Raw genomic sequence first — 72,089 nt, 5'->3', positions numbered from 1 at the left:
GGAGAGAAGGAAAGAAGGATAATGAGTTCCGCTCTCCACCGGGATGTCACGTAGGAGGACGCTTGTTCACATCGAAACCGCACCCTAGTTCCTGCCCACAGTATGAAGATAGGAAGCTGAGCACGCTACAAGGTGCTAGAAAATTTTTAGCTCCATTCTAATCTTGTGGGACCACCATTATATATGTGGTCCGGCATTGACTGTCATTATGAAGCATATGATTATATAACAATATACTGTACTAAAGGTTATGTGAAGGTGTTCTCTCTCTCTTTCAAAATGTCTTGTTCTGTACTCACCTTTTCACTTAAAGGAAGCACTTTGAGGCTTCTCTTTAGCATATCTGAATTACCAGCATCATCACTCTTGTCCTTTGGGGCCATTATTAAGTAAAATGAGGGTTAGTTGAACACAGGCACTGGGATACTATCACAGTTGATCAGATAACCACGAAGGTTACTATGTGATTAATAGGCCTGCAGGGCATGTACAGTGTGGAGACACTGGACAAAGGGATGAGTAACATCCCGAGCAGGATGAACCGGGACTGACTGCCTAAGAGTATTGATCACACCACTCAGAACAGCCACAATTTTAAGATTATGAATTCTTTATTCTGGAATTCTCCATTAAATATTTGAGGATTCTGGTTAAGAGTGAATAACTAAAACTGCAGAAAATAAAATCATGGATAAGGGGCGACTACTGTATATTTCACTTGCATGACTTATTTAAGGCCTAGTTCCACCATTGGAAGATAAATTTCATGGGATTAAGGACATTTTAACTTTGTATACTGTTGTATCACTATTCTGAATTTTTGTAGACGATAATATGTTTATTTACCAAATACAGTAAATGCTCTTAGCATGGCTGATTTCAGACTATCAACTAGAAATCACTAAATGCAGACTTGGGAAGAGATGGACACAATTGGCTTCAACACATAACTGAAAGTAAAATTTTTGTCACTTGCATTACAAATCATTAGAAACTTACAAAACTAGATCCAAAATTCTCTTATTTGCAGTCTAATGCATATTTGAAAAAAAAAAAATCCTTGATACATGGAATATTTAAAGAGAAATTACCTTAGAGTATATTTAGTTTTGATTATATTGATTTATTTTTCTTCTAACTATTTGAGATTTCTGTTGCTTTAACTAAATCTGTGCTTTAGATAAATTCACGTATACCAAATAATCAGATTATTATTTCCATGATCCATTTGAATGAAAGTTGATCTATCTATAACCTTAGCATATTTGGTGAGGAGAGTAGTCTGGCTACATTTAATTAACTATATTGCATACCTCTCCCCAACACTCTAGAAAGGCACAAGCTTACCTAATTTATTTCTATAATGCGACCCACTGCAAATCTCCCATTTAAAAAAATACAAAGAGAAATGGAAAATAAACACAGATCATTGATATATTACTAAGCTGAAGGATTTCCTGCTATGAAAGTAAAGGATTTATCTTTATTAAAAATGTGATTTACTCCAGACAGAGAATAATTATGTATTAGTCAATAGCTAAAGCATTTTAATAGTATCTTTCTACAGCTGAAACTGCTTTAAAAGACTAAAATCTGGACCTAAGAAAAGCTTCATTAATTAAACAAAAATCCTTTTTCTTCACACTGGGAAACTGTCAAAATATTTTCTAAAATGGGTATCAGATGAAACAGATACAGTTACACATTGAAATACTTTGGGTTCATATGGGTCCCAGAATCTGGAAGCATCAGATGGTTTGATGAATTCAAACTGGGAGAATTCAGATTATATCAAAGGCTTTTGTATCATCAAAATTAATTAATTAAGCTTAGCAAGCGTGCAGAGCTCTTTCTGTACCAGCTAAACCCTGTGGGGAATATCATAGAGGCTTAAAATTTGCTCCCTGATTTCAGGGTGTTTGACCTGGATTTGGGAACTGGAACAAAGACAAGTGGAATAATAAAAATCTAAGCACACCTAGTTTGGATAATAGTATGTAGCTAGCATTTAAAGGAAGGATAAATGAATGTAAGCTATGAACATAATTTAATTTTTACAACTTTATATATGTATTATTTCACTTTACAGATAGGCAACAAATCCTTAGGAAGAGTAAATAGCTATCCCAAATCACATACTAACGCATGACTGAGTTGGGCTTCAGTAGATTCAGAAGCTGATATTCCAGGTGTCTCAGCAGCATAGGGGAAGTTTTAGCAAAGAGTTACAAAAAGGTTACAAAAAGAATGTTACAAAAACACCTTAATCCATGCTCCCTAGGAGAAAGAAAAGAAGGCATTTATTGTGCATTTAAAAACACTTAAACACACAGCGTAGGAAACAGAACCTGACCCATACAATTTCTCATATGCCCTCTAATTCTTTCCTGTGGATTTGTCTTTTTGACTCAGTAAAGTCATGGGTAAGGAGTAGGCCATAGTGGAACAAGCATGGATTTTAGAATCAATAGGCTCTGTCTCCAACCCTGCCCTATACTTTATTACTTTGACTGGCCAACTTCCCCAGTCTCAGTTTCTTGAGACTACTTTCCTCTATAGAATGGGAGTATGAAACAATTCTTGCCTGGTTATTGAGAGAACTAAGTGAAATGTGATAATATGTGTTATACATCTAGCAACCATATTGCCCTTAATTATTGTAATTCCTTTATTTCCCATAGAGAGAAAAGTTCGGCTCATATTCTATTATAGTCTCTTAATAGAGCAATCAGGATTTTTCACATTGTTTTGTCTCATACTCATAAATGTATATGCTGCTCTCATCAAGAGACTCGTGTCTCAGAGAACAAAACCTGTGGTTCATTTTACTTGCATAACCCCTCTCCCACCTGGTGATACAGAAAGTATCTAGCATTTTTTTGTTTCAGACACAATTAGGCAGTACCTTCTTTAAACATTGAGAAAAGCATATCTAAGGGATACAGGTAGTAAATGCCTGGCAGGTGTTGGTTATTATTATCTCTATTTTGTAGACATACACTGAGGTACAAAGAGGCTGCCAGCCAACTTTCATGACTCATAACAGGTGGAGTTGGAGTTTAAACAAATACTGTAATTCCAAGTTTTACACTCAACTGTTTTGTTGTAACAAATGTATTGGATTCAATTTTCAGCCAACTCTCCCTACTACACACCCCTCCACATATACATACATGCACACACACACATACACACACACTTCTCACTATTACAATAAAAAATATGTCACTTAATCCAAGTCTGATCAATTATTATAGAAGGGGAAACAAATATATTAAACATGGTCATGATAATAAATGGAAATCAGTAAGTATAATAAATTGTTATAGAATCTATAGTTAAATAATATATTGGGGATAGTAGGAATACAGAGGAGGGAATACCCAGCTTTCCCATGAGGATCCGCCAAAGCTTCATAGAGAAGGCGAGGCTGTCAATTTGGAAAAATGATCAACCACGCATTGAAAAAAGGTACTTGGTAAAAAATAATGTAATATGAAATTGAGCTATTAATGTAAAGTTTTGTAAAGTATGCTTGTCAGAACATTAGTTTTATAGGATATTAAAAAGAGGCCTTGTCTAAATAGGTGAGGCAAACACTTAACCTAAATAGGTTAAACAACAACAAAAACATCAATCTGGGATTTGTCTTGATTGTTTTATCTTCTAGTTCACTGTAGAATATATCAGTTTTTCTTTGGCTGATGGGACTTGTGACTTTCTAAGCTAGTGGCAGATTTAGAGTTTGTTCTGAAAATTATTGTAAGATTCTGCTCTAGGTAACATTTCTCAGGGCAAACTTTTTAAGAACCTCCTCTGGAAGATGCTGATTTTGAGCTTTTCCACACCTGACACATGAGGAATGGTTAAGTTCAGCATGTGAACCATTTTGCATCCGGTCATTTCAATATGTTTGTTACATTTCATTGAAATATACTTCCTCTCTTGCTAGCTTTCTAACTCAGATGACCACAGTGTACTGCACATTTCCACTCTTCAGAGGTCCTTGTAAGGCTTGTGTAATTTTAACTGATTATGTACCTGGAAAAGCAGTGATTCTCCATTCTCCAAACAAATCCATTTCTGAGAATTTGTGTTCTTGTGAATCAAGTGAGTATTCCTTCATTAATGGAGATATGATATTATTTTAAGTGGCCTTTGTTTTATCATTGGTCGGAAGTTAACTATAGCAAAGTAAGAAAGAAGCTTACATCTCTCATGGTTCTCAAAGCTTTTTGGTTGAATCAACAGCTGTAATTGTGAGAGAAGGATCTCGAGAAAACAATAAAAATAACAAAATGAAAAATACGAAAGGAATAATATTAAAAATAAGAACAAAACTCCCGATGGCTCTTTCCTACCTATTCATACAGGATCTCAGCCTTTTTAGAATCCTCTCTTTTCTCAGAATTTTCAGTGAATTTCTCACATGAGCTCATAACCAATCTTCTCTTTAAGATGGCATTGTTGCTCTGCTGCTAGGCATCCACTGGGTACCACTTTGTTGAGGCCCTCTTATAGTTGAAGCACTAAACCATTTAAGACTGTGCAAGTATGCAGTGTGCTGTTGTGCCATGTGAGAGAATAACCCAACCCACTAGTACTATGTCCCATGAGAGGGATTCCAAATGAGCAATTATGGTAGACTCAGTTTTCCATAGTTCTTTTGGGAAAAAGAAAAAAGAAAAAGAAAAAGAAAGAAAAAGAAACCTCTCTTAGTTTACAATGCTCTCTCACATACTTTATCACACTTGATCCTCACAAAGAGATAAAATGAGTATTATTATTCTGACTTTACATATGAGAAATCTGAGCCCAAGTGTCAGAACACCAGTCCTTTTTTTCTGAGAGTTCTCTGAAGTATTATTTTTTTTACTTCAGAATAGATAATAGTCCCAAGTGTACTTGGGATAGAGCTTGGCAAAATCAAAAACACTCATCTCTGTATTTAGGAAAAATAGCTACTTGTCAAGATGTTGGCAAATCAGTAAAATCATTTATTACTCTATAATATTATTATAAGAATACTGCTGACTTACGGCTGGTACTTCCCAGAGTTTCTACTGTGGACCCTGTTCACAATCATAGGTTCCTTCCTTCTGAAACCAATCGATCTCTGTAATCTTGAAACACATTTTTATAGTCTTCATATGCTCTACATCTAAATGCATCTATGTGCATACACAGATCTTAAATTAGACCTCAAATAGAATTTTATTTTATTTCCAAATACCAGTTTATTTTTTTTTCATACTACAGATACATAATATTTTTTAATTTTATTTTTTAATTTTTCCCCTTCTCCTTTCCCTCTCCCTTCTGGTAACCACTAGGCAGTCCATTGTCCATGTCCATGAGTCTCTGTTTGTTTGTCCTGTTCATTTGTTGCTTTTAGGTTTATATTCCATATATGTGATATCATGTGATTTTCAACCTTTTCTGTTTGGCTTATTTTGCTTAGTATGATAATTTCAAGGTCCATCCATGTTGTTGCAAATGGCATTATTTCATTTCTTCTTATGACTAATATTTCATTGTATATATGTACCACAGCTTTTTAGCCAATCATCTATCATAGGACACTTCAATTGCTTCCATATCCTGGCTACTGGAAATAATGCTGCTATGAACATTGGAGTAAAAATATCTTCTGAATATGAGTTTTCAAGTCTTTAGGGTAAACACTCAGTAGAGGGATTGCTGAATCATATGGTAGGTCAATTTTTAGTTTTTTGAGGAACCTCCATACTGTTTTCCATAGTGGCTGTACCAATTGTAGTCCCACCAGCAGTGTATGAGAGTTTTTATTTCTCCATATCCTCTCCAACATTTGTTATTACTTGTCCTGCTGATTATAGCCACTCTAACAGGTACGAGATGGTATCTTATTGTGATTTTGATTTGCATTTCCCTAACAGCTAACGATGTTGAGCATCTATTTATATATTTGTTGGCCATTTATATGTCCTCTAGGGAGAAGTGTCTGTTCAGGTCCTCTGCCAATTTTTTTATTGGATTTTCTTTTTTTGTTGTTATTGAGTCATGAGTTCTTTGTATATTTTGGATATCAGGCCCTTATCAAAGGTGTTGCTTGTAAATATATTTTCTCATTCAGATGGTTGTTTCTTTACCTTGTTGATGGTTTCTTTCGCTGAGCAGAAGCTTTTTAGTTTGATGTAGTCCCATTCATTTCTTTTTGCTTTTACTTCCCTTGCCTTTGAGGTCAAATTCATAAAATCCTCTTTAAGCTCAAGGTCCTTGAGTTTAGTTTCTATGTTTTCTTCTATGCATTTTATTTTTTCAGGTCTTATATTCAGGTCCTTAATCCATTTTGAGTTAATTTTGGTGTGTGATGATAAACAATATAGTTTCATTCTTTTGCAGGTGGCTTTCCAGTTTTCCCGGCACCACCTATTGAAGAGGTTTTCCTTTCTCTGTTGTATGTTTCTGGCATTTTTTTTTCTCAAAAATTATTTGTCCATATAAATATAGGTTTATATCTGGACTCTTGATTCTGTTCCACTGGTCCGTGTGTCTATTTCTCTGCCAGTACCATGCCGTTTTGATTACTGTCACTTTATAGTATAATTTGAAGTCAAGCAGAGTGATGCCTCTAGCCTCATTCTTTTTTCTCAGGATGGCTTTGGCAATCTGGGGTCTTTTGTGCTTCCATACAAATCTGATGAGTTTTTGTTCTATTGCTTTAAAAAATGCCGATGGAATTTTGATCGGGATTGCATTAAATCTGTATAATACTTTAGGTAATAAGGTGATTTTAACTATGTTGATTCTTCCAATTCAAGAACACAGAATATCTTTCCATTTCTTTGTATCTTCTTCAGTTTCTTTTAATAGGATCTTAGAGTTTTCGTTATATAGGTCCTTCACATATTTTATTAGATTTATTCCTACGTATTTTATTTTTTTGTTGCAATTGCAGAAGGAATTATTTTTTCCACTTCTTTTCCTGATGCTTCATTATTAGAGTATAGGAACGCTATGATTTTTTGATCGTTGATATTTGTATCTAGAAACTTTACTGTATTTGCTTGTTTCCATTAGTGTTCTTGTGGAGTCTTTAGGGTTTTTATGTAGAGAATCATGTCATCCACAAGTAGTGAGAGTTTGATTGCTTCATTTCCGATTTGGATGCCTTTTATGTCTTTCTTTTGCCTGATTGCACTTGTTAGGACCTCCAATGTTATATAAAATAACAGTGGCAATAGTGGACAGACTTGCCTTGCTCCTGATCTTAGGGGGAAGGTTTTTAGTTTTTCACCATTAAGTATAATGCTGGCTGAGGGCTTGTCATATATGACCTTCATTATGTGAAGGTGCTTTCCTTCTATACCAATTTTGTTAAATGTTTTGATCATAATGGGTGCTGTATTTTGTCGAAGGCTTCTACATCAATTGATATGATCATATGATTCTTAATTTTTAATTTGTTTATGCGATGTATCACATTAATCGATTTGCCTATGTTGAACCATCCCTGTGCCTTTGGAATGAAGCCCACTTGATTGTGGCATATAATCTTTTTAATATGTCGCTGTATTCAGTTTGCTAGTATCTTATTTAGGATTTTTACATCTGTGTTCATGAGAGATATTGGTCTAGAGTTTTCTTTTTTTGTGTTATCTTTAACCGGTTTTGGTATCAAGGTGACATAAGCCTCATAAATGAGTTGAGAAATATTGACTCCTCTTCAATATTTTGAAAGAGTTTGAGGACAATAGGTATTAAATCTTCTTTGAATGTTTGGTAGAATTCGCTAGTGAAGCCATCTGGTCCTAGACTTTTACTTTTGTGGTGGGTTTTTGATAATCATTTTGGTGTATACTGCTGATAGGTCTATTCCGATTTACCAGTTCTTCTTGATTCAGTCTAGGAACGTTGTATTTTTCTAAGTACTGGTCCATTTCTTCTAGGTTATTAGATTTGGGATTATATACTTTTTCATAGTATTATTATATGATCCTTTGTATTTCTGCAGTGTCAGTCATAATTTCCCCTCTTTCATTCCTGATTTTGTTTATTTGTGTCCTTTCTTCTTTTTCCTCAGTGAGTCTAGCCAAGGTTTGTCAATTTTATTAACCTTCTCAAAGAACATTTATTTTTTCTATTGTTTGTTTGTTTGTTTGTTCTCAATTTCATTTATTTCTGCTCTAATTTTGATTGTTTCTTTCCTTCTGCTGACTTTAGACTTCATTTTTTCTTCCTTTTCTATTTTTGATGATGAAGTGTTAGATTGTTTATTTGGGCTTGTTCTTGTTTTTGGAGGTAGGCCTGTAATGCTATGAACGTTCCTCTTATGACCGCCTTTGCTGTGTTCCAAAAATTTTGATTTGTCGTACTATCATTATCATTCGTTTCTATGTATCTCTTTATCTCCCTTTTCATTTCTTCCCTGACCCAGTTATTCTTCAGTAGTGTGTTGTTTACTCTCCATTTATTTGTGGTTTTCTGCTTTCTTTTTACAGTTGACCTCCACTTTTAAAGCATTATGATCAGAGAATATGGTTAATATGATTTCAACCCTCTTATATTTGTTGAGGCTATCTCTGTGTCCCAGTATGTGGTCGATCCTTGAGAATGTTCTATGTGCACTAGAGAAGAATATATAAGCAGCTGTTTTGGGATGGAAGGCTCTGTAAATGTCAATTATGTTCAGTTGGTCTAATGTGTTATTTAAGGATTTTATTTCCTCATTGATTTCTGTTTGCATGATCTGTTCATATCTGACACGGGGGTATTTAGGTTCCCTATTAAAATTGTTTTGGTCTGTTTCTCCCTTTAGTTCTGTTAGTAATTGCTTTACTTATTTCGGGGTTCCCTGATTGGGAGCACAGATATTAAGTGTTATTTCTTCTTGGTGCATGATTCCCTTTATCATTATGAAGCATCCCTCAGTATCTTTCTTTACCTTTTTTATTTCGAAGTCTATTTCATTTGATATTAGTACCACTACTCCTGCTTTTCTCTGAATGCCATTTCCTTGAAATATCATGTTTCACTCTTTCACTTTGAGTCTATATTTGTCTTTGGAACTGAGATGTGTCTCCAGGAGGCAGCATATGTTTGGGTTTTGTTTTTTGATCCAATCTGCAACTCTGTGATTTTTATTGGTGAGTTCAGCACATTTATTTTTAGGGTGATTATTGAAATATGAGGTCTTCTTATAGCAATTTATCTTTGCTTTCTGGTAGCTCTGTGTTTCCATTGCTTCCTTGTCCTTGTGTTTCTGTTTTCTTTATTTTGGGTTTATTTTGTTTTTTGTGGGTTTTCTCTCTGGTCCTTTTTGTTTTATGTTATATACTTCGGTTCTAAATCTTAGGCCTGTGGTTACCATTACGAAAATGAAAAAGATAGTTGTATGTATACAGTCATCCCTTTGCTTCTGCAAGTGCCTTATCTCCATTCCCCTTTGTGAATTTGGATCTTTGAATTCTCTCCTTTTCAGTCATTGTTGTCTCAGTTTGTCCCTATGTATGCTGAATATGTAGTTTGAATATTTGATTCCACTTCTTTCTGGCTTGTAATGTTTGTGCTGAGAAGTCCAATGATAATCTTATGGATTTTCCTTTATAGGTTACGATCTTCTTTTCCCTGGCTGCCCTGAGAATTCTGTCTTTGTCATTGATTTTTGATAATTTTAATACGATGTATCTTGGTGAAGGCCTTTTTGGGTTGAGATAATTGGGTGTTCTATTGACTTCTTGAATTCCAGGCTCCAGCTCATTCCTTAGATTTGGAAAATTTTTGTCAACTATTTGTCTGAAAATGCTTTCTAATCCCTGCTCCTTTCCTCCCCTTCGAGAATTGACATTTATTATGTTTCCTCTTCTGATGGTATCAGCTAGTTCTTGTATTTCTCTTTCATTATTTTTATTTATTTATTTTTTTTGGTTTCTCTCTTCTTCTTTCTGATTTATTTCTAGATTTCTGTCTTCAATATTATCAATCCTTTCCTCTGTTTGGTTGACTCTATTTCCCAAGCTTGTTATTTCATTTTTCAACTCTTACAGTGTGTTCTTTATCTCCAGAAGGTCTATTCAGTTCTTTTTGAGGTTTTCAATCTCCTTACTAAAGAACTCATTCTGCTGCTCATCTAGTTGTTTTTTCAATTCCTGAAATTGTTGATATCATCCGTTTTGGATCTCACTGAGTTTTTTCAGAAGTACCATTCTGAATTCTCTGTCATTTAAATCGCATATTTCCACGTCTCTAAGCTTATTTTCTGGAGATTTTTCTCTTTCTTTCTGAGATGCCTTGTCACCTTGGTTGTTCATGCTGTTTGATGGACTATTTCTCTATCTGGGCATTAATGGAAGTATATTCTGTTGTTATTCCAGAAAGAAGATTTATTACATAAAAGTCTCTTTTTAGACTGCTGCAAAAAAGGTGCTTTACTTTTGGTTTCCAGTAGGTGGCATCTAAGCATCATGGATCCCTGCTTTATATAGATCCTAACATCTTTTTTTTATTTTCTTGTAGATTTTAATCACACGCGCTACTCTCAGTTTCAGTCTCTGTCAGTGTTAGCAATAGTTCTGGTAATGTTTGCTCAGATTCCCTTGGGGCTCCGCAGTGATTGGTCTCGGAGGGTATTGGGGGAAGGGGCCCTCAGGGTTGGGGGTTGGGAGCTGCAGCTCAGCCTCAGTTTTGCAACTGGTGCTGGTAAAAATCAACTATTGCTTCTCTGCTGTCCAGTCCCACTTCTCTGCTTTCTGCCCTGTTGACTGAGCCCTGCTGCTAACTGCATAGAAAAACCCTGGCACTTCCTGGCAGGGCTGACCAGAGAATTCGCCGCTCTTTCTCCCTTCCCACTCCTTCTGCAAGGAGCCGGTGGCTGTGAGAGACAGCTTCCTTATTTGTTCCAGTCCACCACCCGACACCTGGGGTTCTGATCTGTGGTAGCTCTTATGTACAGATCCCACACCAAACGTGCTGGTGTGCAGTTTGGGTGTTTTTTGTTCAGTTTTAGATGTTCGGCTTATTGTTGTTTCAAGGGGAGAGATCTGGGAACATCTTTCATGCTACCATGTTTAATACAATCTCTCGAATAAAATTTTAAAAAGAATTATTTGTTATGCTTGTCTTGAATCAGCCATGCCATAGCAAAATAGACACAGGTTTTAAAATAGATACATCTACACAAATCATAGAAATTGAGGTTTTACAGTACATTTATAAGTAAACATTTAGAAATACATCTATATAAGTAGAACACTGACTCAGATTTCTCATCGATATAGAACTACAGAATTTTTTTAAAAAAATAACCACTACTAGTTGGCATAGATTTACTTTTTATTATCCACTTTTATTATTTTTGAGTATAAGAATGTTTTCATTTTACAAATGCAGAAGAGGAGGTTCACCTAAGTAAAATGATAGAGAGCTGAAAAGTTGGGATTATAGCCCAGGCCTTTGCACTCCACAGTTCATGTTTATGTTATAGCACATGATCCCTAAAGCTTTTCTAGAACTCACATTCTGTGAGTCTATTCTTTCAATCAACAAATATTTATTTATTGAGAACCATTTGTACTCCGGGCATTGCACTAGGTTGTTGAGATAGAATTTCTTGCTCTTAAGGAGTTTAACTTGAAATTGATGAATTGAGGAAGGATAAAGTGAGAGAAACAAAAACAAGAAGTAACTAAATTAAATTCACACAGAAATGATAAAATTTAAAGTGTAATATTATAAAGAGATATAAAGAATGTAGTATGGTGGTGATTTAATTTCCCAGAGTTTAGTGAGAAAGATCAACTAATGTGAGATGAAGACTGAGCGTTAGCTTTGGCCACATTGTATAGAGTCTTGTAGGTCATGGTAAAATGTTTTATTTTTTTTTTTCTGAATTCAGTTAAGGAGTTTTAGGAGAATAGTATTATCTGACTTAGATTTTAATAGATTAACTACTGTGTAGAAATAAATTGGAGGGCTCAGAAATAAAGTAGACACATCATCCGGGAATCTATTATGTCATTCGGACAATAACAGATAGTAGTTTGGACTAAGATAATAGCAGCAGCTATAAATTCTTTATGGTCCCAGAAGTTCCTGTATTATTCTTTTTTTCCCCCTAGAACATTCAAGTGCAAAGAAGTTGGGCGCTTTCTGGCTCTGACAAAGTAATTCCATCAAAATCGATTGCCAACTCCTCATTCTTTCTCTAAGCATAAAGAGACATACGAGAGCCTCTGGGCAGCCTTTGTTCAGTCTGTTCTCTCCTGATCGCCCCTTTCAACTCACTGACATACAGGGAAGTTGAGTTTCTCTGTGTACCCCAAGGAAGTTCTTTTGCTTTTTTTGTATCTTCACCTGCTCTAATTTCTGAGGAATTTACTTTTACACTCTGACAGATTCAGAGAAGGAAAGAAAGATGAGCACCACATGTTGTAATGGTAAAAATGAGAGGGAGTTGAAAACACACAACACAGTCATAGATCAGAGGAGAATCTGGCAGAGTGGTAAAGAATACTCAGGTATTACTACTCCCTTTTGTTTGCTATGATTCAAATATAATTTTCTGACATTCATTTATAGCTGACCAGGTCACAGGGGAACATGCCATACACAGGAGATCTCAACAGGGATCAGTATTTGACCAGGGGATTAACAACTAAGAAAAGAACCCCATAGAAGAAAACAAAACAAAGCCACAGGACTTGAGAAGATGGAGTGTGGCAGGTTATAGTGATGAACAATTAACTTGGCATATAGCTTGACCCTAAATTGTATGCCTGCATGCCCTTTAATACACAATTCCAAAATCTGTTGTTTGTAGATATCATTATAGACCTACCTAGCTTGTTCCAGATCTGCTTCTGCATTTAACTTCTCTATCTTTATATCACTTTATATTAATTCTTCAACTCAAGTCTTCTTCAAGGACTCTAGATTTAACTTATCATTGGCTTTCTTTATTATGAGGAATTTCAGTTTATATACCTGCCATAGCAGTTTCTGTATCAAATTCCTCTTATCATTATCTGCTCAGTACCCTGTTTGCCCATGTAATATCCTATTCAGAAAGTGGGAATTTAGGTATTGAGACAATCATACACACAAAAATGAAACAGAACTTGTTTTTTAACTGGATTCAGGAAGGGTGCTTTTTAAGATATACATCACAAGTCTAACCACAAATATTGAAGCATAAGATCAGAAAATGACTATTCTCCAGGCTAAACCAGTTCTAAATTACCTGTTTCATGGGCAGGGTGAAAAACTAGTCATAAAATTGGAACAGCAACTAAAGCCATATCAGGAATAACACAGCAGCAGCTGTGGAGAGTTGGACAATTTAGAAGGCTGGAAACAAACAAGTTCAGCCCTATCTGTGTGAAGCTGCCTCATATTCCTCCACAGGAGGGCGTGTAGTCTTGGAAAGACAAACACCCATCAAAGGTGCTGGCTCAGGAAAAACCATTCTATTTATATTATTATATTTATATTTTGTACTACTTAAATATATAGTAAAGAGATCATCAACCAAAATAAATCCACTAATAATTGCAAACATTCATTAAAATATACCAATTCTAGAACTTAACACATTTTTTTCTCTTTTCGTGGTTATTTTTCTATATTTTATCTAGTTAAAAAATGATTTGCATATAGCACGTATATTTTGTTGCTTGCGTGTGTGCATGTGTGTACATAAGAGAGAGTACATTGTAATGAATATATTTTCTACATAATCTTCATATGAATCTTGGTTTTTTTTTATTACTATAATGAATTACCACAAATTTAAGATTTCATATCACACAAATGTATTATGACATGGTTGTGTAGCTATCAGAAGTTCAGAGTGGGGTTGATTCCTCAGCTCTAGATCTCATAGGATCTAAATCAAGCTGCTGGCAGAGCCGTATTCCTTTCTGGAGACTGTGGAAGAATCCGCTTCCAAACTCATTCAAATCTTTTGTTAAATTCAGTATCTGGTGGTTGTAGGACTGAGACCTGTTAATCCTTGTTGACTGCCAGTGGTAGGGCCATCTTTTGTTCATAGAGGCTTCTCTCTGGTCCTCGTATGGAGCCCTCTATATCTTAGAACCAGCAATCCCACGTCAAATCCTGCTTACATGTAGAATTTGATTTGCTCTCCTAACATACATCTTCTTTGCTGCTTCTGCTGTCATCTCTCTCACTTCAGCTGGAGAGTGTTCTTTAATTTTAAAGGCTCATGTGGTTAGATTGAACTAACCTAGATAATGCAGGATAATGTATGTTCCTATCTTAAGGCCTGTGACCTTATTTACATTATTTACATTTGTAAAATCTGTTTTGCCATGTAGATAACATATTCTGAAGTTCCATTGATTAGAGTGTAGACATCTTTGGGGAGGGGACATTATTTAACCAATTACATACAGTATGTACCATCTTTAACTTCATAATTTTGATATGTCATAATATTAAAGGACATTTTCTGAGGCTATATTTTCATTGTATTTTGCAATTATAAATAATATCTTCTTATCCAGATTTCTTGAATTATTTCTTTTAATCAAATATCAAGAAATGGTAAAACTGTCATGGGCAGAAACATGGGCTTTTTCAACTTATTGCTATATTGATTTGCACTAAGTTTATACCAGTTTATAAAGCTCAGTCCTAAAAGACTACCTCACCGGCATTAAATGTAAACATTTTTAGATGTATATTTTAAGCAAAAAGTTGTCAAAGAATATTAACATTTTGTCAAATATATTATGATTTTGATGACCTCATATGTGCATTGTATTATTATATTATTTTTTAATTATCTTTCGGCCTTGATGTTTTATATAAGCTAATTAAAACTGTAGAAATTATCCATTCCTTTTATATATGTAGAGGAAATATTTTCCCATATACGTTGTTACTGTATTCAATGTAGATTTATCTTTTTAAACTATTTAAATTAGTCATTTTTCCTTTGATATTGTTCTGTTTGATTCAGATCTGAGCAAGTTATCTTTTCTTCACAGATCCTGTCAATTTTTTTTTAGCTCTATAAAACATCGCATACTGGTGTAGGTGTAATATTTTGATCTACCTTTCAAAGACTGATTTGCGTACTGGGCATTTTTCAACAGAGGGCAGCATTTTGCACTTGTTCTGCTTTGTGGGTGCATGTTTCAATCACAGAACAACAAATGTTCTGAAATCTTGCTCAAGTACATACAGTGAACGACATGTACAAGAGCATTTCTATGGAAACAAAGGATGTATTTTCTTATCACAGCTTCTGGGAGATTCTTAAATCTTCTTTGAAATGCAGTAAATGTTCTTTAAATTAATAATTGTGGTGAAAACAATAAAGAAAGGGTAATCGGCTTTAGAAGAAGGCAGCAACGACAGAAGGCTTTACCCAAAACTTTACTGCAATTAAATATGACTGAACAACTAAACCAATAAGGCTTGAATTTGCTGCAGATAATGTAACCAATTTGGGGCAAACATTATAACTTAAGCTTTATATTCTACATTTTAATTTTAAAAGTCTGCATTATGTTTTTAATTGTCTTCATGATAAATTCTGAATCTATTGCATGGCTCACATGGCCTTTTACATTTTGGCCCCAGGCCTCAAAATACAAGCAAGTATTCTCTATTCTAGTTTCCATCAGTGTCTCCCACTCTTGTGTTGTTATATCTGTACACCGGAATGTGAGAACACCAGCAAACACATAATAAGCACTTATTAAATAAGTTATAGAATGACAATGAGATTAAAAATGTCTTGCTTATTAGCTTTGTAATATTTTTCTAATATTTCTAACATTTGCCGTATAGACAGCTTATATATATATATATACATATATATATACACATATATATGTAATGTCTCATTTCAATAAAAATAATTTCAGTAAATAATATACTTTTTTCTTTCAGAAATTTTGTGGAATTTACTCTAATGTTTTTATAAGATATGTCAAAATTGTTGATTGAAATATATCAAGGAAACTAGAAACTATAATTCTATTAGAGACCTAAGGTTTAAGGTATATCCACTCCTGATTTTTAAACACATCAGTTTTAGGGCCACTAAGGTTGGAGACCATGAGAGAGTTGGGAACTTTATATTTTAATCGGTCTAAATTAAGATGAAAGGAAAAGTGTAGTTGTGCACCATACACTTTTGCAAGATGATTTAGGTGAGTGGAAATTTATAATCTTTTGACATGGCCATTGAGTGACAAGAGGTCTGTCATTTGCCTAGCCTACATAAAGCACAAATAAGAAAATTTTGAAATCACTCTTAAATCCCCTATACCAGGTAATAGTCCAACTGTGGTTGCTCAGTGCCGAAATACTTTTAAGAGTGAGCACAAAGTGCTTGCACTCAGCTAATTGAATATTTATTGAATGCATCCTATGAATCAAAGATTCTTCCAGGTAAATGGGATACAATAATAGATAAGATAATCCATATGTATGGGGTCGAAGGGGGTGGATCAGAGACCTAGAATAAAATTATACACTGAAAATTTCCTTCTTTTGAGATGATTAGCGATAACTAAGTTGAGGCTGTAAATGCTCTTCTCTCATCTCTGTTTGTCAAAATTCTTCAAACTTTATCTCCAGGACCATCTTCCAAACCTAAATGACCTCTAGTATATCACATACTTCAAATATTTCTTCTGACTCCAATGCGAACTTTTAATATTATGATGCTCACCTAGAGGAGACTGCCTAGAGTAGAAAAACTGTCTCTTGCTCATCATTTGTTCCTGACACTCGTCCTGGCACAAAGTGAAGAATTGTAGATGAATAAATGAGTGGATACATGAATGAATGAATGAATGAATGAATGAATGAATGAAGAGTAATTTGTGAACATATCTTTGTTTTATATACTATAAAATATTTCAAACAGTTGGAGAATAAAAATGTGTTTTCATTCCCTTAGACTAAAAAGTGTAAATAACTTCCACATCAGTTTTAAATCCTTTTAAAAATAGAAATAAAATAATAGAGAGCCTCCTTAGCATCTATCCCTTACCTCATTTCCCCTTCTTCACCCACAAAGGCAAGAATATTCTTGAAGTTGGTGTTTAACCTTCTCTTCCATGTTTTTATATTTTAACTTTCAATGTATATTTCTATAAATAATATATAATAGTATTTTATTTCATTGAACATAAATAATACTATAGTCTATAATTTCTTGTAACTTGATTCTTTTACTTTGTACTGCTTTCAAAATTTATGTTAACAACTAGATAAACTCTGCTACATAAGTGTTATGTATAAAACAAAAATTATTCATTCTACTACTAATGGACATTTTAAAAGAATCCAATTTGTTACTATTATTAAAAATGCTGATTGAACTTTTTGTGTTTCTTGTGTACAAGTTCCAGAATGGTTTTAGGACTTATACCCAGAAATGTAATTTCTGGTTCATTTAATATGCACATCTTCAACTTTTATAGAATCCTACCTTACTCAATAGTATTTGTAAAAATATGCATTATTATAACTAGTGTATGAGTTTTCTTGTTTCCTTAAATTCTTATCAAACCTCAATTTTATTCCGTTCATCCATTTCAATCCTTGAGCCAATTCTACACTTCTTTTAATTACTCATTATTTATACCACATTAATATCATGTTATTACATCTCTCACTTCTTAAAAGGTCTCTCAAAATTATCTTTGCTACTCCTTCTCTATACTCTTCAATATTAATTTCAGGATAAATTTATCAAATTCTATGAGAAATGCTATGGGGAATTTTATCTAGAATTGTATTGAATTTACAAGGATTAACATAGGGACAATTGGTATCTTTATGATGGTATCTTTTGACTTATAATCCACTGACATGATTTATAATATTTTATAATTGTGTCTACAAATGGCTTGCAAATATTTGATAAATGTATTCCTACATAACTTTTTTTTTTCTCTTGCAATCGTAAATGTTATTTCTGGTGTTATTTTTGTTTAGTTTAACTAACAGGTTTTACCAGCCTCATAAACTTAGCAGGGTAGTAGTTCTGTTTTCTTTTCTCTAAAACAATATTTTAAATATCACAGAGATTTTCTTTTGAGAACAGCAGACTCATTACTTATTTATTTCATTAAAAGAGCATTGAGTCTTCTACTATATTCATTTTGTAGCAGTTATAATATTTTTATAGAAATCTAAGTTTAAAGTGTATTTTTTATGATTTAAAATATTTTTTAAATTTTAAATTTGTTTAAATTTAAATATACTCATATTTTCTTTTTAATTGTGATATTATTGACTTTTCTTACTTGATTCTAACCCCAGTCTACCTATTTTAGAAATAGGAAATATTAGCTAAATTTATTTCTTCATTATTATGTTAATTTCTTTTATTTTGTATTTCTATATTTGATTTGTTTTATTTGTTACAATTTGTTATTTTGCTAATTTTGTTTTTTCTTTTATTTGTCCAGAGACATCTACTGCCTAACTTTGGAAAAATTTATTCATAGCAGATGTAGCAATTTCAACAAGGAATAAGAGGAAGAAGAGAAAGGAGAAGTAGCTCTTCTGTCAAATTTTAGAATTACTTCTCTTAAAAAGAACAGGTCTTATCTTTGATATTCTATTTAAGGAAACAAGAGCCACTTCCTTGCTTGGAAATATGTAGTGTACCCACCCTAGCAAATGTATCTCCAATTTGTCCCTGCAGCAGGAACCCATTCAGCACAGGCTCAAGGTCCATACTTCCCACCATAAACATTGCAAATTATCAATCTATAGTGTCAAGACAGAGGAGCAGAGGGAGCAGATTGCTTCATATTTGGGCTTTCAGGATGGTGTGGCAGAAGGACCATGCAATTAGTAAGTAAATGGTTCTGCTGACAAATGGTTAGATGAACAGATTCTGAGTCACAAGGGATCAAGGGAAAGTCAGAAAAAGAGTGATTTTTCAGATTTATGTATTTTACTTATAGCATCTTTTATCTGACCACATCTTAACAAAATCCAGTGCAAAGGAAATTTGAATCCCTCTAATCACTTGGAAACTTCCATTTTCATCTTTAGTGCTAGCTTGGCACTTTTCCCATGAAGACAGATCATTACAGGGATGGCATGACCCTTCTTTATGAGCTATCTTTGTTCTTCCCCATTGGGCCAGGTCAGAAACCCAGACTTTTTGACTTGCTTCTCCAAAGAGTTGATGTCACTTATCCTCACATGAAATAAATTTCGCTGTATTTAGGGAAGATAGAGGGTCTCCTTCTCAACAATAAAAAGTTGACTTTGAATATTAGATATCTATGTCTTTATTTTAAAAACAAACAAATATAGGAAACTAAAAAAAAAAAAAAGTCAACCATTTCTTCAGCTCTAGCTCTGATACATCCTGTACCTGAAGTCCTGAGATTTAGTAAACTTTCTCTCACTCTCTCTTTCTCTCTGGTTCCTCCTATTAAACTCTTCTTTCTCTCTTATCCATTCTTTCCCTAGTCTCTGACCCTTGTGCCTTAGGAAGATAGAGACAATTGCTCCTATATTCTTTTATAATGGCAATAAGTTATCTCCAATCCCAACCAATGACTAATTAAAACCCTCCCTTTAATTAACCAAGGATGTGGCCCAAGCATTTCAATTACAGATTGTGAGGTACCACCAAATAAAATGTCTAAATGAGACACCTTTCTCCAGATGCCCTTTACCTGCAAGAACAGAGAGCAACATTTATAGCTGCACTCAAGAAGTTGTTAATTTATCTACCAGAATTATGTTTTCCCTTACAATGGAATTAATAAAAATATTGACTCTCTTAATACATAAAAAAGGTAAAACAAACACTAGCAAGAAAAATTAGAATGCCATAAAACCCATATTTTACAGTCAAAGTACTTAGAGATGAGTATCTATGAGAAAGAAAAATTATATCTGAAACACACCTTAAAGCATGGAATTAATTTGCACAAATATTGAATTACAATGCATTTATGGATAGAAAACAATGAGATATACTGATATATTTATTCACATAAAATAATTACATAGAATAGAAATATACTCTAGCCTATACAACTGACCTTAGAGAAATTTAATTTCTTTATGCATCTATGCAATGAGGACATAGAGATACAAATTGTCACACAAGTTTGCTTTGAACCAGATGAAGGAATTCAGATCTTATCATTTGGCAACTGTGACTTTATACATGATGAAACCTTCTCTTAATCTCATATTATTCTGTAAAATGGGAACACTAATATCTAATTTCTAAAGCTATTAGGGAAATGCAGAAAAATGGTATTTCTGATGGAGTTCTGCAAATATAGAAAAGATATTTAATCAATTCTAGTCCTTAAATTCTATTTCTTCTTTAAAAAGAGTAACTGCTTATGAAATATAATTTACAAATATAAAAACAAAAAGTTAAAACAAATCTAGAAATCTCATATTTAGTAAAATAGTTATAAAGATCAGGATTTATTTTCCCTTAAGACTTTGTTTTGCTTTTGGTTTTCCTCCCTAAAATTTTTACTGGTTTCATACAACTGCTTTTTGCTCTAAACCAACACCTTTCAAAAGATGTTAAGCAATGTGATGTGGAAATAACCAGAAAGCAAAAGAAATCAAACGCACAGGAACAAGCTTTATTCTTTTGAGAGAAGCAATTGTATAACTAAAGATGGAAATTGCAAAAAGTCATATTTACCAAGGCATTTTCCTTGTTCTTTCAATATTGAAAATGAAATCCCTCTAAAGAGAGTTGTCAGACCCTATATATTTCAAATGACCCAATCACTCTCATTTTGTCTTCTTACCCAAGGATAATGCATTTTCCACTGCTTTTAATTTCATTAATGAGATGAAAGACATTCGGGGAAATGCCTGTTATACAAAATAATAAACCTATTCAGGCCACAAGTGGGCTGGAGATAAATAAAATATGACTCAAAACAAAGCATTTTCAGAAGACATCTGTAAAGTAGTTAACAGTGACAATAACTGCCTTAAGTCTATAGTGAGAATTAAATGAAATTAAAAAAGGAACTAATTCAATTTATACTGTGTACAGTGCCTCTCATATTAAGTTATGTGATTTTAGAGGACCCCAGGGAGGCATGAAGTTTAGTTCTTCTTGAGATAATCAGACACAGGCCTTCTATATTAGGTACTCAGAAATATTTTAGGAATGGCTCACATTATCTCCCCAGCTGGTGAGAGTGATAGAGATAGTAAAACCTTGAGATGAAGAGCTCGGCCTCTAGAATCAAAATGCTTGGGTTCAATCGATGTGACTCTGGACATGTCATTTACATTTCTGAGCCTCAGTTTCCTCATCTGTATAATAGTAATAACTATGGCCCATATCTTATAGGGTTTTTGTGAGGATTAAATGAATTATACATGTAAATAATATAACAATGTCTGGCACAAGCAAGTACTTAAAAACATTAACTATGATTATTCTCAGGCCATGATGCACTTGCACTTTAAGATCTCCAGTTTATAGTTTGCACCTGGCTGTGCCAGATCAGTAGTTTATTTCATAGGCATACTCACTATATGTCTCCCAGAACAGTTGAGAAAGACATAGGGGCATATAACAATTCATTCTCACCCCTGAAAAGGGCCCAGTTTGAGCTTCTGAGCCCTTGGGTAGGAACTGATATGAGTTTCTTCCATTCAACAGCTGGTTGCCATTTATATGCCTCTCTTCACAAAATTTTGTTGTACCTTTTACAGACAAAAGGGACCTACATCATTAAATCCTTTTTCATCAGTGCTAACTTTTCATTAATCACAATCAACCTGGTGACTATTACATGAAGAATATGAACATTCTGTTGGGGAATAGGTGCATTAGAACATAGTTACAGGATTGATGGTGTAAAAGTGTCCAAAATATTGCTGGATCACATAAGGTTGTCAGTGGTAGAAATATCTATCCTGGTCCTTAGTTTATTAATAAAAACAGTTAACCTGACCATGTCACACTTTTTAAAACCTCACTATGTCTCTTCATTGCCCTTAGGATAAAAACCAACATTTTTTTAATGTACACTCTTGCCTAGCTCCTGTGTTATTGTGTACCAATGTCTTTTATCTGTATCTACAATGCTCTTTTTTAGGTCCTTGAATGTGCTATGAATTTATATAACTTTAATTATTTAGGTATTCAATACAAACATGACGTTATACTTATGTATTTCAGTTAAGCAGAAACTGAGCTCAAACTATAAAAAACATTCTATTGATTCTTGTAAAATATATAACCAGGTCAGATTTCAAATGATGCCACCTGACCCAAAATTTCTCTCTTGGCTCTGCTTTTCTCTGGGTTGGCTATTCTCTCAAATAGGTTTAAGGAATAGTGGCCATACACAAGCCCAGGTCTACATCTTCACAGATAGCAATATCAAAGATGCCCTTTCTCTCCTGTTCTTGAAAGGAGCCTGAGGCCTGACTGATTTTAAAAGGGATAAATACTATCCCAAGAACAATCTAAAGAATGTGGTGGGAGAAATGGGTTCTTTGATTTGGCAAACAAAGGTTACAGTGCTCCCTCATGTGGCAAAAGATTGATGGCTCTATCCACACCAATGGAAAGAACAGTCCCTATGTAAAAGAGTACGGTAGTTCCTCAAAAAATTAAGAATAAAATTACCATGTTACCAAGAAATCCTTCTTTTAGGTATCTACTCTCAAAATTTGAAAATATTTATCTCTAATGATATATATTCCCCGATGTCCACTGCAACATTATTCACAGTGACCAAGACAGGAAAACAACCAAAATGTCCTTTAATAGGTTAATACATGAAGATGATGTTGTACAGCTATACAACAGAAAATGACTCATCCATAAGAAAGGATGAAATACTGTCATTTGTGACAACATGGATAGATCTTGAGATTATCATGTTAAGCGAAATAAGTCAAAAGGAAAAAATTGAGAGCCATATGATTTCACTCATATGTGGGCTATAACACTGAAAGCAACAAACAAAACAAACAAAAACTCACAGACACAGACAACAGTTCGGTGGTTATCAGAGGGAAAAGGTAGTTGGGAGGAGGTTGATAAGGCTAAAAGGAGTCAAATATGTGGTGATAGGAGATTTGACTTTGGGCAGTGAACACACAATGCAATATGCAAATGACGTACTATTGAATTGTACACTCGAAACATATATAATTTTATTAACCAATGTCACCTCCAATAAATTTAATTTAAAAATTACACTATAGCAAACAATGAAATCACTATACCTTTAACAACACTAATATAGAAAAACACTCAAACCATAGTGTTTTAGTAGGTTCTCACTAATATTGTTTATACACTGAGGGAGATAACCCACAAGGAGGGAAAAAAAGAAACAAAGGCTGTGTTTTTATAATAATGGAAAAAAGATGTTAAATAGGAAAAAGCAGCAAATATGTTACACTCCACCTTTCTCTTGCTAATTTTTTTTCTATTGTAGTGGCCCATCAAATATGGCTTCCCTGAAGTTTGATGTAATATATTTTTTACTTATTTTTTAAAAATAATATTTGTTTGCACGTGGCTAAATTGAACAAATAATGTTGTTAAGTAGAGGTCAGACTTCTGAATTCATTAATCTTAACTTCCCATAAAATAATTAGGAAATTTTCTAATACAGCAGTCCCCCTTATCCATGGGGGATATGTTCTAAGGTCCCCAAGTGGATGCCTGAAATTGTGTATAGTACCAAATGCTATATACTGTTTTGCCCCCTATATTGACATACGTTTTCACTTAAAGTAAGCACTTTACAGCTTTTCTTTGAAATATATGAATTATCACCATCAGTACCATTGCACTTTGCAGCCATTATTAAGTAAAATGAGGTTTACCTAAAGACAAGCACTGTGATATCACAATTGATCAGATGACCATGATGACTATTAAGTGACTAATAGGCAGGTAGTGTATACATCGTGGATGCTGGACAAAGAAATCGTTCACGTCTTGGGCAGAACAGAGCAAGGTAACAGGAAATTTCATCATGTTACTCAGAACAGCATGCAATTTGAGATCTGTAAATTATTTATCTCTGAAATTTTCCATTTAGTAATTTCAGACTGTGGTTGACCATGGGTAACTAAAACTGTGAAAAGTGAACTTTATATAAGGGGGACTATTGCATCTTATTCTTATTCTGCCCCTCATGTGACTCTAATACTATAAGTCCTTTATACTGATTTGCAAATTCCTTAAGTATCCTACATTTCAAGAAATGCTTTATAGGTTCACTACTATTTATTCATTTATTTGAGAAATATTTATCAAGCATTTACTTTAAGCCTAGCATTATGATCAATATTGGCTCTTTTATCTGTACATTTACTCATATATCTCAGCTGAAAAGACTTTGATACTGCTCTAGATAAGGATCAAACAAAAATTCAGTGAAAATAAGTGACATTCCCTTGTTAGCAGAGATAGGATTCAAATCCAAGTTTTTTTGATACAAAAACACTTCTACTAATGTTAAAAATACTTTCTTTCAAAAAAAATTCATTCTTTTCATTCATCAGTATCAAATGTTATAAATCTCTACCCAATGTCCATCATTATGCTAAACCATAAGCATATGAGCATGAACCAAGTACCATGACTACCATCAGGATGCCTGTGGTCTAGTGAAACTATTGGCCATGGCATAAATGTGGGTGCCTCCAATAATTAGGATTATGTACCACAGTACCAGCGAATAAACATCTTATAGAATTTATAGAATCTTATATTAGATGTCATCACTGTTGTCATCATTCACACATTTTTTCATTAGCTATTAAAGTTTTCTTGACATAAGCAGAATATAAAGTTACTATAGCTTTTCTGAGACATATATTTTACTTATTAGAACATTTTTTGTCAGTGCATTAAGTTTAATATTCAGACATATATAAAATCCCAGTGCCAGTAATATTTTGGTGAATTTGTTTAGTTTTATTTTTTTAATAGGTTATGGTTATCAAAACAACCACAAAGTTGAATGTTATTATAATTATTATTTATTTTAAAAAATGAGAGTCACAATAGAACGAAAAAGGATAATGGTTTCAAAATCTGCTTCTATGCCTTTTATATGTAAAATTTAATTAAAAGTTCAAACCCTTTAGAGGTAATATTAAGGCTCATTACTGTGTGATTCCTGCTGACACATTTAGCTGACACAATACCACAATTCCATCCACATAGTATGCTTTATAAACTTCCTACTTTTCCACAAATACAAAATACTTTCAAATTGCATACTTTTACCCCCATCATGATTTCATATTATTCTATATTATTCTCCTGCAACTTCTATCATAATACTTTTTACCCAGGTTTTGAATGATCTATTTACTTGAATGTCTTCCTCTACATATCCTGAGTACCCGTGAGAAGGAGATTCCATCTGATAAAACTCTGAATATCAAAGCATGACACTATTAAATGAAACAAAAGATTATGAAAAGAATTAAGAGGAACAAAGCTTAGGTAAGAGAATGAAGCTGAACGTGGTTTCCTAAATTTCCCCAACTCTCATTCTCCCTTTTCTGTCTCAGATTCCTCTTTCAGACACCTAAATTTTAAACATCCAAGTTTTAAAAGTCTTATTATGCTCTCATTAAATTAATTATAGATTGCCTTGTATTTAGCTATTACTATCCACACACACACACACACACACACACACGCATTATGTGTACTTATTAGGAAATACATTTCTTAAAAATTAGGATGCTGTCTTTAGATAACATTTTATTTTTACATAATTTCAAATTTATTGAAAGGTTGCAAAGATACTAGTATATTGCTTTTTCATCTTTATATCTAGTACATTACTTAACATAATGCCTAAGTGCTCAATAAATGTTATCTATTCAAACATCAATTTTATATCAAGACCCATCAATTCTCTTGGCTGATTTCATAAAGGATTTAGAATGGTGTTTGGATAGTTGCCCCACTTAATTATGTTCTTTCTTCAGTACTATAATTAGTATTAATAATTATGATACTAGGAAATACTAGTATTGGTTCTGGCCTTACAGGAAGGATAGAGAAAATGGAAAATAAATGGATTCATTACTATAATATTCACTTTGGTCTGTTACGGTTGTCTGAATCAGAAACTAACAGTAGGAGGAGAAAATTATTAGTTTTAGCTAAATGAAAGATTGTATCAGTAAAAGATTTTCTGGGCATTTAAAATGACACAATAAGTTTGGAATGGACCCTAGATATCATTCAGTTCCTTTCCATATTTCACATATGAAAAAACAGGTTGAAACATGTTTAGTAAGTTACAAAAAGGGCAATGCCGTGAATAAGCAGCAGTGTTACTGAACTGGAAATTAACCTTGAATTCCAATTCTAAGTCCAGAACATCTTCCCCTAAGTAGAAATGAACACTATATTGCTAACCGCTTAAGCAGTTCTTCTATATCATTTTACAAGTTTTAATGCTTGACTTACCTAAATTTGAATTGTCTCTGACAGTTTTTTAAGTGATACGGTAATTGTCAAATTAATCTAACAAAGCCTCAGTTTTCTAAGCTATACATACAACAACTTAGTTATAGATTGCCTTGTATGCCTTCTTTAGAGCCTGTCATATAATAGGTGAACAATTAATATTGCTTCCTCTCTCTCGCCCTCCCATGAAGAGAGACACTTTTTTTAGGAGACACAATGGTTTAAGAAAAAGGATGTTGGAGTAAGACTGAGTACTGATCCTAACTCTTCAATTACTGTGTATGCAACTAATGTTCCTGACATTCGGGTTTCTCATTCATTAAGTAGGGATAATGCCTGGCATATTGTAAGCACTCAGCATTTGCTCTGTAATTTCTTCCATTTTCTGTATTAGCAATCATCTGAAGCAAAATGAAATTTTACTGATTTTTGCAATTTTTAAAATTGCTGAGTCAGAGAATAAAAACAATGCAATGGAAAATGCCTACCTATAGCTCTCTTTGTACACTTGAATCCAGGAAAAACTACAACTAAAAAGTCCAAATAAGAATATTTGCCCCCCAAGAAAAGACTTCATAAGCAATTTAGATAATCTATCCTAGAATGTCTCTTAGCAATGACCATTATGTCCATTTATATATAATATAGGCAATAACGATAATGATGAGGATAACAATAGTTAATGCCATACTAAGTGCTTTACATATTATTGTAAATTCTCAAACCAATCCTATGTATTAGTATCCTAGATACTAATCCAGGATAGAATCCAGATTCGGTTGCCATCAAACACCTTCGTTTTTCTAGAAATCATGCTTTTCTTCACTTCAAATATATGAAATACTCTATTTTAATGTGATGAGAGTGAGATGTAATAAAATTTTTAAGGGAAGTCTAAGGAAGTTGAGAATGCAAAAGAGCAATATTTTAACCAATTAATCCTTCTGAAATTACTGCCTTGCTATTTAGTAGACAATAACATATACAAATACCTACATACCTTCAGTTGGTCATTTTAGTTAACTTCAGTAATTAAAATAATTCATAAATTAAATCACATCCAACTTCTCCTTTCCTGTATATGTCATATAATTAATGACTCCACTTTTTTTCTGCCAAAACTAATTGAATTTTGTTAGTTAGAAATTGAAACCAAAAGTGATAACTCAAGAATAATATGCTTATACTGTGGCATAATTTATGAACATCAGATCAATGGTTACATACTGCATAAACAAAAAGTTGTGGATATTCTCTGCAGGTAAAAGTTTTGAATAGAATATCAATTTCCTTTCGCAGTTTATGACAAAATTGAGCCTATAATTTTGTCCTTTATATCTGAAAAGCTGTTCTCTTCTAGCCTCTATGCACTTTCTTCCTACACGGTTTGGAAGCGCAGCATCATGGACAGCAATGTAGAGGTTGTCTCAAAGCTGAGTTTAGGTCTAGGCTGCACCACTTACTGACTATGCAAACTTAAGAAAAATACTCACCATTCCGATTCTCAGATTTTTCCTCATGTGTAGGAGATCTTTCAGCTTCATGTGTTAGGAGATCTAAATGAAAACAGTTTTGACAATATTTATTTGCAAATTGTAAAAGACAAACGAAAAGACTCTGATAGAGTGTGCAGTGTGTGTATGTGTGTGAGTGTGTGTGACCAAATTTCATCTTTGCTGCAAGTCCTTACGACCTGCTCTTTTTCTTAATGTCTTCATTTCCTGAAAGGTTCTGCTCTGCTTTCCTTTCAGTGGTGAATGTTCTCCTCTCTGGAGTTTCTGTCTCCCTCCCTGCCTCAATCTCCATTCCTCCTTCTTTCCTTGTCTTGTTTTCCCTCTGAATACACAAACTTCCACATAACTGTGACTTTTCTAGTCATAACCATAACAATATTGATGGTAAAGGTAATACCTATTGTTTACCAAATACTTATTATGTGTCAGGCATTATTTATAGCACTTCGTATGCTTTATCTAAATTAATATCTATAGCACCCATATATGTAATATTACTATGATACTTACCACGGAGACTTTCCTCTTCTTTTATCCTATCTACTGCATGTGGATTTTTCTTGGAATAATTCCCTCTCTCTCTCTTTCTCTCTCTCTCTTTCAATACAAATGAGCTACAAAAAGCTTAGCAATTACTCTAACTACACAATCAACACTTTGTTCTCACCACCATCATGAAACAATAGCTTTCATGTAGACAGTGTTTTATAATTTAAATAATGTTTTCTTGTGTAAGTTTATTTTACTCTGACATAGTCAATTTGGAAATCCAGAGACACAGCTTTGTTTCTCATGATATGTTTCACATTTATGTTGTAATTCATATGGATTGTGGATGTTAAGGGAAAATATGATCCTACTTGTGAATGTTGAGAGGTTAAAAAAAAGAGAGGAAAAAAAAAGAAACTAATATTGATTGTGTGTCTGATTTGCTCTAGGAAAGTTGTAGGTACCTCACAGATAGCTCAATATCAGAAAACTATTTTTCAATGAGGTTCCAAGTCATTGTTGGTGGGGTTTAGTAACTTGCCCATGGGTCAAGGGTACAGCCAGAATTGGAATACAGGCCTGTTAGTTTTGAAGGCCAACAGGCCTTCTGTTATACTCAGCTGTTTTACTCCCTTCTAGGAAGGAAGGTTATGTTGTGTACATTTAAAGTCGGGTTCTTATTATTCACAGGTTAGTCCTTGTTTGTTTGTTTGGGGGTGGGGAGGGCATAATTTTAGAAATAGTTCTGACTCTTAGGATATTAGTTCCCTACCATTTAAAATACCAAAAAGATAATTTATTAAATTGTGTCTTAGCTGTCCCAAAGTTAATATAACTTTCAATTTTTTTCTGAGTTTTAATCAGAGAATGATTTTAGCCCTTGAGAATATCTGACTCAATAATAACAGTCAAAATGGTAATAAAATATGTAATTTTACCATGTTAGAGATGAAGGATATTAATGGGACTTTTTGATAAATCCAGGCCTTTTCTCAAAATTTGGGTGCTATAAAAACATCCCTTAAATCAATTGAGCCATTTATTTCCTAGTGTTTTCATCTTTCCTTTACACTTGATGATTCTGCCTCTCTTGAATAACTGCAGATTGCAAATCATTTTAATGTTTATTTCTCCAATTGACTTTCCTCTTAGATGTGAATAATTCATCTGCACTTTTTTCTGTGAGTCTCAAGTGCCAAATCCTATTGTATGAAATGCTAATGTAATCTTCATGATTTTTGTGAAGAAAAGGAGAGAGTAAAGTCAATTTATCTTTTAAAAAATATATGGCCTTCATCAAATTTTAAATGGTAAAGAGAAAAAAATAGTTAAAAAGACAACTGATTTTTATTTATTAAATATGACCTATTACACTTCTGTGGCATAATGTTTGGTATTTATGCTATAGTATGAACCATAAATATAAACAAAAATTACTTTTATGTTAGAGACAAAATGGTATCCTTCCTAAATATCAGAATGATTATATCATGATATAAAATACTATGAGTTAGAAGGCACTTGAAGATATAAGAATAATAATGAAATGTGGCTTGGTTAAATACAAATGGACAGATAATGGATATGTTATTAGCTTTTCCCTTGAATTGGGCCCCAAAATTCTGGTGCTTCTGCATATTTTGAAAAGAATCTGATTTGTAGATACCAACATTTTGGGACTGTCAGCAAGAAAGAATATCACAAGTAGAGGACAAGACATTAAGGAAAATAATATATTTTAAATGGGTTTATACCATGATTTACAAAGGCAGCAGGATCTTTTCCCCCAGGACGATTCTATTCTTTTTTTATAACAGGGAAAGTAGAGGCAGTAGGAGGGTAACTGGACATCAGCAAGACCATTGAAGGAGCTTCTTTTGATTACCCCCATAGAAGTGATAAAGTAACAGAATCTAGAATAATTAGTCTGATTAGGAACTGCTGAATAATTAAAGGACATTTAATGTTTACCTAATAAATGTTCTCTAGAATAAGTTTTCTAGTAATTTAGCTTAGACCTTTCTCCATGGACTCCTTTGTGCCCTTTTAAAAGTTATATATATGGCTTAGTAATTGGAACAAAGAAAAACATACTTAATTGGTTTGTTGTTATGAATTTGGGACAAAACAAGAATGTGTAGAATAGGTATACTAAAAAGAACTAGCATGTGTTGAGGACTATGCTTTGGGTTTTATATCATCTGTCCTAATCGTAACAACCCTACAAAATAGGTGACACTATTAACTTTATTTTATAGCTAAGGAAACTGAGCCTTAGATAAAGACACACTTGGTAATCAACACCTAATCAAAAAAGGAGTGTATAAAGCATTTTATTGAGGATTCAAATTATGGGCCTATATTCCTCCCAGCATAATATTTTTATGCCTGGACTCAGTACTTCCTACATCTTTACCATCATGACACAGTAGAGAGAGAGAGAGACTGACTATAGGCCAAATCTACCAAGTTCCAATTATTAAAAGTAAATATCCCCCCACGTGTTTAAAATTATCATCTTTATCTAAAATGACCTTCTTTTCCATGATCTATCTGTGAAATTTTTACTCATATTTCTAGATCTGGCTCAAAGAAGCCTCTTCTTTAAGCCCTCCCTGTAAACCTTCTACATAAATTATCATTTATTTCCCTCTTATTTTCCATAATGACTTGAGTGTCCATATTTTTTCATGCCTCCTTTGCTTTAATTATTATAATAATTTAAAAGTATTTATTTATGAACTTTCTATTTTATTCTAATAAACCTTGAGCCTCTTGAGGAAAAGTACTAAGTCTGATTTATATTTTAATTTCTACAGACAGTAAAACATAATAAACATTCAACAAATACTTGAATGAAAATATAAAAACATATAAAGAAAACAAAAATGATCAATTTACATAAATATGCAAAATTATCTATGTAGTTTGAATATCTAATATGTCTAAAGCTACTAGAAGACTCTCTAGATGAGATTTCAAAAATTATTTTATATAAATATTAATAACATGCATAGTTTTAACTTCTTTTTCTGTGCCTTAATTATATTCTCCATCTATAACCCACTTTCAAGTCATATAAGTCTGTCACAATCCTTATTGCCTTCATGACTGACAAACATCCCATCTCTGCCTAAAATGACTCATCTCATCTTTTTCCTACTCATACTACAAGATCCAGTTTAGACTTTACCACCTCCAAACTGTTTTTCACAATACTCTCAGCTCCTATTCTCTTTTGACTTTCTGAGTTTTTATTTATTTTTATTTTTTAAGTTTTAAGAACTAAAAAAAAAGTTTCAGTTGAGTGGAACAAGTCAGATGAAGAAACAAATGCCATATGATTTCAAGTATATATGGAATCTAAAGAACAAAATAAACAAACAAAAACAAAACCATTGTTGGGCTTATCAGATGGGAGAGGGTTTGGAGGTTGGTGAAAAAGGGGTGAAGGAGTACAAATTGGTAGTTACAAAATAGTCATGGAGATATAAAGTATAGCATAAGGAATATAGCTGATAATATTGTAATAACTATGTACAATGTCAGAGAACCACTAGATTTATTGGGGTGATCATTTTGTGAGTGATACAGATATCTAATCACTGCGTTGCATGCCTTTCTGATTTTAGATGACAGTTTTTATAGAAGTACTCTGCAAATGATAGCTGCTAAGCATCTGGAGATATGGTAGCTGTGGGAAGCTGAGTTCAATGTAATTTCTCCTCCTATGAGAAGTGAGGGAACCCAGGTTCCAGGTACTGCTTGCCCAGGAAACCTCGAGGTTGAGGGACTTGGGATCAATTTTGAGCAGCTATACTGTTGCTCCACAGTTCCTAAGTGGTTGTGGGATACATAAATCAAAGTATAAATTAGATTCTGAAGGGTTGAGCATTAGGTATATTCTTATGATGAAGAAATATACATTGAGTAAGATATTGTCAATAAAAGGTTTTATATAACCGCAATTCAATAATCTTCCTAATACGCAAGTTGCAGTGCATGCCCTTCTTAACTCCTAATTGTTCTTTGATTCCTGAATGTTCAGTGCCAAACTCCTTTGCATGGTCCTGCCTTAGCTTCAAGATTCAAGGTCATAATATTTTCTTTATGTGTGCTGAGCTTCTATTCATATTAAAGGAAATGCTGGCAATTCCATGAATAAGTCTTGAACCTTTATGGCTCATGCTGTTCCTTTTATATTGAATTTTCTGATTTGTTCCTTTCAGTTTGAAGACCCCATGTTCAAGACTCAGTTCAAAGCTCAACATCCTAATGAAGTCTTTACTCCTTCCTCTGAGCTCTACACTGCTTGGTGCTAGAAACTTCTGCTGAAGTGTCACTATAGTGATTGTGTTTTTGTTTCTTTTCCTCATGTTAGCTCTGGAGGATGAGACACTTCTCTTAGATTTCAAGGCACACTTAGCTCTTAGCATAGTGTTCAGATTTCAGTAATTCCTTAAGGAGCTGTTAACAATAACATAAAGAAATCTGATAGAATGTAAAAGAAGGAATAGAATTGCTTCTTTATGTCAACTATAAAAAATATAATTTTAATTTTTTAGAATATTTTCAGATATTGAAATACATTGTTGTAGTATGGGACTTTTCATTTTAAAATGTAATAAATTCATGCCAGGAAGTTTTATTAAGGATTTATTCTAGATATTAAGCAGAGACTGTCCAACCCAGGAAATGTTGGCATAAATCATTAAAAGCTTACTTCAGAAGCTTAATGCACATACATACTAGGGTGCATTTGCTCAGTCACTTGTATTATGACCTGCTGATAATTAAACAGAAATGCTTTCATGTGCCCAGTCATCAAGATAGAAATGATTGTTAATTGGGAAGCCAAGACAGATTAGAATGATATTCAAGTCTTAGGGAATCAGGTTTGTATCTTCAGTGCTATAAAGTGGGCTAAGAGCAATTCTCTTCAGTCTGATAGAATGACTCACCAAAAGTAATAAGTTCTGCTCTTTTCATGTATCTGAGCCTTAAGAAATGATTCCTAGCATGCAAAGCATTTTTTGATAAATATCTAAACCCAGAGTTTTCTAAACTGAACTAAAAGCCCAAACAATATCTCTGAATAAAGATTCATTTTCCCTTTTATAGTTTAAAAATAGTATTAGAATTGCCACATTAATCACTTAAAAGCTAAACATTAAAACTCAAACCTAATTATGAGGATGAAAAACCTGGGTAAGTGAGAGGAAAGAGAAAAGAGATAGAAGGAACTAGAGAGAGAAAAAAAAGATAAAACTAATGTAATTTATTTAATAAGTATTTACTACCAAACACTTAATTGATTTTAGAAAACTGGACAGTTTGGGGGAGTGGGAAAAGTAGTGGCTTAAATCATGGCTCTCTCCCTTTGTAGCTTTGTGACTTTAAGTGAATTATTTAGTTGTCTTAACCTCCATTTACCCATGCATAAAATTAGATTGATAATAATATCCCTTTTGGGGTGGTTTTGAGGATTAAAAAAAAATAATATATGTAAAGTGCTTAGCAAATAGATACTTCAATAAACATCAGTTTAAAAAAAATTACTGCTTTAAAGAAAATTGGATCCAATCATTCACTTGCTAAAATTGAACCCCCTTCTCTGGTTTCCTATTGTGCTCAAAAACAAATCCAAACACATTCTTGGCTCTGAGGTTTCCTTGTGTTCTACCTCTTCTGTGATCTCTCCAGCTTTGCTCTATGTCTTTTTGTTCTCGGCCCACTGTGTTTCATACCGACCCACTGCAGTCCCTCAAACAAGTAATTTCAGAACCTTGTATTTTTTTTTTTTTTTCTGTCAGGGAAATTTCTTTTCCAGTAAATTCCATACATAGCTAACCTCCCTGATCACCTGACTTAAGTGAGATCTGACCTGTCAAATACACAAGTATTCATAATTCTCTATGATTGCACTGTAATTCTTTTATCATTGTACGTTCAAAACTAATTATATCTGTTTGTTTATTTGTGTATCATCTGTCTCTCTAGATATATTTGAATCACCTTGATAATAGATAATGCTTGTCTCCTTAGGTGCCCAAGAAATGTAATTCACATGAAGTAGGAGAAAGAGGCATGAAGGAGAGGTGTAGATATATTTTTCTAAGCGCTTGATGGAGGAACAGAACATTTTTAGGTAGCCAATTTGTCATACAAGTAGTATATAACTAACTAACTGAGAAAGACCTTATATTTGTTATATGAATTTTGAGCGATTATAGCAAAACTTAGAATAATTTTCTCTTACTACAGAGAAGTAAAAAATTAAATAAAAATAATGATAAATAATGGACACCAAATAATAATAAGAAAAAATTCTTATGTAAACTTAATAAAACTTCCACGAATTTTATAGGAATGAAATATGCAGCAGAACTCCACTCCATGCCATTTGCAGGTTTGAGTAGTTTAAAGAGACCTAACTAAATTGAGTGGGCATGTAATTACTTTCAGTGAGGGCTCAGTTGTCTCTTATGCATTACTGTTGGAAATACAAAGGCTACAGTCTTTTCATAAACTGTTATTTATTGATAGCCACAAAATGCGCATGCCATTTAACCTAACAATTTAACCTCTAGGATTCAGTCCTTAAATACTAATACAAAATATAAGATCAGTTTTATGCGCACATATTCGTTATTTACAGCAATAAAATAGAATGATTATCTCAAATGCATTCACATAGCAACTATCAATGTAGTAACTAAATTTTGTTTCCAGAGAGTTTGTAATGTTATGGAAAAACACATGTTAAAGTTTTAGTGAAAACAGATGAATTTAAATATTTACAATCATAATTTCTACCTAGCAATTATAATTGTAACTAATATTTTGCAATGAGCAAATATACAAGTTAGAATTTAACCATATAAGTAAAACCAGTAAATAAAAAAGATATATAAACATATACACACTCAGATTCATATATGGAATAAGGCAACTGTATTAAATATATTTAAAGCCCAATATTTAAACCTAAACTCCTTAGGACAGATAGCAGGAAGGAAAGAACATGAGCAGCCTGTAATCCTACACACATGAGCTGAAGCTTGTTGTCCGTAGGCAGTAGGGAAGGAAAATTTAGCTGTTGGGTGTCTATCAACTCAGGAAAAACCTAAGTACTCTATTAAAGGGCTTCCAGCTGATTAAATCAGGTCCACCCCCAAAAATCTTCCTTTTGATTAACTTAAGTTGTATTGATTAAGGGCCTTAATTATATCTGCAGATCCCTTCACAGCGGTATCTCGGTAGTGCTTGATTGAATAACTGCAGCTGTGTGTTTACCACAAAATGGCTGCTGCCTCCCTTCTATCTTCCAGCTCACCTGAGAGAATATCCTTGTAGCCAGCTCTGACTGGTAACATGCTAGAAAAGGGATTCTAGGGACTGTAGTTCAGAATAGCCAAGTTGAACATCGTAAAGCCACCGCATTCCTTTTATAAACAGAAGAAGAAAAATAAACTGATTAAAATCTTAATACTTGTAATCATAATAGAAATAAAAAAGATCCTATTTATTGAGAGCTGCTATGTGAGTTACTTGACATGTACAATGCCAAAATATTTATAACTATTTTGTCTGATTCATCAATTTGAATAAAAGTTATACAAGAAAAGAACTTGGTTTTTCTTCGTCACAACTACATTTCCTAAAGAGGATCTGGCACTTACATACTGGCAAAATAAATAAATAAATAAGCTAACCAACCAAACAGCATCAAATAAATGTTTACCTCAAGGCTGTGAAGTAAATATTATCCCCATTTTATAAATAAGAACATAAAAATTTAAATAACCTTCCCTAGTATGAAGCAAATAAATGATAGAAACAGCTTGCAAATCCCTAAAACTTTTGCTTCTGAAGTCTGAGTTATTTGTGTAATATTACTCTCCCCACTAAATATATTTATTATTTCATAAAAGTCCTTTATGAACATACAATGTCATTCAAATTAAGAAATCATCATCACTCATGTTATTGTCTGAAATAAGGAGGATAGGGGAAAGGAGGAGAGAAAGCATGAGTGGGTACATTTGCATCCATGGAGGAAGGTCAGTGAAAGCAGAGATCGTGGGATGTGGCAGGTGAGGTGAGTGGAAGGCCATTTGGTCTGAAAAAAGCCCCACAGAGTGAACCAGGTTTTGAGACAGCCAAGATCAATATGAAAACCAAACACATTATCTTTGCTTACATCCCAGGTACTGGAGTGTGAGAGTCTTTGGCAAGTAAAGGAGCCAGGCTTGTTAAGTGATGGATGTCCTACTTACATAACACTTTGCAAAGCCTTCACTGTGTACTGGCAGAAGAGTCACAAGAGAATAAATGACTTTCTTTTAAGTTCCAAGAGCAGAACAGGGGAGACAGACAGTGTGAATGTCACAGTCCCCATTCGATTGATTTCTCAGCTGTTGATGCTAAGCAGCGGTCTCCAGAGGGAAGAGAAAGCTCACAAATACACAGACCCAAGGAAGTATGTTTGTAAGGAAATTTTAACACTTTATTTCTTCTATTTATTTTTAAAGAAAATTCCTTACCCATTGTACAGAATGTAATGAAATGACAAAAAATCAACAATAAAGAAAAAATAGTTATTATTTATTCCACCACTTCTACGTTTCTTTTCAAGTTTTCCCTTTTAACTTTTAGCGGAAATGAGTTTTTTAAATGTGCACAGTGGCAAACACTTGTAAATCATTTAGTTAAGCTTTTCATTAATAAAACCAAATGCGTTAAAAGGCAAATTAATAAGCTACCAAATACAGTGAGAAATTATTTGGAATTTATAAGTATTCCTCACTTGCTCATCCTATACCTTCTATAAAAGTATGTTTTGCTTATGCATATGTTTTACTGACTATAAAGTTTAGAGAAATGAAAGGGGTAAGGAAGAGTGGCAGCAACATTTCAACTAAAATATAAAAAATAATGGGTGATTTTTAAACAATCTGAAATTAAAGTAGTTACATCATACATTAGAGAAAACTAGAGTTCAAATTACAAAGCAACATTAAAATAAACCTTATCAGGAATGCATCCACTCTACAAAATGATCAATACCTGCCTATGAGAATCAATCACTGGTTACAAAGAAGATAAGTCCCTTGGTAGGGAGTGGGTGAAGTAATTAAAATAGCTAGGGAAAGACAGTTGTCTGAAACAGAATTTTTTTCTGGGTTGTATTTCTCAATTAATAAATTTATCTTTGAAAATATTTCAATAGTTGTTGAAATATTCTGAGCCAGGTATTGTCCTAGGAGTTGGAGATTCATTGGTTAGAAGATTAAGGCTTCTGATTTAAAGTAGTTGATAGACTGGAGAAGGCATGTGAATAAGGAATCTCAATTCCACACAAATATCTGGTGTCATGAATAACTGATGAAGTGGTGCTGTGGACCCCAAGGAGAGACACCTCAACTCTTCTCAAGACTTTACGTTTTTCACAAGAGGTGCTTCCTAAGGTGAATCCTGACCAGAAGAGCGGAGTGGGCACGATAAAGAGGGTAGAGAAGGATACGGCAAAGAGGGAAAACAAATACAAAGACAGAGACAAGAAAGAGCATGGCTCAGTGTGGGAAATCAAAATAGTTCACTGTGATCAGAGCATATAGGTGAGGAGAAAATTGGTTTTAGGTGAGGCGGAAGAGTTAAGCAGGGACTAGGTCATAAAGAGATTTGTAATTGAAGGTAAAACATGTTAGTTTTACTCTAAGAGAATTATTTTAATCAAGGGAATTATGTCTCTCAATTCCAGAGGTTTTTTGTTTTTTGTTTTTTGTGTTTTTTTAGTTTCACAGCATCAGGACATGGGAGTTATGAAATGAAAAACTTTCCTAAGAAAACACATTTCTCACCCTAACAGTGGGGCTTTCCTCTCAGAACCAGCATAAAACTAATATGAACTCAGATTCACCATTTGGAGAAGGCCACTGTAATAACAGCCAAAAAATCTCCAGAACATAACCTAACATTAAGAGTACACCAATGCAGATCTATTACCAACCTGGCAAAAGAAACTTTTGTCCTACATCAGTGCTCTAAAGATTTCAGTGAAGCCAATTGCAACAAATTGATCCTTTTGGCTTTAGAATTGTAGTTGAACACACTCCAATTTTTTTAACTTTGTCTAACAGATTACACAGAACTATCAGAACACTTGTCTGTATTTATACTGTATTAGGAGCCTACTCAGCAGCCAGTGAAATCACATTCTTCTGTTATGTGATTTTTGTATCGAGGTGGATATGTGAGCTCTAGGTAGTCTATAACCGCTGATTCCTCGAGCTGCACTTTAAATCTAATGATCTTTAACTCCAAATATTCTTATCCATTTTAACAGCTAACCTGATCTATTCCTTTCCACAGCTGATACTGCATAAACCCCCTTTCTTCTTTATACTCAGCTCAGACCTCTACAGGAGATCATTCTACATTGCATTAAAATTGCCACCTCTTTTGATAACTATCTCCCCCACTGGACCACAGGATACTGGAGGGCGAGAGTTATATCTTGTTCAGAGTAGAGGCACAGTAAGTAGCAATTGAGTGTCTCATTAAAGAGCAGGAGGAGTAGGAAGTTAGGCTCTACAATTAAGGTAAGACCAATCACCAAGTAACAGACCCTGTATCTGATTTAGCCCCAGCAATGACCTGCTCTCCTGCAGAGCACTTCCCATATATCTAGTGCCCCAAACATCTTTACTTCCTATCCATTCCTTTCTGCAGACAACTTATAACACCGCTCACCACTACCACCACCACCCGACCCCCAGGCCGGCCTCCTTCCGTCAGCAGCCCACCTGCCTCTCTTTCTATTTTGGCTTCATGGTTCAAGGTACCAAGAAAAAGTCTCAGCAGCTTCCAGACATTTTTTTCTGATTCTATAATTTAACAGCTTCAGATGATAAGGACATCGGGCAAGTCATAGGAAGGGAGGAAATATTTGGAAAACAAATATCTGACAAAGCAGGAGTTTTTCCCATAATATGTAAAAACTACACAGCTCAATACTAAAAAGGAACAGGGGTAAATGACTGAAAAAGTATAACTTCTGGATGCTAGTGATTTTCTACTTGTTTATTTGGGGGCTTACTATATGGGTTTGTTTCACTTTTGAAAATTCATTTTGCTCTTCATATGTAATCTGTGCAGTTGAGGTTTCTTTGTTTAATTTTGACAGACATGTATTAAATGAAAGTGAACTAAAAATATTTTCAGACAGAATATTTTCTTGTGAATTCCTAGCCTATAGCAGACATCTGAAAAACTACTTTTGGATGAAAATGGCAGATAATTAATCATAAGTACTTAATAAATCCTCTTCAAAGTTCCAAAGATATATTCATAGAAGTCATACCTTGGTTGCCAAGACTTGCACTCAAGTTACTCTTTTCAAGAAATTAATACATAAAAAGGCAAAAGAACATTTATTTCATTTTGGTTCCATGAGCACTATCTCGAATATTATTTTTTTAAGCTGACACTTCCTTTGTTTGCTGGGTTTACTCTTCAAAATAGCAAATAATTATGAGCACCAATTAATAGATTAAAGATTTTTCTATTTAACTCTTCAATTCTATTTAATTCTAACAGTATATTTTTAAGGTGTCATTTTTCCTTTTTTAAAAAATTAATTATTATTTTTTTTTTGATGCTGTTGGTTAATGATATCTGGTAAGTTTCAGCAGTACATTTTAACAGTAAGACACATAATATATATTTATATTATGTGCTTACCTCCCATAGTTAGATTTCTTTCTGTCATCACATATTTGACCCCTTTAACCCCATCTACCTTCTTCCTCCTTTCTCCCTTCTATATTTAACCTTTTTTGAATGAGAAAATGGAAGCCAGTGGTATTTGAGTAACACTGTTAAATTCAGATTCCCCAATTCCATTAACAAGTCTTATTTCTACTTCAAAAAAATGGTGGTAGCGGTGGTAGTAGAAGATTTTCGTTTATCCACCCCAGTTAGTTTCTATGTCAATTTGTTGTTGTTCTTTTTTCAGGGCTCCAAAGAAAGGCTTGTGACTAATTACTGTGGGTGAACATGACATGTGTGGGCTGATAATGTCTAAATAAGCTGAGTCACATTTCCAGAAGAGTGTGAGACTTCTTTTGGGTTCAAGAATAGAATTATGAGATTCTCTTAAAAACAATCTGGCACTGATCTTCGTTGTCCTTTTATTTTGTAAAATTTGCACTCTGTAAAATGATGAAGAAGACTCTTTATGATCTTATTTCAATTTTTTTCTTTATTCCTATATTGCACATAAAACACTATTACGGTATCTGCAGGTCTGTTTATTGACTTGTAGGAGATTGGTGAAAGGGTACATCAGATTGACTCATAGGAACATAGTTCACTGAAACATTGAGCTTAGTGCATTAGGAGGGGCACGGACTTAAAAGTATAACTAAAGAAGCATTCTTTAAGTTGGAGTTCTTCCATATGTTAGGTAATTTAAATACATGGTCTTATTTTCACAATATTTTGAGTATTTCTACCCCGTACTCAGGCAACTATTCTTGAACCCGATGTCTCACCAATTCATGCAATTAAGCCATTTACACCAAGTCAAACCATTTCAGAAAGGTTCTTCTGGCACCTCACCTATAATGTGAAATCTCCAATAACAAACTTTTTTCAATTCATTTTTCTTACATATCCCGTCTCTCTCAAGGGACCCTGTAACTAACTAGCTTAAGCCTGGAAAATACTCAATTACTGAGAAAATTCTGGCTTATATGCAAAAAAGATTCTGTTTTGTTTTACCCTGATACCTCTCCATCTCTTCTTCCTGAACCAGAGCAATTTTTATCCTTCTCCTTCAAATTTGGGTCACAAATTGGATTACTTGGAGTTTTCTACATTCACTCCTTCTATTTAAACACTGATAAATAGAACATATATCTATACTTTTAGTTAAACTATACTTAACAACAACTAAAAATAGTGAAACTTGATGGAGAATTATAAGTTAATTTCAACATTTCCTACTTTACATGTATAGTAAATGAATATGGAAAAGTTAAGAAAACTGACTGAAATAACAAAATTAGAAGTGGGAAACTCAGAATTTGAAATTATGTCTCTATAGAGTACTCAAATCATAGGCTTTTATCCCTATCACTTTACTGACAAATAGGCCCTAACATTGTATGTGGACTTGGTCTTCTTATTAGTTCTGCTGAGCTCAAAATTCTTAATTTTTAAAATGAAAATCTTAACATTATTTATGATTGTGAAAATTAAAGCTGTAAGTGTTTTATAATAGCATAATAGGTAAAAACAATATCCGAATATTATCTACTATTACAATTATTTTTTAACTTATGTATTTAACTATTTCACCATATGTTTTAATTATTGTTTTTGACAGATTTTTTTTTGTAATTTATAACAGAGTTTCTGCTTTAAAATTCTAAAATGTTAGAGAAATTCCCAGTTCAAGAGATACGAAACATTTAAGAGATACGAAAAAGGTCTTTAACTGGAGTTACGGTCTCTTGGGATTTTATAATTTTTTTTTTTCCTAAAGGATTTTTCATCAGTTCTGTCATATTAAAAGATGAATGGATGGCTGATTAGTTGATACGCTTTTCTCCTAAAATCTCTTTTAAAAACTATAGCCTGAAAAAAAATCAATGCCCTGAATCATTGTCAGTTATGTATAATATCAAGCAGTAGGTAGCCAGTGTAACTGAAAAAAATTATGCATAGCTTTCTGTGTCTGTTGGTAAGCCATGCTGAATGTTGAAAGAGGCTGAATCTAAGATTATCAGCAGTGAGCCATTATAAATAAATTTCACTTTCTCTATATTGTGTTTAGCATTCTTTCATGCCATTGCCTGGCAGAATAATTCATTATATTTTAATGTCCTACTGATGTTAAGAAGCACACAAAAGTATAGGAAATACATAGGAGACCATTAGTTTAGAATGGCTTTTGTATTTATCATCTTAAAAAAATTAAGATTACTCTCTGATTTAGTTTTTAAAGTTACTTGATGAACATTATATTCTGAGAAAATAAGAAATATATATGCATATTTGTCTCTGCTCCTTGTTCCTACTAATATTAAGTCTATGATTCCAGTTCCTGACACACATCTTCCAAAACTCATGTAAATTTCCTGAGTGATAGAAGTGTCTGACACAGAGGTCCTAAATCTCTTTGGATTTCCTACGTGATGGAAGCATATTTTTTTCTAGTAAGAAATTATTCTTGGTAGGCTCTTGGTTGGGGCCTGGTCGCTTAGAAACTTGGACATTTCAGCCTCCTTTCCAGTCTTCAGAGAGGGGATAAGGGCTGGAAATAGAGTTAATAACCAATCATTTTTACATAATGAAGCCTCCGTAAAAATTCCAAAAGTATGGGGTTCAGAGAGCTTCCAGGTTAGTGAACACCTTCATGTGCTGGGAGGTTGGCATACTCAAACCAGAGAGATAGAAGCTCTTGGATTTGAGACTCCTCCAGACCTTGCCCTGTATATCTCTTCACCTGGATATTTATTTGCATCCTTTAAAATATTCTTTGAATTAAGTTGACAGGAGTAAGTGAACTCTTTTTTTATGTTCTGTGAGCCTTCCTCTCTAGCAAATTATTGAACCAAAGGAGGAAGTCATGGAAATCTTCAATTCGTAGCAAGGTTGGACATAAATTGCAGATAACTTGGGACCCACTATTTGTGATTGGCATCTGAAATGGAGGAAATCTTATGAGATTGAGCCCTTAACCTATAGAATCTCTGCTAACTCCAGAAAACTAATGTCAGAATTACTTGGTCGTGTTGAACTCAGACATCTAATATTGGAAGTGTTGTGAGTGTGAGTAGAGAAAAATAGTGAGTTATCCCCTCCATACCTAAAAAGAGATGATATTCTCTCAATGAAATATGTATTTTCTGTACTTCTATTACTATTCCAATTGTATGCATCCATTAATGTTTAGCATAGGTGTCACTTTATCCAGAAAGTTTATTAGGTTCTATAAAATGGAAGTAAATAAACTCTTGCAGTATTTTCTCTTTTACTATCTTTACTTTTACTATCTTTACGTGGAGATTAAACAACAGATTTTAAACAACACATGCATCAAAAAAATCAAAAGAACTTTTTTTAAAAGTGAACCAAATAAAAGTGAAAATGAGAACACAACTTATCAAAATATGTAGGATGAAGCTAAAGCAGTGTTTAAGAAGGAATCTATAGCATTGAATGCATATATTCAAAAGAAGTAAGATCTAAAATCAACGATCTAAGTTTCCACATTAGGAAAGTAGAAAAAGAAAATTAAATTCAAAAGAAACAGAAAAAAAAATAACAATTACATTAGAAATCAATGAAGTTACAAGTAGGAAATCAATAGAGAAAATCAACAAAATCAAAAGCTCGTTCTTCAAAGAGCTGATTTAAAAAAAAATTAATAAAATTTATAAGTCTCTACCTAGAGTAACTAAGAAAAACAGAGAGAGGAACACAGAAATAAGAGAGAGGACATCACTATGGATTTTATGGATATTAAAAGAATAATAAAAAATATTATGCCTATAAATTTAATAACCTAGATAAAATGGACTATTTTCTTGAAAGATGCAAGCTACTAAAACTAACACAAGAAAAAATAGGCAATCTATATAGGCCTATATCTATTAAAGAAATTCTATCAATAATCAATAAGCTCCCAAAACAGTAAGCACCAGGTTCAGATAGTTTCACTGGTGAACTCTAACAAACATTTAAGAAACAAATTATACCAACTCTCTACAATTTCTTTCAGAAGACAGAAACAGAGGGAATATTTTCTAACTCATTCTATAAGGCCAACATTATCCTAATACAAAAACCAGACAAAGGCATTATAAGAAAAGTAAACTACAAACCAATATCTCTCGTGACCATAGATGCAAACATTTTCAATGAAATACTAGCAAATCAAATCAAACAATGGATAAAATAAATTATACATCATGACCAAGTGAGATTTATCTTAGGTATGCAAGACTAGTTCAACATTTGAAACCAATTAACGTAATCCATTACATCAACAGGCTAAAAAAGAAAAATTACATAATCATATCAATAGATGCAGAAAAACATTTGACAAAAATACAATACCCATTAATGATAAAAACACTCAATAAGCTAGGAATAGAAGGAAACTTCCTCAACTTGATAAAGAATATCTACAAGAAACTTACAGCTTACATCATACTTAATGGTGAAAAACTCAAAACTTCCCCACTAAGATCAGGAACAAGCCAAGAATGTCTCCTCTCATTGCTCTTTTTCAACATCGTATTGAAAGTCCTAGCTAAGACAACAAGACAAAAAGAAAAAAAAAAAAGGAAATAAAGGAATGAGATATAGAGATTAGGAAGGATGATATAAACTGTCCTTGATCACAGATGACAAAATCTTCTATGTAGAAAATCTGAAAGGATTGACCAAATAAATAAATAAGTAAATAAATAAGTTTCTGGAACTAATAAAAAATTATATAGCAAGGTCGCAGGTTACAAAGTAAATATAGAAAAGACAAAGTAATATTTTTTATAGAACCCAGATTTAATATGAGCAGTTATATCAACCAGCTTATAGGTAAGTTTGAGTTTGAAGAGAACTGGCTCTTACTAAAACATTGTTCTCATTCACACGTATGGAAGTTGCTTTGCTGTCTATTAGAGCATCAGTGATTAGAACAAGTGTCTCATCAACTAACAGAAGTCTTGAGCTGTTTCCATAGCAGCAAATTTTTAAGATCAAAAAAAGCAGAACCTACAAAGTGTTCTTAGTGCAGGGCTCAGAAAGTCACTTCTTTTGCATTCTACTGGGCAAAGCATGTCACGAAAACAGTCCAGAATCCAGATGTTCTCAGGACAAAAAAAAGCAATAAACTACTGTGGCCATTTGCAATCTATCATATTCATTTGCTGAACAAATGAAAAAACATAAGCTTTACTTATATTTGCATTTATTTAACACATTATTTTACTATTAATATTAACTTACACTGTACAGTACATGCTTTATTTCATTTGAAGAGATTACAATAAATTTTACTTGTTCTAATAATAGAATGAGGTAATTTTTTCTCAAAGGAAAAATATGGTTTTAATGTCTACAGGTTGTTTTTTTTTTCTTTTTCAAATTCTAGATGGTTATTATAAACGTTCAAAAAGTCTCCCTATTTTAGTTCGCTTCCATCCATAGACTCTACACAAATATTTCAAATATCTTCTACCTTTAAATATAAAAAAGGATAACATAATATTTTTTTAAAGTGAATTTTCTGGTAAATTCTTAGCAAAACAAAATCTTCCCTTTGGCCATCTTAAGTGAGTCTTTACTCCCTAAAAATAAACAAACAGTCAAACAAAACCTACACTAAGACTGATACTTTAATACAATTTGAAAGAGCTAGGAGAATCAAAACCATTCATTGTCATGAAGGTTAACAAGGTAATTAAAAAATGGCACATGGCATTGCTAAGATTTAATGAACCAGAAAGGAGTTTAAAATCCTGAGACACAACCATATTCAAAATCACAGAATAATAGATCCAATAGAATGAGAATATTTTAGACTCTTTATGGTTATAATCTTAAAGTTAACTGCTTCAAAATAATATAAGGAGTTTATTTAAAAACAAATAAACAAAAAAGATGTACAACTTTCTTGCTTCTTTTTCTAATATAGTCTGATCTAATAGTTCAGGAATGTAGTCATATACTCTTTATTTCAAAATGGCATCCAGGTTATAGTAACGCATAACACATTATTGGAATCTCTATCCTGAATCAATCTTCATTACAGAAGGGGACTATTAAGAAACATGTCAGTTAAGATCTTGACTCTGCAGAGAAAAGAAAAATCTTTCAAAAAATTATAACCATTAATTCATCCTGAAACTAGTTTTTGACTGAAATCTATACTACCTGTGTAGACTGAAGGAAAACAGTGAAAAGTTTAATTTAAAAAGATCCCAGAGTGATAATGTCCTCATATATCTGGAAAGAGCAAATACGAATTCTCTAAATATATGTTAAACTCCGAACTCAAATTCCTCTCAAATACAAATTTCATGAAATATTAGCTCTGACACTTGGTGGCACAAACAGGATCAGCATTCTGCTGACGACTGGCAGGATAAGGTGTGTATGGCCCTAGCTCTCCGGACAGTTCGCAGGTGGAGGAGACCCAGGTAGAGGACATGTGACTGTAATCCAGGCCCACAGCTAGGAATAGGACCCCAGACTTAGAAAATATGTAAATATACTTCAGCTTATTGTATCACACATGTGTGGCTGAATGCCACTTTTGTACTCTGTTATATGAGGAGCCATGCAGTCCCCTGGAGGGCAGAAAAAAGGGGAGAGCAGAAGGGGAGCAGGAGAAGTGCGCGCAAGGCTGCGTGCCCCGTGAAACAGACTGCACTACCCAGTAAAACTGCACTTCCCTACAGAAGTGTGCTCTCCATGATAAAGTTGGTGCCTGCCGTTTCATCCTCATGTCTGCCTCTTGTGCATTTGTCCAACTAGGCCTCACACCGAACCTTCTGGGGCAGGTCAGCAATATCCTCGTCTCTGACACCCAGCAATCCCTTGTTTAGGCATATAGATGATTAGATAAAAAAAAAGATGTGGTACATACATACAATAGAATATTACTCAGCCATAAGAAAAGATAAAATACTGCCATTTGCAAGAACATGGATGGATCTTGAGATAGATCATGCTAAGTGAAATAAGTCAGACAGAAAAAGTTGAGAAACACATGATTTCACTCATATGTGGGATATAAAACTGAAAACAAATGAACAAGACCGAGACTCAAGGACATGGACAATAGGTTAGTGGTTACTAGAGGGAAAGGGGATCGAGGAGAGGTAGATAAGGCTAAAGGGTGTCAAATCTATGGTGACAGAAGGAGATTCAACTCTGGGTGGTGAACACATAATGTAGTAAACATATGACATATTATTGAATTGTACACTTGAAACCTATATCATTGTATTAACCAGTGTCACCCCAATAAATTTAATAAAAAATAAATAAGTAAATAAATAAATAAGAAAGTAATAAAATGTTTTCAAAATTACTAGGCATATTAAAATATTTAATAGAGCTTTAGAGATATGGACAATAGAAAAAGAGAATTTAATGTGTAACTCACGGAAGTTTTAGAAGAAATGAGTAGTGATAATGTGTTCTAAGAAATATCAAGAAATCATTCATTGAATATATTCTATATTTAACAAAACATTATTATTGAATCCAGTAAAATAAGGGATTTCAAGAAGGACAAATTAAAACACATCACTATCTAATAAAAACTTCAGAACACCAAATAGAAAAAGAAGATTTGAAGCAGTCAGGTGTTAAACCATCGCCTACAAAGGAACTACAAATCATATGACAACTGAAAATGGAACAATACTGCAACCTAGAATATTATAAAATAAAATCATCATTGTGCGAAAATAAAATAAATTACAACTTAGAAATCCATATCCAGTAAGAGTACAAAAATAAATACTAGAAAAAAATAACACAATGAAACAAACAAAGAATTTATTATCAGCAGCATTAACTATTTTTACTAAAGGTATTTCTAAGGGATACTACCTGATAGCAAGCAAAATGGTCCCAGGGGGATGTAGAAGAAGGAGGAGGAGTAATTGAGAAAAACATGTAAGTAAAAACTAAATATCTGAGAGTTTAGGATAATAAGAATAATATCTAAGTGATTTGATAAAAAGAAAATACTGGTCATGTAAGTTAAGAGGGATGTCAATCAAATTGTCATGAAAACACTAAAGTACTGATTAATTTTCGATATGGATAAATTAAAAGCATGTTAAAATAGTAAAGGTAACTTAATTTATTTTAAATAGGTTACATAATTTCTAAACTGGTATAAGAAAAACGGCAACAACAACAACAATAGCAAAAAGAAATGCCAAACTTAACTAAACCAAAATGTAGGAAAATAATATAGAAGAATAAAAGTTAAGAGGAGACAAACAAAAGTAGAACAAATAACATTAAATAAAATGTGATAAATTAGTCAAAATTTTTTTTTAAAATGTAGCTCTGGTATTTAAAAGTAACACATGTAAAAACACAAAGATACAGAAGTTTAAATGTAAAAAAGACTGGAAAATATAATCAAAATAAACATAATGTGATTATATTAATATCAGACAAAACGTCTAAAACAAGAAGTAGTAGATATGTATTGATGAGTGAATTTACCTGACGTATATAAATAACAATGTTAATTTGATTGAACCAATAACATAACATCAAAAAATATAAATAAAAATTGACTAAAAATCTAAGTTAAATGAGTAAATCTACTATCATAGCAGAACAATAAAGCATACTTCAACACCTGAAAGAATAATAATTTATTAAAAGAAATGTATATATTTTAAGTATATAATTAGTAAGTCTGATCTAGAGTTATATGTAAAAGCTACAACTAAAATAGAACACATTTTTTTTTTAAATACACAGAACACTTATAAAAATTATCTCTGTTGCCCATTTCTCCATGACATTACACAGAATTTTGTTTCCAGAAACAATGTGTAGTGTGGCTGATGGTTTTTTACTAACCCTGTTCCCTTCCCTCACAAAATCTTCCTAAAAGATCATCTTTTCCATAAAGTTCTTTTCTACTCAGAGATTCTTCCTGGCCATCTTCTTTCAAACAGCTTCCATCCTGCCTTCATACAAATGATGATGACCGCAAAGACAATGATAAGGACTGCTACTATCAAAATTACTATTATTTTCATTTAAAATTAATCATTTATAAAATGAAAGTATGCCAAACATTATAGTTAATCCTGGAAGCATAATATGAATAGATATAACATTTGTCACACAAGAGCTCAGAGTAAAGTTGTGCGTCTGTGACATTTACATATCTCATTTTACCATTACAAAAGATCTTTTAAGGTAGTCATCATTCCCATATCTCCTTTTTTAAAAAATAGTTAAATAAGGCTCAAGAGATTAAGTCACTTATCCAGGTTCACACAGGGAGAAGGAACAAGAGCCAAAATTAAAATAAATTAATTTCCCTCTTTCATATTAAAAGAAAAAAAAAGTTTGTGTTTTACCACTTTACTACACTTTCCTTCTGTGTCAGGCATTATCCTAAAGGCTTACAGCGGAAGTAAGAGCTTTTAGTGGAACTAGAGCTTGAAGTAAAATAGTACAGCTGGGAAATAAGAAGGAAAAAGGATATTCCAAACAGTAGAAAAAAATCTTACAGAAAGATATGATGTTATGATATAGCCAGATATATTGCCCCAGGAAAACATTAAATGTTCACAGTGATTGAAATACAGGGTCATATTGGACTCGTGACAGAGAGATAAGTAAGAAATACATTAGAGGTGTGATTTTTAATGCTAAGCTAAAAAATCTATTGAATGTTTTCAATAGAAGAGAAGCATGTTCTAATTTGTATATAGGAATTTTTTTCTGTCCTTCCTACTAACAATACTAATGGAAAGAAAATTTAGTAGCTTTGTCTTTCAAACTGCAACTAAGAAAAATTTTATGTCCCTATAAACTGGTAGAGTACTGTCAGCATCAGTAAACTTTCCAGCTGAAAAATAAGTGTTAATAAAATTGACTTCTACCTTCTAGCAATACCTTGTTTAATATTTAAGAAACTTGTCATGTTCTAAAATTGGAATGATTTTATCAATATGTTTGCTTTAGGCATTTCATTGTTAGTTGGCATTCCTGACTTTGAATACACATGTCTTCTTAGTATGACCCGTAGCTTACAACCATAGCTTATTTTATGGTTACTTCTACTGCAACTATAAATTAATAGAATATTGGTGCCTGCAGCATAGATTCTATTTTCAGAAGAGTAAACAGAAGACAGTGGATGACTTCTGTAAGGACAAGATTTCCCAAAGTTTTTTCTGTTATGAGGAATATTATAAGTTTTAAGTAATTTTTTTTTACCAAAGAATATCTAAATACCTCTAATATGTTTATATTTCTTATATATCAAGGAGGGGATACCAAAACACATTGGCCAAGGAACACTTACTTTTATCCTCAGCAATGTGGGATCATATATGAAGAGAATTATATTGTAACAATGATAATGGTTACGAATTATTGAATGACCACTCTGTTACTAATATACTGCTAGAAAATTTACTTACAATTTCATTGACTACAACCCATAAAATAGTTCTGTACAGGTAACTCCATTTAACAGTGAGAAACTGAAGCTCAAAAAAGTGAAACATGCACAATTATTAGCAGATCTGGTATTTGGAAGTTAATATGTGTAACTCCTAAATCTATGTTCTCATCACTATGCTTCAGAGAAAAGGAGATGGGACCAAAACCTGGAAATACATTAACAATTAAAGGAAGGAGTAATAGCAAAGGCACAGGTCCAGAGAAAATCCAATCAAAACAGATTGTCTACCTGTGAGACTAACATAACAGTGATGTCCTACAAGGGAAGATGTCTGAACAGGTGGTATATTTCAAACACTTAGGCTATGTTTGAAGGCAAAAGGCCCATTTCTAAGAGGAAAAGAGAGAGGGAAATGGAACAAGAAACTTTAGGATCTGGGAAGTTAGTGAATAAGGCTGGAGCTGGGAAGAAATTAGATTCTAGCTACTAGAATGAAAGAAATGAGGCCTGGTGAACATTACTACCTAGAATCATGGTGATACTCAGGTATGGAGGAAAAACAGCAAAGAGGGCAAAGTTTCCACTTTGAAGACCTGGATTAAAACATCTCTCATTTACCAGCTTTAGTTAATTATCTTGATACTCAATTTTTGAATCACGAATAATAATAATAAAAAAATAATAATAATAAAAATAATATAAATATATTTCTATTTCCTATGGTTGTTAAGTTGAAGACAAGTTTATAAATGTGTTAATTATAGAACCTGGTAATTAAAAATGAAATGAAATTATAGAAATTGCAGTATATTAAATAATCATATGTATTCATATGACCAAATATGTTACACAAAGCGAAACCTACCTAGTAGTAAAACGTTATTCTTTAATTTGGAATTGATCCCTTTTCTGTATCCAAACTATGAGGAATGTGTTTTACATCACTACAGAACATATGGAGTTGTCGTTTACTTTTCACAATTAACATAACTGATTTATTATACTTGCAAAGTGGAACTGTTTATATTTTGTCATATTTCTGATCTATGTATTTTTTCCTCATCTTTTGGGTGGATTTTTGGAAATGTTGAGGAAGGAACAAGTTCTACATGTGTTGGTAGATACATTGCTCAATCTTGCACACTCCATTCTGTTATTTTTTTTTTTCTTAAAATTTTAGTATAGTAAAATCCACAGACTTTTAAGCACACAATTTTATTAGATTTGACAAATGTATACATCCTTATTAACATGTTGAACACTTCTATCACGCTAAAAAGTTTTCTTATATACATTTCTAGGCAGATTTCCTCAGGTGCAATAACTGAATTGCATTTCTTTCACATAGATTAGTTTTGCCTCTTCTACAACTGTATGTAAATGATTATATATACATTATATACTTTTTTCCTGAAAGATATTTTTTATTCAGCAGGGCAAATTGGTTGCAGCATTTTTCTCTTCCTCCAGAAATTTTTAGGAGTTCTGAGTGTTCTCTACATCCTTGACAAAGTTTAATATTTTTAGTGTTTTTTGTGTTTTAATTTCATCTTCCTAATAATGTTGAATATTTTATGTGCTTCATGGTTATTCATATATCTTTCTTTGTGAGGTATCTTGTTCCAGCATTTTGCCTACATTTTTAAAAATCAGCATGTTTTCCTTCGTAATACTGAGTTGTTGTTGAATACTGAGTTGTTGAAAATTTTCAGATGTTTGTGACATAATTTTCTGTCAGATATATGATTTCTGATTATTCTCTATTATGTGGTTGCATCATGCTTTTTTAAACATAATCTTCCAGTCTCTGACTTTTAATTCTGGATTGTTAGATTATTTGCATTTGATGTGATTTTTTTACGTGGTTCAGTTTAAATCTACGATCTTTCCATTTATTTTCTATTTTTTTCTGTTTGTCTTCTATTTCTTTGTATATATGTTCTTCATTGACTCCCCCTGCTCTCTTCTGCTTTATTTCAGACTAATTAAATTTGTCTTATGATTCATTTTTATCCCCTCTGTTTGCTTATTAGCTATAAGTATTTATTTTAGTAATTGCTTTGGGGTTTATTTTATATATCTTTAACTTATCACAATCTACCTTCAACTAATATAATAGTTCACATACAAAAGAGGGACTTTAAACAGTATGCGTCCATTTTTTTTCTTTTTTGGTTTTGAAACTTTTGGCTTTTGTTGCAATACATCTTACTTCTATATATATATATTTTTTTAAATCTATCACATTGCATTAAAATGTCCTTGATACATATTGGATGATTAGCATTTGGACAGCCCCTGGTCTTTATGAAAGCAAGACATTCTTTATACTAAAGTTGAGGCACCCAGTGCTTTGGTGACTTACTAAATACTTTAATTACAGGCGAAGTGTATATTTCACAGCTAACACCAGTAGATAACTTTGTATGTACTACCATATTTCCTCTACTGACTCAGGAAGGTATCTTTTGTTCAAATTGTAGATTAGCAACGAGAATCAGGAGATCCAGAACTCAGATCTTCTGCCTCCTGATTCTGTGTCCTTCTATCTTGCTGGAGACACTAGCTTTAGCCGTCTAAATTTTGTTCGTAATTTCAGTATCTCTATCAAATGAGAGAACTTTGTCATATTAGCTCCCAAATACAAGTTTTTTCCATATATCAGATGACCATTACTCTAGAAATCAAATCCTTAGCCAATGTGTATAATTGGTATTATTTTATATCACCTATTAAAATGCATATGAGCAAGAAAGGAAACTTGTAAAACTGAGGCTATCTTCACTACTATGTCTGATTATCATAATGACAGGATGTAAGATATTTTAAGGAGGAGAAAAAATGGATTAAAACCAAGTCTGCAAACCATAACTTTCATGACAATAAATTAAGAAACCCTAACTGCCAAGCTATGAAACCCAATTTATGGGTGGTAACCCTGAAACAAAAAAATCACAACTCTTAGAAACCATTAAAACTGATGTGATAATAAATCTGTCCCATAAAAACCAGAAAGGTAGATAATACTGTATTCAAAAGGCCAAGTTTGTGGAAGCAACTGCTAAAGATATTTAAAATAAACACTGGAGGAAAAATAACATATTTCCCTATTATGCCAAAATGAAAAGGCAACCTGAGTTAGCCTTTATCAAACAACATGAATGAACAGGGTTCTTTCTATATAACTTAAAACTGTTTTAGGCTCTACCTGTGGAGCTTTTGTCTCTATAGAAGTTACAGAGGTAGAATTTCTTTGGTGATAGGAATAAGCCCAAACACCTGTTTCTGTGTTTGAGCGGTGGGTTATTTGGTAGGATAACAGGGAAATGGAGAAAAACATATGACTGTAGACTAGAACGTCAGATTGGCCCCTTCTTTTGGGTCGGAGGTAGCTCAGGTAAGGTCAAATACAAAGGTTTTTATTCTATGTGGTATACTTTAATAGAAAATTTAAAAAAAAAACATATCTGAGGTATTAATATCCATGAGTTTTGGCAACCACCCAACGAAGATATAGAACATTTACATCACTGTAGAACAATTGCCTATTTCCTTTCAGTCCATCCTCATTCATAAGCAGACCTGTTCTAATGTATATTAGGTTAACTAGTTTTGTCATCCATAAGTTTGATGAAAACAGAATCATATAGACTTTTAGTTCTGGTCAAGAAGAAGCAACTAGGATTGTATCTAACCTCCCACCTGAAACAAGTAAAAAGTCAGAGGAAATAAATAAATTAAAAAGTGTTTTTATGACAGTAAGCATCAGTCGGTGAAGATCAGTGATTCGTGAGACATAGGAAACGAAAGAGGTGAGACTACATTTGTCCATTTGCTGTCATAAGTGAAATTCTAGGTGGCTACTTAGAGATGAAGAACCCAGGCAGAGCTGGAAAGACTCCCCGAGTAAAAGACATAGTGCTGAGTCCAGGGAGATCAAAGTGGGCAGAGTTTGCAGGGTATAGTACCAGAGACAGAATTTGGGAGATCCATACAGAGATCTCCTCATTTATCCAGCAGAGTACTAATCAGAGCACGTGTATGAGTATAAAACGTCAGAGTGAAAGCAAACAACTACTATAAATAATTAGAAGAAAGAATACCTAGCCCTCACACAGGATCAGCTAAAGTGACAGGCATTAGCCAGATAGGAAAACTATATAGTTTATAGGGCACCGGAGAGAGAACTCAAAAAGGTTTTCTTCAGTATTAGGGGACAATTATTCCTAGACTAATGAATGCTCCTATTAAGAGAAAGACCTGAAAGAATCAAACTGTTTCCAAGTAATTTAATTGCATCACAGGGAGAAAAATATTTTTAGAAACACGAAAATATCAGGCAATAAATAATGTAAAACTCACAATGCCTAGCATCCAAGAAAAAAACATGCAAAGAAGCAGATAAATGTGATGTAAAATTAAGAGAAAATCAATCAAAATTCACTAAGAACTAACACAGATGTTAGAAAATTTATATAAGAACATTAAAACAGTAACTTGTCACTGTATTAGATATGCTTTAAAATGTTGAAAAAGATTTACTATGTAAAGACATGGAATATATAAAAATGAGAAATGAAAACTATAATGCTTGAGGAGAAAATACCCATGCCTCTAATAAATTCTCATCTATTTTACTAGGTAGTATCCACTTTCTTTTCCACTAGATTCTTTAGGATTTTTGCAATAATTTTTTTGTTTGTTTATTTCTTTGGTTGGTTGGTTGATTTTATCCTCTAATTATTGCAAAACCTGTGTCATCTTTTTTTTTTTTTCCTGTGGACTATTTCCTTTCATGACTGTGGGTCACATTTTATTACTTTTTATGTATTTTAATTCTCAATCGAGTTCTCAATATTTTTACAAAAACTCAGTTGGATTGAAGCAAATCATATCTATCTCCAAAAGGTGCTATTTCTCTTTCTGGCAGTTTGCTAGAGTTGGGGCCGAGTTGATATGCGCCAAGATTGAACTGGTTCGGGCTTATTGTACATTTAGTTTGATTTAGTTTCAAAAGTGGGATCAGTATTTTTTTATGGGAGGGGGTAGGGGATGATGGAAAGGAAATGGGCGATATAGTCAATAATATTGTGATATTTATACAGTGACAGATGATTACTAGAATTAATGGAGTGATCACATTATAAAGTATAAAAATGTTGAATCACTATACTGTACATCTAAAACTAATGTTACAATATAAGAGTATATATCAACTATACTTAAATAAAAACATAAAAAAGAAATTTATGACTCTTAGCCATACTAAGAAGAATGATTTTTTACTAACAGGAAATTAAGATGTAAAATACATTTTGGCATAAAGGACCCTATAACTAGATTTAAAGACATGCTCTCTATAAGAAATGAAACCTTAACCTTCTAAGTCTCAGATGCCTAATTTTTAAACTTATAAGGTGGGTATAAAGAATCAATCAGGCAACAGTTTTAAAATGCTTAACAGAGTATCTAGCCCTTAAAAGATGGCAAGCACAGAAATAGAATTTCAAACCTAGGCTGTCTAACACCATGCCATGCTCATACAGTGTGGAGAATTGTAGAGGTAGACTATGTGATATTTGCAGATGCTGAGATACATGGAGGTTGAAGAATTTTATCAACCTCTTTTGGAGAGTTCAAGCCTACAAAGGTAATAAGTTCCATATTCAAGTATTTGCATATAGACCTACTTGAAAATAATATAATTATACTGATGATGAGAAAGAGCTTATGGAAGGCATGTTATTGTGATGCTAATGAGGGATCCATTTCTTTTGGCACAGCTTTCTTCATAAATAGAATAAGGAAATTGTACCAGATGGGCAATACTGTAGAACGTACTGAAAAAACAGTTGAGTAAAAAGAAAAAATAAATGACTAATTCTTTCCACTTTGGGTATTTTGACTTTTGATAACTATTTAATAACTAAAGGGATTGTAGACACTTGAATCCTGCTCTTAAAGAATAACCTAGCTATATATCTGGCTTTAAAAAATTATTATATATAAAGTAGGTTCAGTCAAAATTAAACTTTTGGAGTCAAACTCTCCTATATTTCAATCCCCAGCACCAATACACACTACCTACATGACATTGGACACATGTTTTCAATCTCTAAGCCTCAGTTTAGAATGAGTATTAATGGTCATAATAACACCTGGGTAAATAGGATAATGGTAAATTAAATAATCCACATAAATGCAATATATGAGAATATCTACTGTAAATGCTCAATAAATGTTAGATTTTATTTTATAAGTAAGGTATGCTATCTCTACCTTGAGAGAATATACATAGCTGAAAAATACATGTGTATGTTACACATACAATTTTATTTAAAAGCTAGGTTTTGAACATTAAACATAAAATATTTTTTTTTCATCGAGGTGGCAGAGTAGGTAAATATTGCGTTAGCCTCCTCTCACAACCACATCAAAATAACAACTAAACTACAAATAACCATCATGGAGAGTCACCTGAAGTCTAGCTCAATAGGAGTCTATAATTAAGGATATACAGAAGTAGCCATATGGAGAGCGGTAGGAGGGGTGAAGACTCAGAACAGGCTAGTCGACATCCATATGTGGTGGTTAAAAATTGGGAGAGATATCTTGGCTATGGAGGTCCTCTGGCAGGAGTAAGGGGTCCTAGCCCTACATCAGGATTCCAGTGCTGAGAAGAGAAGGCCCCACAAAATCTGGATATGAAAATCAGCAGAGATGGTGGCTAAGTGAGAAAGAGGGCTGCAGGAGTACTAGGCACTCCTGTTAAAGAGTAAGTGCATAGACTTACCTACTAACGAACTCACTCTGAGCTCCAGCTTAGGGACACCAGGTCAAATATCACCACAGATATATGAGGAGGAACTGAGTTGTCTGACTTCAGGATGAGAGCTTGGAGGGGCAGCTTTCTCCCAAACAGAAGTGCTAGTGGAAGCCACTATTCCATTGCTGGGCCTTCCTCCAACCCAGCATTCAGATGCAGGCAGCTGCCACATCTGAGTCTATATCACCATGGCTAAGAATATTCCCCCCCCCCCACCCAGTGATTCCCTGAGACTCCATCCTCCCAAACTTGCAGGTCCACCCAAGCCACTTCCAGTGACTTTTCCATACAGAAGGCCTGTCTTGGCTCATGCTGTATACATTCCTAAAATCTCTCAAAGGTTCACAAACCCAAGCAGAAGCATCTGGCCTCAGTGGGCCCCATCTCTCTTACAGAGTGGCTCCAAGCCTGGCACCTAGCAGCAGCCAGCCTCAGTTCCTGGCTTGACCTCTCAAGACAAATCCAAGCACAGTATGGGTAATGGCCATCTGCAGATTCCTTGGTAGCTCATGCCAGCTGGCCCCAGGCAGAGGACAGGCTGTGGCTGAATTTGCCTTGTGGCAAATTTCAATGTATTTACATTTACATAAAGAAATAACTAAAAGGATACGTAAGAAAATAGTCTAAAAATTATATATGGGGAGAGGGTGAAAATTATGTCAATGCAGTTAAAGGTGGTGGTGGTGAGAGATTTTAAGGTTCACACTTTGATAAAATTTAGAGATCATCAAAAAGGTTAATTCATAATTTAAATAATTTAAAATAGACATATTTTAAACCTCATGTATTTTTTTTACCTACTTTCTGTGAGCAGCTAATGTACCAGACTGCTAGAAATAGAAATCACCCTATAGAATGTTTAAAGTAATAACTACTAATTATAAAAGTAGAAACTTATAATCACCCATCTGTGGAAAATATAGATAGATAGATAGATAGATAGATAGATAGATAGATAGATAGATAGATAGACTTAAATTTGCTAGAAGAATAGCCAAACAATAACAAAGTAGTTAAGTATGGGGGTGAAAGTTATGTCAAAGGCCCCTCTCTGAATCATAAATGTCAATCAGGAAAATAGCATTGCTATTTCTTTCATATATACACATGTACACATATGTGTGCATGTGTATATACATATATATGTGTGCATATACACATATTAGAGAGACATTATGCATATACATATATAATCTAATGATTACATGTATATTACTTTTCTGAAATAAATTTATATTAGCTATACTATTTTCTTCTTAATTACACTATGGAAATATTTCCATGACATTACAGAGAATTCTAATATCTGGATGTACCTTTTTCTCATTTATATAAAATAATTATTTTTGCCAGGCATTTAAATTGCTAGATATTTTTAAGTACTGAAAAGTTGTAATTTAAAAAATTGCATTTTTGTTCCATTTTCAAATCATGTTATCTTTTTAAAAAATTTTTGGTTCCATTAAAGTCTATCTAGAACAATGTGAGATGTAAATAAAATATTTGATGTTATAGCATTTATTACAGAAAGTATATAATAATTGATTATTTGTTTCCATATACATTTTATTAGTCCATAAGAGCATCAGGAAAAGAGGTTGTAAAATAAATTCATTTCTGTCCTGATGTTCCCAGAATAGTGTCTTCTGTATAAAGGTGTTCAGTAAAGGTTTAATAAAACACATGGTCACATTCTAACTTCTAAATTTCTATAAGTAAAAGGAGCATCCACTTGTGCACTCTGCCCTAGTAACACACACACACACACACACACACACGCACACACATGCACACACGCACACACATGCACACATACATATAACTCTTACTGTGGCATAGAATAGGTATAATTTTATTTACTGTTTCTTTAGATTTTATTAAGATTTGACTCATTAACCTACGATGCTTTCAGCCTTTTTGGTATAAAGTCAAACTCTAACATAAGTACTAATTATTCATATATAGTATAGCATTATAGCATGTTCACCTTAACTCTCTGTCCCAAAAGAAGTTTTTTCTTAAACTATTTTTACTTATAATAAAAATTGCATTAGCTTTCTATTTATACGTTTTAATACCTCTTTTCTTCAGTCATCTTTGCTTAACTTTCAAAGAATTATATTAATAAATTTTTTTCAGTACAACTACAAAATCTAAGTAGTCTACTCCAGCCAGGATTACACGGCCGATGATCAATATCTGAGCAAATACAACCAGTTGCCTTTAAAAGTCTAGAATTAGACCTTCCTAGGACAAAAAGAGACTTTGTTTTTACCTTGAATCAAATTATTGTTTGTCAGAAGAAGTTTATTGAATTTTGAAGTGCCATAAGATAAAAATAATTCTGATATAGGCTGCAATTTCTTTTTTGCTAACGGGTATTTATTTAAGATTATTTTATTTTTGCTTTGCATATTTCTGGCTTTTCCCTCCCAAGCTGTTTGCTGTTTTATAGCAAATGAAAATGTTTGCGGAAATTGCATATAAAACTGTTTATTGAGACTTAAATCTTCTGTGGCTGTTTTGTTCTTCAAGCTTCACAGTTGCAGTTCTCTTTCTTCCTCCCTCCCTCCCTCCCTCTCTTTCTCTCTCTCTCTCTCTCTTTCCCTCTCTCTCTCTCTCTCTCCCCTTCGCCCTCCTTCTCTCCCCTCTCCCCCCTCACCCCTCTTCCTTTTCTTTATGCCTCCCCTCCCCTCCTTTCCCCTCCCCTTTTCTCTTCTCTCTTCTCGTCTCCTCTCCTCTCGTCTAGTCTCTCCTCTCCTCTCCTCTCCTCTCCTCTCCTCTCCTCTCCTCTCCTCTCCTCTCCTCTCCTCTCCTCTCCTCTTCTCTCCTCATACCTCAAGCTCTCACTCTCTCTCCAAAGAGCCTTAGTATAATTAAAACTCTATATCATATACAGCCCTGGTCTGTCATTTGGCTAGGATACTGTGAGATAATGTTTAGCTATTTAATACTGCTGAATAGATGAGTAAAGAAACAACAGTTGCATGCCCAGAATCCATGAACACTTATATTTTCCATATAAATACAAGAGGATAAATTCTGCATGTTATATTGTTTAGAATTTAAGTTTGGCTGCATATAGAGACTCAATAGTATCTTAACCAAAACAGAAGTATAATTATTGTCTGTAGCTAAGTCCAAATGTAAGCAGATTAGAACTAGTAGTGCAGTGCCATAGTGGTTCATAAGTGGGCTGCCTCCAGTTGGCTGCTATACCATTCCTAAAATATAGTCCAGGAGCTGAATATAGGAAAGGGAAGAGCCTTGACTCCACTATTTAAAATAGCTCCAAAGATGCATCCGTCTCTCTTCCTTCTGACATTAATTTGACTGGAATTAGTTAAAGAAGTTTACCTGACTTCAAGGGAGTCATGAAAAGGTGATATCTATATTAGATGGTCACAAGCCTACCTAAAATTTAGATTCCATTGCTAAAGAGGAAAGTACATAAATTATAAGTCTCTAGAGATTCATTAGGTTATTGTTAGAAGGGAATAGAAAGTTTCTATAAAGAGCAGAGAAACAGGGTAGTAACAGAAAAATGTGAAGTAAAAAAATGTTTTTTTTTAATAAGGGCTCAGTCAATATTTTTATGCTGATGGGACTGATTTATTAGAAAGCGAAAAATCTGTTGATATCAGATGGAAAGAAGATAATCACAGAAGTAGAGTCCTTAAATATATGACATGAAATAGAGTGAAATAAGAAAGATAAATCCTGTATAATCTCACTTATATGGAATCTATAAAAACTGAACTCATAGAAATAGAGAATAGATTAGTGATGCCAGTGGGTGGTTGTCGGGGGTGGGGGGGTGTCAGAGAATATGGATGAAAGTTGTCAAAGGATATAAACTTCTAGTTATAAGATAAATAAGTCCTGAGGAAGTAATGTACTGCATGGGGACTATAGTTAACGATATCGTACTGTACATTTAAAAATTGCTGAGAGTGGATCTTAAAAGTTTTTACCATACGTGAAAATATGTGAGATGTAAGATAATGGGTGTGTTAACTAACCTTACTTTGGTAATCATTTTGCAATAAAGATGTATATCAAATCATTATGGTATACACCTTAAACTTATACAATGTTATATGTCAATTACATGTCAATAAAGCTGGAAAAAATGGTGTGGATCTTAAATAAGAGTAGAACCAATGTACTATTTATAATAGAAGGTAAGGAGGCTATGAAAACTGTCCATTTGGTGACTGAAGGACATGGCAGTTCCCTTAATGCTGCTTCTATTTTCTTAGTCAAATAAGGAGCTAAAGCATTAGGTAAGATGGAAAAAAAATATGAGAGGATGTTGGGTGTTCAAAGTTTGAAGTGGGAGGGAAAGATATCAATGTAGTTTTTCAGTCAATTGGTAGGAAAAACTTACCAAGGAACTACAGGATAACTGTTAAAATACCCAAGCAATATAAGGTCATAAATTTAATGTAGTATGCCAAAGGTAACATATTTCCTTGAAACATACTCAGCTTCTCTGAGGTAGACATGGGATAGCCAGACTTGAAAATTATGGCAGATAGAGTTTTCCCTTCTTCAAAGAGAAGAAGGGAACAATAAAAGGATGGCAATGTTTATCATCAAAATTATGTGATGCTTACTGGGTATAAAAGTAAAGATGGGAGGGGAGTGATAGATAGAAAAAGTAGTCAAGTCAATGCATTAAATTTATAACAAGGTTGAACGAATCATTGGAGTGAGGATATAGCTAGTGTGGATAGATGTGGACCTTGAGCATGACTATGGAAATACATTGCTTAAATGGGTCAAATCATTGATAATCAGATGTTCATAAGTCAGATGTTCATAAATAATTTATTTGATTGTTAACAGGAGTTAACAGGATGATAACAGGACTAAAGGAAGAACAAGCAAGGTGACATCATGTACTAAAATCTTTGATGACCATGAGGAGGTGACCAAATGGGAGGAGGTGACCAGATGGAAGTAGATAACTGAAACAAGGAAGGGATGAAATTAATCTAATTTGATGGCAAAACCATCATAGAGTGGCAGTGAGAATCAAGGAGAACACTCAACCTTCAAGCTGTGGCATGTGAAAAGTCTGCATGGGAATTATGTCCTCGGAGAACTTTTCTATTACAGCAATATGTCAAAAAGATATTCAGAAAAATAGAATGTTTCTTATGATAGACCATTAGTTACAGAAAGCAAGGTAGAAGCAGTTGGTGCCTAGGATATCTTAGTTGGGTTAATGAATACATAAAGACTTGAAAGATTTAGATTCTTTGTGGTAACAGAAACAATGGGATTGTAGGTATTAGGAAATCAGTTCTAATGGTTGCCCAAGGCAAGATAGTAATAAGTTCTAAGTACGGTCTTTGGGAGGGTAGGAGGTTGAACTCCTAAAAAGTTTTCTGTGATGCAACAGGGAGCAGTTATACAGAAGTGTGGCAAGTCTCAACACAAGCAAATATAATTCTGTAGATACCTGTTCAAATTTCTTGATACAAGGTAAAGGCTAGATAAGGGATGGGCTTATCAGGAAAACATAAATGACCCGATACTTTTAAGATGTGAAAATATCTACTACATGTTAAGACCTTGGTAGGTGGTCCTGGAGATACAGATAAATTCCAAAGATCCTCATAAGATATACACTCTTAGAGCTCTGTGTCATTTTGCTCACTATATGCTCACTGCCCAGCACAGGGTTTCTCACTTAATAGGTTCTAACTATATACATAGCTGGAAGCTACCACTTGCTCTTCATAGGTTACACCTCATTTAATTCTCACAATAAGTTAATGAGAAAGTAATGTAATTAACTTTATCCATATTTTAAATATGTAAAAACTGACATTTAAAAAGACAAAGGAAATTCTTCTCACGTTATATAGCTGATAAGTGGCAAAGCTCAGATTCGAACTCAGAATGCCCAAAGTTGTATCCTTATAATAAAAAGATTAAAATGATACAGACCACATTATGAAGAACCTCAGATTATATCATATCTGGAAGAAAGGGAGATTAACTGACAAACATAGCACAGTGTGATACACAAATAGGTAAGTAAAGAATTACAGAAGAGATCATTTGAAATGAATCTTTTAAGAAAAATCAGTAAATTTTTTTTTCAGATGAGAAGTTGATTAAGAGATCATTCCAATTAAGGATATTAACATAAGGAAAGCTTAAAGGTGTGAATGAGCACAGCGAGGTTTTGGAACAATGAGCATATTTTAGAACAAGTGATTAAAATGTAGGGGTGTGTGTATGTTCTGGAGGGTTAGAAAGGATGGATGTAAATAGTAACTAGTCTTGTATTTAATTCTAAGTACTTTGGACTTTATCCTGAAAACATTAAAGACATATTAAACACTTTTTCAAAAGGTGGGAGACATTCATGAATTTGTGTTTTAGAATTATCCATTGGAAAGAGCGTGGAGGATAGATTGAAAAGGGTTAAGGGTGAAGGCAGGGGACTATTGGCAATATGCAAAATTGCCTGTTTTGTATGTTATTGCTTAGTAAATATTAAGTCTGGACCCAATACAACTATTGTTTTCGTTCATTCCTGTGCAACTGATTTGATTAACACATTTTCTCTCTCAACCTACCAGCTAAAATTTACTGGTTGTACGGTATCAAAGTAACATGATCATATATAGTTAAAAGTAATCTAAAATTAAGATTCGATAGGACACAAATGACATCATACTAAGATTTTAGAAATGCTGCATAATGCAACTGGCATTTGGCATGTGTGTGTGCACATGTGTGCACATGTGTGCACGTGTGTGCATGTGTGCATATTAGTGTGAGAGAGAGGTGTGAAGGGGCACAACAGAATGAGCAAGGGGCATATGCCAGTCAGAGTAAAGGAAAGTTTATGTCACACTGCAGATCTGCAGCTAATCTGTGAGGCTGCTGGGAAACCAGCCTGTGATTTACCTGTTACTTCAGTGGGAAACATATGCCATATATCACCAAATATTACACCCAAAATGTCGAGACACATGAAACAATGACTCTCGATTTTTTTTTCTTAACTTACATAGCAGTTCATGTGAAAGAGCTATAGTGATTTGAAATGAAAAGGAATTCAATATTGCATGAAGACGGATACAAAATCTAGGGGAATGAAAAGTATCTTCTTATGCCGCTCTGAGGTGACTAAATAACAGCTCGTACCAGAAGTGACATCTTTAATTATGTTCCTTTATTCAACAAATAGTATAGGCATGCTATATGTCAGGCAATGTGGATACAGAGATGAATAATGTAGAGCTCTGCATTTAAAATTTTCTGATAAAACATACAAAGATCCATATAAAAGAAAATAATTGCTGTAATACTATGTTATAGTGTCTCTAATAGAGATAAAAGAAAAGAACCATCAGAACTTGATTTTTAAAAAAGTGTCCAGTTGTGCTTTGGGACAAAATGAAATATTATATTGACCATGTTCCAGATACTAAAGTAAATACTTTTCATATGTTATATATTGTGCTTTAGATCGAAAGCTATTATTAAATTTGAATTTCAAATACAGCTACAAAATCTGTGCTACTTCATTTTACCACACTGCTCTCAATACCTATAGTGTATTGAGTTATAGGATCCCACATGACAAGAGATTAACAATGGGTAAGCAAGAGCCCAGACGGACAAGACTTCCAAGCTCTCCTAGTCTTTAAAGAGCCTTCATGTATGTAAAGTAGGTGTAGGACCAATGGTTGGAATTATACTTGGCTTTCAAAGAGAAAATAATTTCTAATAGTCAGAACTATCAGCAAATTGAAACATATTTTTTCCTATGAGAATAAGTATTCCTGCTACTGAGAACATTCGAAGATATGACAACTAGCTAGTCAAAGATACAAATAGCTTCTAAGCAGCCTTCGAATTCCATTGTTGTTACTTATACTGTTAGTCCATAAAAATGAAAAAATATATGTGAGAAACATTAAGACAAGTTTCAAAGTAGTACTATAGTAGCTCAGCAAGGTCTAAGTGAAAGAAATCTTAGAAATCACCAAGTTCAAATCCATCTGTCATTGTACAGATAAAAGAGCAAGAAGTAAATAGGCTAAAAGATGTGCCAGTGGCCAACTCTACTCTATTAGCACGATCACAAGCAAGGCCTAGATGTATGGGACATAAAGCTATTAGGAATTCAAACTAAATTGATCAACCAATCAATCAGTCAATCAGCCTAGTAGTAGAGGTATCTGCTGTAGGAAGGCCTGGGGTGGGATGCGAGTTTCACAGTAACAATGAGGAATTTGGGACAGTTATAGTGAGAAGGCACTTGGTGCTTGAGAATTAATAAAATAAAAGAAGGAAAGGACAATCAAAGGAATATTATATACTAACTTCAATATCTTTAAAAATTAGCTAATCCTCACCAATTTATCCTGACCAAGTAGTTTTTGCATTTAGAATTCAGTGCACTAGTGTGAAAGTGAACAAAAGTGATGCTTTAATTTATGTGCCATGCAATGTTCTCTATTTAAGTGGCCATGGGGTATTCATATATTAAACAAGTGCATGAGTAACTCTGCCAAAGACTAATAAATTTATAGATTTTCCTTAATGTGAAAATGTTTCTGGTCCAAAGCCAAGGATATCCATAGATATAATAGATCATGTGTAACATTTTATGTAAACTCAAGATGTCAAACTAAGGACCAGAACATATCTACATATTTTTATTTCATTTACTAACTGGATTTTGCATTGATTAGGAGAATCTCACTATAAGTGGAAAAACATACGAAATCAAAACAATTCAAACAATATCTTAGCACAGGATTTATTGGATTGATTTAATATAATACATACTTTATTATTGACTGCTAGCTCCTTACTCTTGAGCACATAGTTTAATCTCTGTGAATTTTGGTTCCTTCTCAGTAACATAGATATTTTACTTGCCTAATATTTTTGCTAAAATCAATCAATAAGACATATTTTTATTATTTTTAATATATTTGTATATAATTTATACAGCATATGAATAAGTACCACATTCTGAAATAGAAATTTGGTACATAAAAATGAATAATATACATGTTGCCTGAATAAATAACCCCAGCACAGTGCCAAAGAGCTGTCGAGTCCTCAAAACATTTTACCTATATAGTGTATAAATAGTTTTTGTGTAAATATCTGATAGTTGAATTTTGAATTTACAATGACAATCATGATCCTTCAATTATAAAATATTAGAAATCAGGAGAGTGAAATGTCAATAACTGATGATTAAATTTTATTTTACCATTCATTGAGTACAGTCACTTTTATTATTACATTTGCTACTCAGAGTCATTGTCTGAGGTTAATGATTGTGTATTATTATATATTCTTTTATTTAGACAAAGAAACTTAAGCTCAGAGAAGTTAAGTGGGTATTTCAATACTACTTAGCAAATAAGATATAGACTTTAGGCTATCTGAATTTAAAATACAATTGCTCTTTGCTAACCCAGGAAGTGTCCACGTAAGCTGTGCTATACTCAAAGATGGCTTCATGTACGAAGTGGAACTTAAGTGTTGTCTGAGACTTGGTAAGGGATGCAGGAGAGAATGACATTATTATGATTTATATAGTAACTAGAAGTAATAACTAAATAGTAATTATTTCTGATTTGATGTTATCTTGGTTATCCATTTGCCCTGAGAACAAAGTAAAATTTTGCCATTAGTGTCTTCTACCCATTTGTCTTAATTATCCTCAAGGGAGTAACTGTGTAATTGGAGATGATAAAATGTTTGCTTTAATTTTACTCATTTGAGGTAATGAAATCTAGCACCAAATGAATTTGCATGTTTGTCTTTAATTATTCCCACCACAGAAGATCTCCATTTCGTTTCATCTCTTTTTGTTAAGACCATTAAGGTGTTAAGTGCAAAGTTAATGCTTGATGGAACAAGGCTCCAGACAGTCTGAGTTGAGAAATCAGCACTGTGACTTAGTTGTCACAAGATACTGTTGATCAAACATTAGGGAACTTGGGACAGTATTAGTAAAAGGAAAAAAGTCAATAAAGGAAATATACTGTGTACGTCAGAAAGGATATTTCTGTACAAAGTTTTAAAGTTCTTGATAATTTCTTCAAGGTCTCAGAATGCCATAATTTTTAAAAACATTATAGTTTATAAGAAAAAGAAAAAGGAGAAAAAAATTATTCTTAGGTCATATGATTAAAGCAGTTTGTTATTTGTGTTTCCTTACAGAAAGATGTCTCACTTAAATGTGCTCATGTAAAATGAAAAGTGTGCACAAAAAGGTTAATGAAAAAAATATCTGTTAGAAACAGTATATAACATTAAATATAAATTTATATTAGTTTTTTAAAAGTCCTTATTTAATAAATTTTATTTTCTGTAGTTCTTTTGAAATTCAGAGGTCTTCATGCTTTCAGTAGAAAACCTCTTTTACATCATTTGTAAAATTATGTTTAAAAAAATTAAATTTACCCTACAATTCAGAGGAAACACTTTCATTTTACCTGGAATGTTGTTTTGAAACTATTTGGGGGGCTTTTCTTGGGCAGATATAAAGCTTCGGGTTTTTCACACATTTACACTTTCTACCCAAGAGAAAAATCATCCTAGACAAGAACTCTGAAGAGAATTTTGACATGAGCTAGACAGAGAAACTTTTAAATTCCTCCCAAAGGCTTTGTTTTCATAACAAAATCCTGTAATTTGAAAAGGCAATCCTTTTACACTTAGATCCTTGTGATGGAAACAATATTAGTAACAAGAACTTATTATAAAAAAGCTAAATAAATCATTTGGGGATACATCAACTGTTGTGATGAAGTTCAATCTTCTTCCATAGGCTCAGATCTAAAAGCTGAGTTGGAAAAAAAAAAATGAAGATAAGTGCAATCTAGATCTAGGTTCACTAAGATTGAACTTCCAATTCCACAATCTGTAAAACTCCAAAACTGTAAATTCTTTAAATTGTTCATATTAACTTTCTCATGGCCCCTCTTCAGAACTCTCTTTACAACTGTTAATTATGCTCCTTCATGACAATCCTGACAGAGAATTAAGACTGTTACTCAATTTATACCACAAATTCTTTCAGACTATGTGTATCATGAGAATTATACTTTATAGAAGCTTGAAAGGATCCTAGAAAGACATCGAATCAATACTGTACAGCCTCTATTATCTTGCTGGCTTACTCCTCTCTTATCATAGTTCATGTCTTTCCTTGGTTTGTTCCCTCAATAAACAAACAAACAAACAAAAAACCAAAAAACAAATAAACAAAAAATTCCTCTTTCTAATTAATCAAAGAATTCATGTCCTTGCAAGTTTAGGGCCCACACCAGCAATGCATCCTGAAGGACAAAGGACTTTCAATTAAATAGTGTTTACCAGTGCTTCCCAAATGTCTTCCATTTGGACCATATAGAAAATCATGATAGTTATCCAGTATTATGGAAGCCTAACTTGAATGGCAGGAAGCCACCCGAGCCCGGAGAGGACTAGCATTCCAGCATAACTGTAAGCCTTTTGAGGTTCAGCAGAGAACTCAGGCATGTTTCCTATTTAGAAGACAGATAAAGATTATTAAATAAGAAAGAGAAGGACAACGGCCTCATCTCTGTGGTGGGAGAACATAGAAATTATTAGGGTATATCACTTATCCAGAAAAAAAGTCGATTATAGAATTTGGAAGCTAAAATAAGAACATATTACAAATATTCTAATTAATTTAAATTTGCATTTTCAATTCAGCCTTCTGTCGGAATTCTGACTTCCTACTAAATGGCTCCACTTGGATTTTTCTCATATTTTTCAGACCTGACCTATACTAAACTGATATCATCTTCCTCATGAAAGTACTTTCCCTATAGTGTTTTCTGACCCCAGAGAATGGTGACATCGACTGTACAGGTGCACAGGCCAGGAATAAGAACTGCTCTTTCTCTCTCATCACTCTAAAACACAAGTAAGTATTAAGCATGTTCTGTTTTTCTATAGGTTTCTTAAATTCCTCCTTTTCCAGAAACCAGTAATGAGTTATAATTAGCTCTCACTGCAGCAACTACCACAAACCTTATTTGGTCTCTCCATCTACTCTCTTTATACCATTTTCCACAATATAGCCAGAGTTGTCTTTAAATGTGACCATGCTATCTACAGATTAAACAGTGACTTTTTCTTGGTCTAAGATAAAGTTTAAAATTATTTTTAGGGCTTACAAAGCTCTGCGCAATCCTGTTGCTGACTAATCCTTCAGCCGATTTTCCCTACATGTACTACCATCAAGCTCTGCTGGACTTTTATCCATTTCCTCAAATATGCCACATGCTTTTACTTCTGACAAAGGATGGTAGGCCAATATTCAATATCTGGGAGAATGAAAAAAAAAATGTGTTTTGCTTTCTCTAGTAAGGGAGAGCTATGCTATTCAGGCATAGTATCTCTGAACACAGCAGGTCACAGATTACCTAGGGTAATAGGATATGTGTAGATTTCAGGGATTGGTGGATTTTCAGAGACCTATATTGGACCTAATAGGTTGATTGCATTTTCAAGGACATAATTGTAAATCTTTAAATACTTTGGTGGAAGTATTTTTCATTGGTTGGCACTTAGAAGAGTTTTTACTGGAGTATTTTTATTCTTGTTTTTCTATTAAATGTGAGGAACTGTCACTGACTCAGTAGCTTTTAAGAATGTGTTCACTGAGATAAGTTGTCTTTGCTGATTGAAAACATTCAAAATATGTTTCTGGTGGCTACTTGTTACCATGGCTCTAGAAAAATGAGTGTTTTGTTTCTAGAAGGGTGGGACTTGTTTTATTTTCACCTGCCCACTACTTATCCTTATTTGCTTAGCATCTGTTTATCTTTAGGACTTAGCTTTCTTGTCACTTTCTCAGAAATAGCTTTCCTAACATACTGATTAAGTCTCCCTGCTAAATGTCACCATTTCGTTCTGTCCTTCCTGTTCCTAAAACACATCAGATTGTTAACTACCACTTTTCTTTCTAGGTTGTCTGTTACATTATAATCTCTATAAAGAAATGACCCATATCTTTCTTTCTTACCAATGTATATTTCTTCTTACCTGTAGAAAATTGAGGTTAGTAAAAAAACTATAATTACCCTACAATGATGTGCCAGGTCACACAGGCTGTAAGAGACAGAATCTTCTTTCAATCCCATATTTTCTGACCATAAAACCAGTCTTCTTCTATCAATACTCCAGGCAACACCCACAAGCAACATTAAGAAGGAAATGACAGGAGTTTCTAAAAGATTGTTTAAAAAATCATCCTCATTTTCTGCTGAAGCTTGAATAATTTTTCTTAATACTGTAACAAACCTCATTTATAACAGAAGAAAAGCACTCCTTGTAAAACTTTCAGCAGGGAGTAGCCACTATATCTCTCTAATACATTGTGCCGTTAAATTGTTATCACATTATTATAGCAACAATGAGATATGCCAGGGAATGATGGAATGCCAACTGGCTTCTACAAACAAGAAATATATACTTATATTCTGTGAAATAAGTCAAGCAGAGACTTTGCAAATAACTGGCAGTGTAACAACTCTCACTGAAAACTGATTGATAGCCTTATGATAATTTAGTGGGTATTCTATATATTTTTTACTTTATTTAATTTCTATATTTTTTGTAAGGGAATTTTGGTCTAAAAGATGTAAATACATTGTGAGCTACCTGAATATCTAGAAAGCATCTCCATCTACTGATAAATAAGTAAAGGCTCTGTCCAGGGTGGACTTTTTCTTTATCAAATACACTTTGTTTTCCTTTTTAAAAAAAAAAAAAAAAAAAACAGAGCTTCATTTGATTTGATATATAGCAATGGCTATATACTTTATCCAAAACTGCTCAAAAACACCTTATCTGCATATTTGTAGTCTCAGGATGCAAGCTTCAGCTCCTACCCTGTAATATACATTTTGATATATTAAAGTTCAAGTTGAAGCATATAGACATAAACTTGCAAAATAGCCCAAGAAGTTTCATCAAAAGAAATTAATCTGCAGAATAAAGAACTAAGAAGATATGCTGAGAATAAAAGCAAGTTTTGCTATTGAAGGGGAAACAGATCTTTTTTAGATAGCTTTTTGGTGACAATGTGTAAAAACTAAAAAATTATATGATAAAAATTGTTTGTGCTTCTAAAGCCCCAAGTTCATCCAATGATAGGAAACTTTTAGAAAATTATTTTTATATTAAATCAACATAAATATGTTGATGAGTGTGCAATGTCTTAAATATTTGCTTTTACACTGCTCTGCTATACTATTTGACCAAAGGGCTTTGAGAAGCACTGGAATATGGCTTGGTGCTTGCTATTTTTTTTTCCTCCAGCCCATCTTCTCCATGATTTTGAATATTAAGTGGAAAGATTTGTATTTCTGAAGTCTTGAAGAGACAGGGACACAGGAAAATATTCTGTTAGAATGGGCACAATTTTTGCTGTCAAGGATTGTTTGAATCTATTGGAATATGTTTTGAAAATATTGAGTACTGAGCAATAAAGAAATACTACTACCAACAGAGGAAATGAAAGAAAGGAGCTCAATGACGGTTGCTAAAAGAATAACAGGTGTCAAA

Source organism: Rousettus aegyptiacus, unplaced genomic scaffold (assembly GCF_014176215.1).
Source record: "Rousettus aegyptiacus isolate mRouAeg1 unplaced genomic scaffold, mRouAeg1.p scaffold_m13_p_5, whole genome shotgun sequence".
In the NCBI taxonomy this organism is placed as follows: Eukaryota; Metazoa; Chordata; class Mammalia; order Chiroptera; family Pteropodidae; genus Rousettus; species Rousettus aegyptiacus.
This window is presented reverse-complemented; position numbering follows the sequence as displayed.